At 39.4% G+C, this 72089-nt stretch overlaps 2 protein-coding genes across 2 annotated transcripts in view; both read right to left on the bottom strand.

The window, feature by feature from the left end:
* Window positions 1-4940, bottom strand: part of commd2 (COMM domain containing 2) — a 15852-nt gene extending 10912 nt beyond the window's left edge. The window contains exons 1-3 of the mRNA XM_028794555.2: window positions 4746-4940; window positions 3670-3747; window positions 3095-3177 (exon numbers count right to left, since the gene is read on the bottom strand). Coding sequence (XP_028650388.1) covers window positions 3095-3177; window positions 3670-3747; window positions 4746-4812 — 228 coding nt within the window. The 5' untranslated portion in view covers window positions 4813-4940. The remainder of the gene's footprint in view (window positions 1-3094; window positions 3178-3669; window positions 3748-4745) is intronic.
* Window positions 4941-26661: 21721 nt separating this feature from the next.
* On the bottom strand, window positions 26662-66282 carry LOC114646374 (protein ANKUB1-like). Its single transcript, XM_028794550.2, has 6 exons — window positions 65988-66282; window positions 59195-59338; window positions 37328-37544; window positions 31484-31598; window positions 29473-30357; window positions 26662-27089 (listed from the first exon to the last, which is right to left on the bottom strand). Exons 1-6 carry the CDS (start codon window positions 66075-66077, stop codon window positions 27008-27010), a joined length of 1533 nt encoding a protein of 510 aa, XP_028650383.1. The 5' UTR covers window positions 66078-66282; the 3' UTR covers window positions 26662-27007.
* Window positions 66283-72089: the final 5807 nt, after the last annotated feature.

Raw genomic sequence — 72089 nt, 5'->3', positions numbered from 1 at the left:
CATGGGGGTGGAAACATCATGCTTTGGGGCTGTTTTTCTGCAAAGGGACCAGGACGACTGATCCGTGTAAAGGAAAGAATGAATGGGGCCATGTATAGTCAGATTTTGAGTGAAAGTCTCCATCCATCAGCAAGGGCATTGAAGATGAAACATGGCTGGGTCTTTCAGCATGACAATGATCCCAAACACACCGCCCGGGTAACGAAGGAGTGGCTTCGTAAGAAGCATTTCAAGGTCCTGGAGTGGCCTAGCTAGTCTCCAGATCTCAACCCCATAGAAAATCTTTGGAGGGAGTTGAAAGTCTGTGTTGCCCAGCGACAGCCCCAAAACATCACTGCTCTAGAGGAGATCTGCATGGAGGAATGGGCCAAAATACCAGCAACAGTGTGTGAAAACCTTGTGAAGACTTACATAAAACGTTTGACCTCTGTCATTGTTATTGACCAAATACTTTTTTTCCCACCATAATTTGCAAATAAATTCTTCAAAAGACAGACAATGTGATTTTCTGGATTTTTTTTTCTCATTTTGTCTCTCATAGTTGAGCTATACCTATGATGAAAATTACAGGCCTCTCATCTTTTTAAGTGGGAGAACTTGCATAATTAGTGGCTGACTAAATACTTTTTTGCCCCACTGTATAATCTCAAAATGAGTCCTTTGCGTGGTAGATCTTAAAGCATGGTGAAAGACACAATCCAACGTCATAGTCAGAACAATAACAGCATGTTTCTTTTCAGATTTATCAGTTTTTGAACAGCACACTGCACAGGTATGAGTTGGATTCTGTTTTTATTCTGTTGGAGGTATATAATCAATAAAATGTGTACCAATAAGACCCTCTGGATTGATCAGCAATTTGCTGAGTCGACCGCGTCTCTTTAGTGGTAGTGTGGACAGTGGATGTGTGGCAAGGATTTGTCCTACAAGCTGGAATGTAAAGTTTGCATGAGATACAGTTTTGTCAGTGTTTTGTTTGTATAAGAAAAATGCATTTCAAATGCACTGTTCCATCAGATGATGAAATATCTTTTTGTAGTACATCTTGTGCTGCCTCCGCATAACGGGATAGAAAGTCAATTCTTGATCTGCACGATCTACACTGCCCATCGTGCTATTGTAGTCGACCATAGCACACGGCTTTCTAATCTGCTTGTTGCTTTTTGCCTGTATAGTGACCATAGATGCATTATACATCTATCTTGTCTTTCCATTTCAGTGCAAGCAGTTTACCCTTTTGCCAAGCTACTAGCGCACCGCGCTGTAATTTATCTCTGCCAAAGTCTTAAGGCATGCCTCGATGGTTGCGACTGAATTTTCTATATACGTCAAGTCTTTCTTTGCAGCAAGATGTCAAAAAACTCTGGCAAAGTATAAAAATTGTCCATGGTTACACAGTAACCTTGATCCAGCAAAGCCTCTATCAAAGTCAGCACCAATGACATAGAAACGGCATACTGATTGTATTTCGGATCAAACATTGTCCCATTCCCTGTGTACAGAACTGAATTCCAAATGTATCCCATTTTAGATTCACAAAGCTTGTAAAACTTTATGCCAAATCTTACTCTTTTTGATGCGATGTACAATATCCATGACAATCTGCCCGTATAAGCTATGAGACTTTAATCAATGCTGACATTGCGGTCCAGAATGTAAACGCTCTTAAATTTTGCTACAATGGCCTAGTACATCTCTCAAATTTTCGTCAGTTTGGGTATTCTCAAACTCTTCATTGTTGGTAAAGTGAAGATATTTCATAATTTGTGAAAACCTGCACTCAGACATAACTTTTCCAAAGAACGGCAGCACTGATAGCACTTTTACAGCGCAAGTGATTCTCGGTTCTAATAATTACGCAAGATGCACCTGAACAGTTGCCCGAGTGACACTTGGAACCAACGCTTTTAGCACAGTTTTTGCAGGCCGAGTAACGCTCAGGTCTAATGCTAAGGAGGCTATGATCATTCTGGACAAAAATCTTTGAATGCCTATAAGACAGTCTTGGTGTTACAATCACTCCTTACCCATTAACAGCTGTGTTTGGTACAGTCCCGGATGGGCTTAAAGAAGAGAAGGACAAACTGATTATAATCGCCTACACCACATTATCAACACACAGACTTATCTTGCTCGGCTGGAAGAATCCCAGCCCATTTGTTATAAGTCAGTTGGTAACTGATGTTCTGTACTTTTGAAATTGGAAAAATTTAATTCTCACTTAGAGGAGGTGTACAAAACTTTTTTTAAATATGCAAAGACTGAATTAATACAATTTTAGAGAAAGCTTTTATATTGGGGGAAAACAATATTCTCCTTTCTTTGTTTTTATTTTTTTAAAGAATTGCTCTTTTTGTTGGCTCTCCTCTCTTTCTCTCGGAGGGGATTTGATTTTAGGTTTGTTAAGCCTGGCTCGATTGTATATAATGTTACTTTCTTTGTTGTTAAATAGTACTAGGGTGTTGTACCGTGTTAGCCATTATGAATGTAGAGAAAAGCCAAGCAAAATGACACCTTTTATTGGCTAACTAGAAAGATTACAATATGCAAGCTTTCGAGGCAACTCAGGCCCCTTCTTCAGGCAAGTTATCTTGCCTGAAGAAGGGGCCTGAGTTGCCTCGAAAGCTTGCATATTGTAATCTTTCTAGTTAGCCAATAAAAGGTGTCATTTTGCTTGGCTTTGTTGTTAAAGTAAGTCTTGCTTGTATGGCATGTTAACTTCTTTAAATAAAACCTACAAACGAAATAAAAAAAGTCCCAATATGTACACTCAGCAATACCTCAACTTCCTTCAGGCTACTTCAATTAATGGATGCCTCTGCTGTGTTTACTTCTGTGAGAATAAGCACTGATGTTGGTTTTATTCTGTAAGGATAAAGTTAAATGACCCCTGTGCTAGATTTTCTATGACTGCAAATCAATGAACTATTAAGTTTTAATATGTTATCATTCCATCCATTATTTTCTTCTAATCCTGTTTATGCAGAGCTGGGTTGCAAGAAAGCTGGAGCCTCTCTAAGCAAGCTTCATGTGCAAGGCAGTGTTACCATGTTCCAAAAATTGTTTATGGATATTATAATAGAGATACACTCACCATTAGCTTAGAGCTCTCTGTAAGAAGATACATTAATCCCTCAACACCATGCTGTACAGACTCAACTGCCACATTTAACTTTCCTGTATGGAATTGAAACAAAATAGTAATAAAATCTGATAATATCAAAAGCAGCACTATCATCACACAAATTAGTTGATTGTGGTTTAGTTAGTGAAGATATTTTTCTTAAACCTGGTCTGTTCTTCATCCATCCACTCACCCAAATCAGAACCACAAGCCAGAGCTTTTCCCAGTTTTATCCGTTACAATGCCAGAACCATATCTGCATGACTCACATTTTGTCACTTAAGACTAGTTAAGAGTCACCAAAAAAAATTTGACTCTTAACTACTCTTAGAGAAATCTGACTCCCTGTAATATGTCCATTCAGTAACAACCCCGTCCCCTAGATCTTCTGTACTGCAGAACTACCGTGTCACTCACTACTTTTTACAGAGTGACACATCTAATTTATTCAAAATTGACCAATGTACTTGTGTTTTGTACCTATGAAAATGGATTGAATTTGGCAGGTATGATAAAAGATACATGGAACTGCATATTGTTCTTACTTGCTGCTCCTTCATAAATTTTTGGGTTAGATCCCCTTCTCAGAAACTCCACAGCTATTCTTCCAAACTCTGCTACAACTGTCAAAAGAAGACACAACATATTTTAACGCATCAGTACAAGAATGGAAAACAGATCTGAAAAGAAATCTATACAAAATGTATACAACATACCACTATAAAGACCAATACTGGACAACTTACAGAGAAAGCTGTTCTATAAAATGCATGTACAACATTTTACAATATAATAAAACTAAATAAAAAATTAATTTTTGAACATATGAAAATATAAAATAAATTATTAAAGCACTTTATATCATACATTTTTACATGAACTGCATCTTAATTTTTTTTTTACCTAGCGAAAAGCAATATAAACAATATTCTTACAAGTTTGTATTTCAGAACAACACATTGCAATTGCATTACAAATTGCAATATATCTGCCAATTAGCGCATTCATTTCTTTCCTGTTACAAAATGAGATGAAAAAAGCTACACGTTTGCTGACATGCACTGTTTCTGAAGAATCACTCGATCAACTAGCAAAAAACATTTAATGTACGTAACACACACACCCTTAATTTATTAAAATCCTGTCTGGATATTGTATAGCGCTAGCCATCTAGCGCTCCTTTATCATAGTATGTAAACTTGCGTACCTGTTGTTCTGATGGAACTTTCCAAAAAGGTACAAATAATAAAGTATGGAGTGCGCTATGTATATTCAAACCCGTTATAAAATTAGGTTATTAACTAAATGCATACCGGTATGATATACACAAATTCACTGTGAATTGTCATCACAGGGCAAACATATAAAATATGTTGTAGAGAATAGAAAAACGAGAGGCATACATAGAAAGTAATCTTTCCAGATTTGCTGTTTCTTTAAAGAAAACGCAAAAACAGCTGCAGTATTCGTTGAAGTTAGCATTATAGCATATAGTATTGGCATTTAAGATAATAACGTAACAGATTAGTAAATTACTAATATTTACAGTAGAGGAAATACTGGTCGCTTGCTTTAACACTGTATTAAAAATATATATCAACTATTGAACAAGCTGGGATACCTGCAACGTCTACTTCCGTTAGAATAGAAAGGTGTTCCTTTTGTTCATCAGACAGAACCAGCAGCATTTTTCTATCCTTAGTACGTTAAAAGCTACCGAAGCCTAAAGTGCAATAACTGCACTTTGCTTGTCATCTGAGCAGTTTTGCAACAGATGCTACCTTCCGACGTTAGTTTGTACTCTGCGAATAATCGTTCCGCCGGCTCCGTATAGAGTTTCACTTAAAGAGTTCCGGTGCGTACAAATGGGCTAGAAAATTATTTTCCGATTCAAGTGGGTGACTGGGCACCGCATCCTCAATTGTTTGGGTTCTTAAACCCGGTGCTATCAAAATAGGCTGTATTCCTTGTGACTGTGAACTGAGATGAATTGTTTTTCTTGTTTTATCATTTTATATATATATATATATATATATATATATATATATATATATATATATATATATATATATATATATACAGTATATATATATATATATATATATATATATATATATATATATATATATATATATATATATATATATAGGGTGACCAAGCGTCCTCTTTTGCCCGGACATGTCCACTTTTTACGTCCTGTCCGGGGCGTCCTGGCGGGTTTCACGAAAATGTCCGGTTTTTCATAGGACCATTACGCATGTACGTAAATTGACTGGCATTTTGCACACAATGCTAGGGTACTACTTTTTTGCGTGACGTAATTACCGGGAGGCTGCCTTGTGGGCAGTTCTGCGCCGCGCGCGCAAACACACAGACACAGACAGGGAGCAGTGCAGACAGGGATCAGAGCAGAGAGCGGAGCAGTATAGCAGGGAAAATGCCGAAGCGTAAGTGCAGCTTCACCGATGAACTGCAAAGAAAATTTCCCACATACCGTCCCGGTCGGGACAAGTGGGAGGCGGAGTGCACCGTGTGCAAAGCCGGTACATATGTCACGGTATCCAATAAAGGTGCTGGGGATCTGAAAGCCCACATGGACACCCATCCATCCATTGTCTCCCGCTCCACATGGACACCAAGAAACATAAAAAAGCTGTGCGAGGTGAGACTAGTTCATCTGCAAAGTTGACAGAGTTGTTCGTCAGACCAGGAAAAACAGAGGATGATGTAAATGCAGCAGAAGGTGCAATGGCTTTTCATACAGTGAAACATCACAACAGTTACAGGTCCATGGATTGCACCAGTACTTTGCTTAAAAAGGCATTTCCTGACTCTGACATTGCAAAAAAGTTTTGTAGTGCTCGCACCAAGACCGAAGCCATCGTCAATGGTGCTATAGCCCCCCACTCTGTTGAAATCACTCATGAAGCACTCAAAGAAATCCAGTACTGTGGTGTTTCCACAGACGGGAGTAACCACGGAGCAGTGAAAATATTCCCAGTCATAATCCAGTATTTTGACTGGAAGAAGTGTGGCGTGCAAACAAAATTGAAGTTAAAGACATACCCAATGAGACAGCAGAAACCATTGCAAAATATCTCACAGAAACCCTGGCAAAAAACAATCTGTCGGAAAAATGCATTGCATTTACTGGAGACAATTGCAACACAAATTTTGGAGGAATCCGACGTGATGAAGCTGGAAAGAATGTGTTTGCAAATTGGAAGAGTTTGCTGCAAAACAAGACTCTGATCGGTGTGGGTTGCCCAGCACACATATTGAATAATTGTGCACACCATGGGGCAGGCACAATAGAAATTGACATTGAGAATATCATATTCAAAATCTACCAGTACTTTCATATTTACACTGTGCGCACTGAGAGCCTGAAGGAGTATTGTGATTTTGTTGAGATTGATTACAGAAGGATGCTCTCTCACAGCAAGACAAGGTGGCTGTCATTGTTCCCAAGCATTGAGAGGATGTTACAGATGTTTCCAGCTTTAAAGGCATATTTTCTGTCTCAGCAAAAGCCACCCATAGCACTCAAGAGTTTTTTTGAAAATGATTTTGCTGAAATCTACCTTTGGCACATGCACACACTCATGTCTGTGTTCCACACCCACATTCAAGAAATGGAACAGGAGAACATGTCCATTATGGAAGTGAAGAAGATATTAAACAATATACATACCATTCTTCTTCAACGCAAGAGCAACAACTTCATGTCCCTTAAAGTTAAGGGACTACTGGCACAGAAGCGCAAAGATGGACTTGACAAAGGCTGTGACCAGTTCTGTGCAGATGTGCATGGCATGTACAGTGCATGTCTGGAGTATCTGGAGAAGTGGATGACTCCCATGGAAGAGTTCTCAACATTCATGTGGATGGATCTAAGTGAGCCACCAAACTGGAATGATGTGGAGGCATGCATCAATTACCTTGGAGAGAAGGGGGTGGCAGTTGATGATGTTAAGTGTTTTGACCAGGTCACCAATCTGAGGAAATTCACAGAAACGTGCAACCATGATGAGGAGTTCAGTGGCCTGCAGGTACACCAGAAGTGGACCAAATATTTTGAAAAGGCAAAAAGCATTGCATGTTACTCAGAGCTACTGACAATTGCACAGTTTGTCTTTGCACTTCCCTCTCACAATGCAAATGTTGAGAGGGTTTTTTCACTAATGCAAAGCCAGTGGACCAAGGAGAGGAACCAGCTCTCCGTAGAGTCACTAAAGGGGATTCTACTAGTTCAGTACAACTTCAAAGACATGTCTTGCAAAGACTTTCATGCTTATTTGTTAAGCTATCAAAAACTGCTAGGAAAGATCAGCTCTACAGCAAAATATGGATGGGCTGACAAGGAGGATGAAGAAGAGAAGCAGGATGAAGAAGAAAACTAAAGATGAAAAGTCTAGATTCTTTTTGTTTAGTTTTTTTGTCTTTGTGAGACTCTTCTGTTATTTATTTTATTACATTTAAGAGAGATATTGTTGAAGCTGGAACAGAATAGTTCATATTTAGAACAATATTTAATTATTTATTTGAAGAGTCTAAGAGAGCTATTATTTTGTTATAAGTTTTTACAGATTTCATTTTATTTTATTACAGAGGTTAATTCTGCACCATTGAAGTATAATAAATAATGTTCATCAACCACCAAGAAGCTTGTCTGAATTCGTCTGGAGGCCGTGCCGATCGTCCTCTTTTTTGGAAATCAAAATATGGTCACCCTAATATATATATATATTTTTTAAAAGAAATTCAGTATTTTCTATTTAGCTTTCTTGGAATGAAAAAAAACCTCTACAGCCATCCTGTCCTGTGTACATATGATAATGATGGAGTTTTTGGAATTTGCAAAGTCCAGAGCAGGGCTATGTAGAACCAGTCCCCATTTGCATTTATTCCTTGGTGAAATCTTGTGAACATCATTTATCATTATTCACTCATTTCTCGCAGCCCCTGACCTTTTGCAAACTCAAGGAACATGAAGCCACTTTCACCACGGTCACCAGACCCATGGGGACCAAGACAATCCTCATAGCCAGCCCTGTCAATGCCAGAGGCTGCATTGAAGTCACCCATGAACAGAGGAGTGTCACCTTGTGGGCACCCATCAACCACAGAGTGAAACTGCGAATAAAATGTCTCCCTCGCCGAGACATCACTCACCATGGTCGGAGCATACACTGAGGCAATAGACAAGGCACCCAGGGAGTGCCGTAATCTGAGTCTCATAATACGCTTGTTGAAAGGAGTGACATCGGACACCATCGGAAGAAGCCAATCCACTACAGCAACAGCTACTCCCTGAGTATGACAGCCATCAGACCGACCAGACCAATAAAAGGTGTATCCACCTACAGAGATCTGGCCAGTCCATGGCCTGCACACCTCAGAGAGTGCCGCCACTGAAATGAGAAGTTTACACAGCCCCTCCGACAACAGAGGAAGATTATCATCTTGCCGGAGAGACAAGACGTTCCATGCGTGCACCCGTATGGGCCGCCACAAATTGGGACCCGAGTGCTGCTGTGCAGTGGGTGACACCACAGCACCACACTAGTTACTGATCCCCAACAGACCTGACCCTATTGGCTCTCCAATGGTTTCGACTCATCCGGGGATGGGGCTCCAGAGGGCTTTCCCCCATCCCCTTCATGATGTAAGCAGCCTTCCCTGAACCGCATCGTTGGACTTGGTACACCAATACTGGTGGTGCGGTGAAGGAGATCAATGATCTCCTCGTGAGCAGACACTGGAGGCTCTTGGAAAACTGCAGGGTCTACAGAAGTGCCCAGTTTGTGAATTCTGCCCACAGACTTGTTGTTGCTACTCTTATGATCCAGCTTAAGTCCAGTAGGTTACCACGTACTAGGAAAATGAGCCTGGACTTGGCCAGACTCCAAGACCATGCTGTTTCTAATGAATTTGCACACAGTTTGTGTGAGGAACTTTCAGAAGTGGGTACGACTGTCGATCCTAATGTGATGTGGGAGACCTTCCGTGACAAGACCCTGAAGGTTGCTGAGGGTTGTATTGGTGTTACCGGTGTGTTCTGGTGTACCCAGAAGGAGGTGTTTCATCTCATAGGGCACCCTGGATATCATTGAGAGGAGTCACAGCACATGGCTCAATGGCAACTCTGGTCTGTACCGGGAACTGAGGACGGCAGTGAGGGCAGATAAAGAAGCGTTTGTTAGAGTAATCTGTGAGCAAGTGACACACCATCTGTGGTCTAGCAACCCACGTCCTGCTTACAGAGGAATCGAAGCATTACGCACATCTGAATCTGTTCCTCGGAGAGTCACAGTCAGGGCAGCTGATGGAACAGTACTTACGGGTGACACTGCAGTTGTGTCCCGCTGGGCTGGCTACTTTGAGCAGTTGTTCAAAGCTGATCCTCCAGCTAGGACGCTGGATATCTCTGGGTCCACGGTTCTTGAGGCTGATCCTCCAATTAGCTGTGAACCACCCAATTTCACTGAGATTGCACAAGTGGTAAACCAGCTGAGGGTGGGAAAGACTGAATGGATCTGTGGTATCCGGGGTAAACTTCTCCAGGCTGGTGGTAAGGCTGTCCTCCTGGCATTGCAAGCAATATTTGCTTCCACTTGGGAGACTGGCATCATCCCAACAGACTGGAAAACGGGACTTGTCATCCCTATCTGCAAAGGGAAGGGTGATTGCCTGGATTGCAGCAACTACAGGGGGATAACACTGCTCTCAGTGCCGGGTAAGGTCCTTGCTAGGGTCATCCTCAATAGGATCCGTGATCACTTGCTAACCTACCAGCGACCGGAACAGTCCGGTTTTACACCTAAGAAGTCTACCATCGACCGCGTCCTGGCACTGAGGGTTCTCATGGAGCGCAAACGCAAATATTGGCAGTGTTTCTTTACAGCCTTTGTTGATTTTCGCAAAGTGTTCGACTCAGTTGATTAAGCTGCCCTGTGGGACAACCTCGAGGTTGCTGGATATCATGGCCGGCCTGTATACTGGTACTGTGAGTGCTGTGCAGAGTGGAGGCAGGACCTCTGCGTTTTTCCCAGTTGATTCTGGGGTTCTTCAGGGGTGTGTTCTTGCTCCTACTCTGTTCAGTGCTTGTATGGACTGGTTGTTGGGCAAGGTCGTGGGGTCCAGCGGCTGTGGGGCATCTGTTGGTGAAGAAAGATTCATGGATCTTGACTTTGTTCACGATGCTGTGATCTTCGCAGAGTCAATGGAGGTTTTGATCGGGGGGCTCGAGAGACTGAGCGAGGAGTCTGAGTTTGCATAGAGAGTGTCAACCTTTTTGAGAGGTTTACTTACAGTACCTTGGCAGTGACATTCATGTCTCTGGTGACTCTTCCTATGAAGTCAGTAGACAGATTGGGAGAGCATGGGGGGTCATGAGGTCGCAGGAAAGGGGTGTGTGGCACTCCCGATATCTATGCAAAAGGACGAAAGTCCAAGTCCTGGTGCTTCCTGTCTTACTATATGGTTGCGAGACATGGACACTATCCAGTGACTTGAGATGAAGACTGGACTCCTTTGGTACTGTGTCTCTCCGGAAAATCCTCGGGTACTGTTGGCTGCGGCAGATAGAGGGTCATTTCTAGAGGGTGGGACTGGACTGTGTGTCTGCCTGGGGGGTTGCAAACTGGGATCCCGAGGTGTTTCGTCGTGTAGTAGGTGCGGCAACACACTGTACCAGTGCATGCTCCCCATCTTGACTTGACTTGGCTCATTTCTCCACTGTACCCTAAAAGCCTTCGTCTGTGATCTTAGCGTATTTTCCCAGTTTAATGGTGTAAGCAGCAGCATCAAGCAATAATGCAACCACAACTGGATCCTTGTAAATCTTAAGATAAATCATTACAGAATAGTTATACAGAAAGGCTAGTACAAGACTGAGAGTGTAAGCATTCATTCATAATGAGAAACATATTCTGTAAATAAATATTTGGCAGTACCGGGTGAGAAAGTAAAAAGGATGAAAAGGGGCATTATGTTAGAAAAATAGTCACCTAGGTAAGTAATCAGGAGAAAGGGAAAGTACTTATACATGACGACACAGGCACTCAAGGGATGAGCATACTACAGGTGTTAAATAAAAGGCCTTTTAGTCAAGGTAAAGTATGTCCATATACGACTTATAGTAACCAGTTAAGTTAAGGTATATTGATATAGCTGATTACATTTTCTTGTTCATGTGAGAACACGAGTCAAGTGAAATGAGTGAGTAGTAGCTGATCACCATGAGCTTCATCACTATAAAGCAGAAGGAGAACTGATAGAACTGATTGGAAGTGAAAGGAAGTGCATGCCACTAAACAGCCTATTCCATGTTTTTCCTCTCACAAGGAGCTTTGGCTCTGTTTGTGCCTAGAATATTGGTGATTACAGAAGCTCAGCTAACAAACACATTTAGACTTTTTAACTTTTAAATAGCTATGGTTAAAAATAGAATAAAGTTCTGCGTATTTTAATTTGTAATTAAGTTGCAGTTATTTGTCTTGTAGTTGACCAGGGATAAAAAGTCCCAGCTACGTTTTATAGGCATGGTATTATTACTTCTGTCTGTATTTAGTAAGCTTGACTTTTTCTGACCGTGTAATTTTTGGAAACTGTCAATTAGTGACATAACTGCTGCTTACTGGCAGATGATTAAGATACTGAGCGTAATCTTATGGCACTGAACTTGAAGACTGTCAGCAGAACAGTGTGCTCACTAGGCAATGCATACAGCCTGAAATATTTACTTGGACTTTACAAACTGTGTTAAATACAAGTGTTATATCTTAAGTATTTTTTCCAAAGAACAACTGGTACAAGTTGTATACTGTATTTGTAAGTCACACAATGGCAGATTTGTTTGCCTGTCTACCATAGAAAGTCAGGTGCAATGTGTTGACTTGTGCATTTTTGATTGTTTTGAATAATGTGCAAGTGTGATACTAAGTAGAACAATGTCAGTAGGAACACTGTTTTGCTGACCTTTTCAATGGTCTGATTCCTTGTTTGTTGTAGTTTGAGGTTTGATGGGGGTTTTGATTTGGTACATATCATGAGTAGCTTTTTCCAGACCAGAAATTTGTGGTAAAAATATTACATTCGATAATTTCTGAGCATTTGTGGGCTAGATGTTGGTCATTATGCATATCATTAGATAAAATATTATCAATAATATGTACTAAGAAGACAACCCAAATGAGGTTAAACACAGAATGTTATTTAGAGACAACATATGAAGCTTTTTCTTGCCTCTCAAAAAAAAAAAAAACAAACACAAAATTTTTTTTTATAATAGTATTGTGCTATTAGAATTCACTTTCAGGGTCTGGAAAATAAATGGACTGATGATATTGTCAGCACTAGTAAATAACAAGAATTATTATAACATATGAGATTATATTTTACATGGGCATTAAAATGTGCATTTACTACATCGTCTGTTTTCAAGTTCAAATTTATTGTCACGTATGTATAATCAAGGAATAAAAAGATCATTAACTGACTGACAATGACAATGTGACTGATTGTGGCTAGTGTTGTTGTCTCTCATGTCCAGACTCTTAGGTTCAAATTCTAGCTACATCATTTTGTTATTACATTTGCATTTTCTCCCCATATTTACTTGGGTTTTAACAGATTACCGACCCCCAACCCCATGCCCTCCAGAAACATACATTTAGGGAATTATAAGCAAAGTCTATTAAAGTAAGTTGCATAATGCATTATTAAAATATGAGATTTCTTTATTTCATTATAAATGCATAAACAGGATTACCTGTACCACTGTCGCTATAATAAACTGAGTATTGAATTATGAAGAGACTGGCAAGGACTTATATAAATTACCATAAAAAAATCACACAGTTGACTTGCAAAACTGTTTTTGTCATTCTCTAAGGTACATTATTACTCTGAGGGGCAGATTATCGTTCTTTAGAGGCTGGCCAGTGAAGGCAGGCCAGTGGTCTGTAGAGAAAGGTGAGCTATTGGTGAATGGGGGGTGGGTCACTGGGCCGTGACAGAGCCGAATGTGTGGGAAGGGAGCACTGGCCTGTAAGACTCCAGTATAGTACTGTATAATAAATTCTTGAACCCAGGGCTGTCTTAACATATGGGCGCAATGGACACTGGCTGGGGGCCCCAGGAGCATAGGGGCCCATGATGTGTCTGATGCCTATGTATGTTTCTGTTTTGCTATCAAAACAGAGGCCCCAGCACACTACTTTGCCTGGGGACCTATGGTGCTGTTAAGTCAGCCCAGACCCCATGTCTCTGCAAAATGTGAAGGCAGTTACTTTTTGTTCAGTCTTTAACCACACACCTTTGCTCAAGCGCAAAGTGAAAAAAGAGCAAAAACACTTCTAAAGGGGAAGAAATTGTTGCAAAAATATCCAATACAGCCCCTTAGGGGAAAAAAGAAAGAAAGAATTAGAGCACAAGTTACAATTTAATTAACTGTCATACAGACCTAACACTCAACCCTCAGCACTGCTTAAAATTCACCAGGCAAAGAAAACTTCGGTGTGTCAGCTCGTCAGCAAACAATCCAGCAATTTTGTGCATTTTCTACAATTATCTATCTACAATAGGCTGTTGTGACCTTGTTTATTTTCTTTGATTTTTGTCTTGTGTCAGAGTTAATTGCAGACATTATGTATTGTGGTGTAATTCTGTTTGACTTCAGGAGAAAAAAGGCTGTGTATTAAAACAACAACTGCACTTGTGTACATGGCGAGAAGGGTGTAACTGCAGCCTGCAATGCATACGTCGTCAGTGCACTCTGTTGTATATAGCCCCGGCTATTGTAATGAGCATCCTGTGGCATTAGGCGGCCCATGGTGCCCCTTAGCTTGGTGTCCAGTGGAGTGTGTGAAGGCACCTCAGTAACCAGAAATGCAAGGCAAGCCATTGGTACGTGGAGCGAGACACTGGTCCGTGAGACCCTCTCACTATGTCGTGATCCTGTCCCAGTATGTGATACTGGCCAGTACATGCGTACCACTGCACTGTGCATGCATGACACTCACCCTAAAACATAATTGTACAGTGCACTTAATGCTCATTTTTCACAAACACAACAAAGAAGAGGAATTATAATAAAAATGAAAAGGCACAAAACAAAACATGGAAAAAGAAACAGAAATACCATTACACGAATGCAGTGAAAATGCAAACCCATCTTAACAATACGCTCTGTGCTATCAGGGGTGATACAGCTGTTTTGAAGGGGCAATGAGACGTGTTCTTGAGCCCCTTTTTCCTATTCATAGGAGTCAAACCCTGGACAGCTTGTCGTCAGCACGGCGATGGGCCAAAAAATGAAGGCTACAACATAGTCAACAGTTCAAAAAAATAGTAAGAATGAAACAACAGTAATAGTGACTTAGAAAGGGAGACACAAATGCTCAAAAGAAAGTTAAAACAATCAAAAGGGCAACTGGCGTGCAGCTCTTTTTGACTTAAGTCTGGTGGAATTGCTTTTATACTCTATAAAATATCATCCTCCAATGTTCATCATCCTATATGACTTGAGTGATGTATTCATCGCTCTAGACATGCTAAAGAAAGTTCTTAATAGCCCATCTCTTGCTAAGGAAAAAAACAGGAGTGGTCTCCTCTAGACTTTCTCATATACTCAGATATGGGGATGGATATTTGAGGAGTAAACTGCAAGACAATGATTATATTTTTATATTATATATATTGAAGAACCATCAACATCAAATCAAATCAAATTTATAATATATTGAACAATTATTATAAAAGTAAAGTTGAATAAATCAGTCTCAGCAGTTACATGAATAAAAGGTAAAGTTACACTTTCGGTTAGCAGAAATAGCCCAAAAGTTGATAGAAATCTATGTTTTGTACCTAATACTTGCATGCAAAATTTGGTTGACCTAAGTGAAAGCATTCTCAAGTTATCGTGTTTACATACACACAGACAGACACACAGACATAATTCCAAAAATGGTATTTTCGGACTCAGGGAGGTCTAAAACATCAAGATTCATCAAAATCTCGAAATGGAATTTTTGGAGGATTCCAATGCTTTCCCTATACTTCGTACAGTATATGAGAAAGTCAGGGAGGTCTATAACGTTGAGATTCTTCAAAATCTCGACATCGAATTTTTTGACAATTACAATACTTTCCCTATACTTTGTAAACGAGAAATTAAAAAAGAAAAAGAACCTCCCTGGTGTCGTGCACTCATTGGATGGTGATTTTTCAAAATGTGCATGCATTGAGAAGGGTCACAGGACTGTTTAAGTATACTTATGTTTCATTGAATTTTGTGATTGCATTATAGGATTGCATGTTTATGTCAGATACCATAATGCATTTTAAGTATTTATGCCTTACGGAGTTAAAAAAACTCAACCTAACCGAAAAATACGATTGGAACTGCTGGTTAAACTGCTGCACTACCATATGAAAGTCTATTAATTTGGATATATAGTTATGAAGCTTTTTTTTTGCTTTACAAATCTAGAGCTCCTACAAAAATGGTGCCAAAAAATTTAAAAGGTAAGCTGCAAATACTGTATGATAAAACACAAAACTGGAGCTTTGTTGAGAAAATGTCCCCAATAAGAAAATTCATTCTCTCTGAGTACCAAAACATCAAAAAAGAAAGGAAAGATGGATGGAATTACGCCATCTTAGACCAGAAGAAAGACAAACTTGGCACAAGTGGAAAGTCCGAAGAAGTCAAACCACAAGCAACATGAATGCAAGATATATTCAAAAGCAAATTGAAAAGTATTTGTATAACACTAAATCACTACCCTCCAGATTAATTGAACTGGCATGGGAAACAGCACCCAACATCCTGAACACTAAGAAACTCTGAGTTAGAAGGAAAGTCAGCTGGAGTGACAAAAGGCCAAATTTCCAACTAAAAAGATGTGGAAGACACAAGTTAAAAAAGATGTGGGGATGTAAATATGACCAAATGCTGTGTATTAAGGTCCAATAAACCTTGTTAAGTTGGATACAAATCAACAAAGAAAAGGTTCTGTATGGAAAGTTACAAACAATTCATTAAGAATTTGCCACTTCTAACTGTTTTACAAATCTCTGAGAAATGCATTAAAGAACACAAGTGTGGGGACCATGGACATAAAAGTAGTAATATGTCCTTTTTTGGTTTTTATGTTTTTTTAACTAAAATACATTTGCTTAATCCCAAATCATCCTTATGCTAATATACACAAAGGAATGAAGAAAACCGAAACAACAGTTCAACAGATTTTCAATTTATATGTTTTAAGTCAAACATCAAATTAACAAACAGAAAAAAATTGAGACTCAGATTTAATGTTTTCACAGAAGTGTGTAAAAGATGAAAAAGACTAAGCCTGCCAGTATAGCCCAATTGCTACATGTTTCTTCAATGTTGCAACTCAAGCATGTATTATTTACGAGCGGGTCTTGCAGTTAGATGCTGCCATAATCAAATATCTTGCTCCACATTCTGAAACTGTCAAATCGATATTTTGTCTTAAACCACTCCACAACCTGTTCTCATTAGTTCTGACTCAGTTTTCAGGTTTCTGTCTACAGATACAGCAACAATGATCCACTCAAAGCATCTTAAAACACTTGCGAGCTAGTATAAATAGTCTGAAATAATTTTAAAATAATTTTGAGGATTCAGGATAGATATCGAAAGACATCCCAGTCAGATTTGAATTATCCATCCATCCATCCATTTTCCAACCCGCTGAATCCGAACACAGGGTCACGGGGGTCTGCTGGAGCCAATCCCAGCCAACACAGGGCACAAGGCAGGAAACAATCCTGGGCAGGGTGCCAACCCACCGCAGGATTTGAATTATTTAAAACATTTATTTGAATAGTCAAACTAAACAAAAAATAACTTTAGGTATGAGCCAAAACTCAAAATCTGGTCACCTTTCTCTGCAAACATAAGGTGGTCTTAGTAGCTTGTGGCAACACATAGACTTCAGTGCAGTAAGTGTGGACCTTTCAACCCTATTTTATCATTGCAACTTTTTTGTTACATTGTTCATAGATTCAGAATTGTGGGGGAAGGTGTAGGGTTGCAGATTGCATACTGCATACAGATGTCCTTAAACCCCCATGCAACACATTCTTTATATTTGTGCTCCGCTGTGCATTGTCTAACACAGTGTTCATGTCAATCCCTTGCAAAAAATACACAGTAAAGCAGGACACACATAAGAGTATTGACTGGGGCGGGCAACGATGAAGACAAACATGTCCTGATTTAGATGCAGTGGGTGCTTCATCACAATGCACAAAGTTTAAAGTTAATATTGTTTTTATGTGCAGGTGAAGCTGTTCACATCTTTTGAGTGTGCATTACATATACAGTTCCACACAGTGGCTGTCCCAGGTAAAAAAAAACAAACCTCGAGGTGCATCCCTTGGAAGGTGCTTTTGCCACATTTTTGCAGGCATTCTGGCAAGCATGCATTTTAATATCCGACAGAAAATACAGGTGAACAAGATTAAGCTCATAAAATTGTTTTAACTGTAAATAGTTATGGTTACTTGCGCTCATGAACACAGCAAAAATATATAATTAGAATGTTTCCATTACGTCACATTTAAGTACTAAATTAACAAATTACTTACTTTATTCATATATATTTTATTCTTGTAAAACAATTTAACATGAAATTATATTTGGTCAACCTAATATTAGATGTTTTTGTAAAAAAAAATACAATCTCATTGGCTTACATTTAACTTCTGTAGGTTTTGTCACTTGTCAGTTTTATTGATCCTAAACTTAGTTTGGCAGCCTGTCTTTTCCCCCTTTTCCTGGCATGTCACTATGAATCATTTCACAACAGTTCTTCATCTAACTGATTGTTTGTCTTGGTACAATTCTGCATTATTCTACTTTCCCCTTTTGTATTCTTTATTATGTAGACTTTATCAGGATGTCTAAAATCTCACATATTTACCATTGTTTATAAGGTATTGTACAGTCGTGGCCAAAAGTTTTGACTTCAGTGTTTTTAGATCTTTTTGTCAAATGTTTCTATGGTATACTGAAGTATAATTACAAGCATTTCATAAGTTTCAAAAGCTTTTATTGACAATTACATTAAGTTTATGCAAAGAGTCAATATTTACAGTGTTGGCCCTTCTTTTTCAAGACCTCTGCAATTCGCCCTGGCATGCTGTCAATTAACTTCTGGGCCAAATCCTGACTGATGGCAGCCCATTCTTGCATAATCAATGCTTGGAGTTCGTCAGAATTTGTGGGGTTTTGTTTGTCCACCTGCCTCTTGAGGATTGACCACAAGTTCTCAATGGGATTCAGGTCTGGGGAGTTTCCTGGCCATGGACCCAAAATTTTCAAGTTTTGTTCCCTGAGCCACTTAGTTAGTTTTTCTTAATGGTAAGGTGCTCCATCATGCTGGAAAAGGCATTGTTCGTCACCAAACTGTTCTTGGATGGTTGGGAAAAGTTGCTCTCAATTGATGTTTTGGTACCATTCTTACAAATTAAGTATTTATCAACTTACATACAAAATTTCACACCACAACACTAACATTGCAATGTCCCTGGTACCTTCTTCCCATGTCATGATATCCTGATGGAATCTTTCTTCCTGCCCTTCATTCACTCAAGACTTTCAGGAAAAAATCCCAAATACGAATCCAAGAAGGAAACTTTGACACTCATGTAGCAACCCAATTCCTTAAACGTAACAATACATTTTTCAGCATTTTGCTCCCCATTTCGATCTTCATTTCTTTGAATGATGCCCAAGACTCTCATTCCAGGCTTGGTCATCGTGCCATCAGATTCTGCTTCAGAAATCAGTTTTCTAATATCAGGTTCTGCAAAAATGCCCTCTTTGAATTTAGCTTCAGACAAACCCAAAAATATCAGGCTCAAACACATACAAACACATCAGACAGGCTCTATCTTTTGATAGTATTTTGACAAACTACTTCATGAAACCAAGCTTAAAATGAAGGCATTGCAGGAGTGCTTTATCTGGGGCCAACAAGCTGGTTCTGATAAGGCTTTTGGCTCCATGCTGTAGCTTTTTCCTTCTAAACTCAATATCAGTTCTTGGCCCTGCTGTCCTACTAACAGAGGAAATGCATGAATTTTGTATGCCCTGACTGCTGACACAGGAAGACACAGAGAACATTCAGGTTTGTATGAACTAATGGCAGTTAACAACTGTTGAAAAAAAGAAGATAAAGCTGCATTGCTTTAAACTCAAGTTTTAATATTAGGAAATATTAAATTCAAGCAAATTATTAAAGTTAAATATTGATATTTAATTAAGTATACTGTGAAAACTATATATATATATATTGTGGCACCTGGCTGGAGTTCATGCCTGGCCGGGATGCCCAGGAGGACCGGAGGAGGGCTTGTGCGTAATCCAGAACATGAGGGGGCAACCGCCCTGGTTGCCTTGGGAGCCCTGGACCTCAGCACTTCTGCCACACCCGGAAGTGCTGGGGGGGGAAGAGGAGCAGGGACACCCAGAGTCCTTCTGGTTGCGCAGCCGGCACTTCTGCCACACAGGGGAGTGTCGGGAAGCACCTGGAGCCCATCCAGGGTGTATAAAAGGGGCTGCCTCCCTCCAGTCAATGGCAAGAGTTGGGTGGAAGTGGACGAAGCTCGGTGGAGAGGAGTGTAGGTGGACCAGAGACAGTGAAGACATTGTGTTGTGTGGCCAAGGACTTAAGGGGTGATTGGTGCTGCGGCACTGGGTTTGTGCACTTGGACAACTGTAAATATTATAAATAAACGTGTGTGTGGTGAAACCAACATGTCTACCTGTCTGTTTCCAGGCTGTTCCCCACAATATATATATTTCTAATCTGTGACGAGACATTCTCTGAGATAATTTCAAGTCTCGTGAGACAAGACTTTATGCAAAGAGATTTTGAAAAGTCCTGCCCTCCTCTCAAACATTTAAAACCATGCACACGGTACAATCATTTCTCATTTGTGTGAGTGATATTGTCAGACACAGTTCATGCGCTCTCAGCGCCTATAAATTTTTACGTCACGATGAAAGTCCAAACATGGAATCAAAATTCAATATGATATTGATGAAAAGGTAATTCCAAATATTGGAAACATTGTTTTTACAGTAAAAGTGTAACTTTAAAATGTATTTGCGTGTTAATTTCAAAGCCAAAAAAAAAATGAAAACATATAATGCAACAAATACCTGTAACGCAAAATGAATCGAGCAGGTTAGAGATTATGAAAGTACTAAAATTCAAAAGTCTCAAAAAGCTGATGGTAAAGATTGCATTAGCAGTAACAAACGGAAATTATTACTCGGTGAAATAACGGAAAAGTGAAAAGAGAATGAATATATGGACATAGGTGATATGACAGAAGTATGTAGATATTGTTTGGCTTTAAACTTTAAGTCGGAGACTTGTAGATCATCTAATTCATGTTGCCATCAGGGAAAAATAGTGCTTCTTCCCAATGAAGAGGCCTATCCGCAAGAATTAAAAGATTTGTTGTTTGGTGAAAGTGAAATCCACATATACGGGGATAAAATTGATGAGCCATAGCATGAAGTTATGGGAAAGAGTAGTGGAAGCTAGGTTAAGAAGTGAGGTGATGATTAGTGAGCAGCAGTATGGTTTCATGCCAAGAAAGAGCACCACAGATGCGATGTTTGCTCTGAGGATGTTGATGGAGAAGTTTAGAGAAGGTCAGAAGGAGTTGCATTGCGTCTTTGTGGACCTGGAGAAAGCATATGACAGGGTGCCTCGAGAGGAGCTGTGGTATTGTATGAAGAAGTCGGGAGTGGCAGAGAAATACGTAAGAGTTGTAGGAGTGACAGATGCATTCAAGTTGGAGGTGGGATTACATCAGGGATCGGCTCTGAGCCCTTTCTTATTTGCAATGGTGATTGACAGGTTGACAGACGAGATTAGACAGGAGTCCCCTTGGACTATGATGTTTGCTGATGACATTGTGATCTGTAGTGATAGTAGGGAGCAGGTTGAGGAGACGCTGGAGAGGTGGAGATATGCTCTAGAGAGGAGAGGAATGAAGGTCAGTAGGAACAAGACAGAATGCATGTGTGTAAATAATAGGGAGGTCAGTGGAATGGTGAGGATGCAGGGAGTAGAGTTGGTGAAGGTGGATGAGTTTAAATACTTGGGATCAACAGTACAGAGTAATGGGGATTGTGGAAGAGAGGTGAAAAAGAGAGTGCAGGCAGGGTGGAATGGGTGGAGAAGAGTGTCAGGAGTAATTTGTGACAAATGGGTATCAGCAAGAGTGAAAGGGAAGGTCTACAGGACGGTAGTGAGACCAGCTATGGTATATGGGTTGGAGACGGTGGCACTGACCAGAAAGCAGGAGACACAGCTGGAGGTAGCAGAGTTAAAGATGCTAATATTTGCACTGGGTGTGACGAGGATGGATAGGATTAGAATTGAGTACATTAGAAGGTCAGTTCAGATTGGACAGTGGGGAGACAAAGTCAGAAAGGCGAGATTGCGCTGGTTTGGACATGTGCAGAGGAGAGATGCTGGGTATATTGGGAGAAGGATGCTAAGGACAGAGCTGCCAGGCAAGAGGAAAAGAGGAAGGCCTAAGCGAAGGTTTATGGAAGTGGTGAGAGAGGACATGCAAGTGATGGTTGTTAACAGAACAAGATGCAGAGGACAGAAAGATATGGAAGAAGATGATCCGCTGTGGCAACCCCTAACGGGAGTAGCCGAAAGAAGACGTAGTATACCTTCCAAACATGGATTTATTTATGTATTGGCTAAAGGTCCTCAGAATTATTTTTTAGAGTGCAGACATATTTTATGGTGCCTATGGTCATTTCTAACATAATTTACACCATAAAGAATTAGTAGCATAGTTTATTAGTTTAAAATAACTCATCCAACAATGTTGCTGTCCATGAGTTAAAAACTTAAGGTGAAAGTTACATGATTTTATATGCATGACACTACACAATGAGAAAACACAACATAATTACGATGTGTACATACACAGTAACACTTGGAACACTCAATAGGTAAGATGAACCGTCAAAACAAGGCAGACTTACAAGCAATTGTACTCAACATAAAAATGCTTGTGATGAAATATGTACACCTTCTAACACTTTCATTGTCAACAACTTTTACTGAAATACATTTTCAAAACTAGAATTTCTGAGCCATCTCCCGAAAAAAAAAGTAATCATAGTTAGTAAACCTGAAGTTCTCATGAAATGATTTGTTCAAAAAGAAAAGGTTTGTGGTATTTAAATGTAGCAATCAGTTAATCCTTTCACAAGTAAAGCGAATTGAGTCACTCAAGGAAGGACATATACCGACAAGTGAACTTCATGCCAGGAATTTTGAATTGAATTTTGAGATGCATAGAAAGAGAGCAGAAAATGAACAACCACAATATATCTATAAAAAAATTGAAAACCAAATATAAAAGATTTCCAGTAGCACCTTAGGTGCTGTAAAGGCTGCTATTGTGTATCTCTGGTTTAGGTGCTCTGTGGGCCACTTCCTACTTACTACTATATAACACAGCCATTGCTAAGTTTTTGTTACATAGCAGTAAATTCACTGTATATACCACCTATAGTAAGGCATTTTTAAAGTCATAACATTTAGAGAATAATAGATACTAGAATAGCCACTATTTTAAAGTGACATTGCTGATTGTTTTATTAAGACCAAGCAAAGTGTTGTTAGACTCTTATTACACTGCAGTAACTGACAAGGAGATGCACCTATGGAGACAGTATTGTATTAACATATTTTCCTTATGAAAAGCACCACTTAAAATGGACAAATAAAATATCAAATCTTTCACAGCATGAATTTTTGTGGACAATCAATAAGATTAAATTCCTTCAAAACAATATTCTGCATTCTTTGATCTCTGTATTACTGTATGCTTTAATATTTCAAAGTGCTGACTTCAGTTTGCACCTGAATGTTGTGAGCTGTAAACCAATACGTATATATTTGCAATTTTTTTCTTCTGGATTATATAATGTGAGACAATTTTAATTAAAAAAATCCATCCATTATCCAACCCGCTATATCCTAACTACAAGGTCATGGGGGTCTGCTGAAGCCAATCCCAGCTAACACAGGGCGCAAGGCAGGAAACAAACCCATACCCACACACCAAGCACACACTAGGGACAATTTAGAATCACCAATGCACCTAACCTGCATGTCTTTGGACTGTGGAAGAGACCGGAGGAAACCCACGCAGACACAGGGAGAACATGCAAACTCCACACAGGGAGGACCTGGGAAGCGAACCCGGGTCTCCTAACTGCGAGGCAGCAGGGCTACCCACTGCGCCACCGTGCCACCCATTAAAAAAATCATAACGTATATTTTAATTGCAATGATGTCTACTGCTCTGTTGTTTGTGATTAATAATTAATTAGTAATAGAAGGTTATAATAGAACACATAATATGTTACTCAGACTTTTTAAGAAGATCTTTGATAATTGATAAAGTTAATAGCCAAAAAATTCAGAATGAATGTGAAATTATTGGATGTATTTCCTGTAACATGACCAAGATTAATGTGTACTCGATGATCTTTGCAAATGCCTTTCTGTCAGATCACCTAAACAGACTGACCTAGCAGGGTACTTAGTTAAAATGTGTCAGTTTTAATCTTCTAACATTTCTATTCATCATTGCTCTATTTAGTTATATATCTTTAAAGTGGCTTTTTGGCCTTTACTGGTGACATAAATGGAGGTTTACAACATGGCAAGATGGTGTGTGTTTGTTGAAAGTAAAGGACACCGAAATTCTGCATTTCATTTTGTGCTACAATTTGGAGTTGATAATAGCAATTTTGTCTTTTCCAGCCCTTCCTGCATCCAAAGACCCACCACTTCCACAGAATTGCTGTATCTGTGATTGTTAGTCATCAATTTACAAGAGGGAGTGGATGCTCAAAAACATGCCGTGCAACTGTCTTGGCTCAGAAGGCTACCACATCTTTTTGACATTGCAGCCAATTCTTAGGTTACTAACTGAAATGTCATCCCTCCAATAACACCACACATGCAAACTATTTAAGCAATTCCTGTATTCCTCTTCCTATATTTCTAATTCACAGTATAAGCTGGCTTCATTTCATGGGACTACATTCTGCTCTTTACATTTTCTGGTCCTTCTTGTAAGCCAACAGGCTCAAAAATGAGGCTCTATCAGAATTTACTGTATTCAAGTTTTTGAGGAGGCAATGCAGGTTAACATCTCTGTCTGTCTTTGTCCACTTTATAGTATCCACTATAGTTACACTGATGTCTCATCTTGGCCGAGGAAGCCTTTTTACTTCAAATGCAGGGTGGTGTAGAGCATCCAATGGCATTCACATCCCAGACATCATCACCAGAAGAACTAAAGTACTCTGCTCTGGCTTGAATGTGGGCATGTGAAAACATGCTTATATTGGTAAGATCAAAAGTTTACACTTTGCATTAATTACCAAAGTGTCCACAGCTCTACTACCAACACACAGATCAGGACACAAGCAATCGATGCTGTACAGAATGGTAGACTCACTCTAGCAATCCAACTTTGAGCCAGAATACACTCCAGGTTATGGCATTACCATGGCTGACCTACTGTCTAGGTCAGCATCAAGCTTAACCTCGATGTACCTGGCTGAAGACAATGGAGATGACTTATTACAAATGCTTCACAGTCCATTGCAGGACGTTCACTATTAAAGAACTTCTTCTGAAATCAGAGGAGAATCAGTTACTTTCAGCACACAGCATTGTCAGCAGGGGGTTGCTTCCATTTACAGAATCAGATACGAATTACACTTCTGGGAGGAGGTGTTTATTGCAAGAACATTGCATTTGAACCCTTTGTATTATGTATGCCAGCCATCCAACAACCTAGTTTCAAAACCACTTATCCAGTTGAGGGTTAAGAGAGCCAGTGCCTAGTCCAGTAGCACTGAATGTAAGGCAGGAAGCAGCCCTGAACAGAGCGCCAATCCATCATAAGGCCCACTTCATATATAGGGGTGAGCAAAAACTGATTTACAGTTGTTCATATAGAAAAAGACATGTAGGTTATAATTGCTACACTCAAGAACACTTCAATAATAAAAATAAAAAGAAGACAAATAATACAAATAAATAATACAATAATTAATCAATAATAATAGAAGAATAAAGTCTGTTTCGCATACTCACAACTGTAAACCTACTTTTGTCCACCCCTGTATACCTAAACTCACTCGATACGAGCAAATTTAGAGTTGCTTATTAACATAACATGCACATCTTTGGGATGTGGGTAGACCAAGAAAAATCCACTCACACAGGGAGGCAACATGCAAACTCTAGCACTGACTGGGCCCAAGATTCAAAATGAAGACTCTGAAGCAGTGCTAGCAAACGTGGCTCCATGGTGCCTTAATGTTTAATGTATAAACAAGGAGAAATGTAAGATGTACTTACAAAATACATTACTTTCCTCCCAGGTTGTTACTTGGCATGCTTTCTGATATAATCTGCTGACCTGAATAATAACACATGAGAAGCCAGTCTCCCACTATTTAAACATGTAATAGTAGGCAAGCCGTGTTGTCTCTAAATTTTTCTTTATTCTTAACGTCTGGATATTGCTTCCAATCATCAACAGAGGCATAATGTCCTTTAGATTTACGTATGTATTATTTTCATAAGCTCTGTAAAGGGCTAATGTGCTGTACCACATTTAATTCCGACAAGATTGACACCTGTTCAGTAGCTATCCCTGGCAGCTAATTTACTGTTTTGGAGACAGAGTTGGAGGTTTGCTCTAGAGAGGACAGGAATGAAGGTCAGTAGGAACAAGACAGAATACATGTGTGTAAATGAGAGGGAGGTCAGAGGAATGGTGAGGATGCAGGGATTAGAGTTGGCGAAGGTGGATGAGTTTAAATACTTGGGATCAACAGTACAGAGTAATGGGGATTGTGGAAGAGAAGTGAAAAAGAGAGTGCAGGCAGGGTGGAATGGGTGGAGAAGAGCATCAGGAGTAATTTGTGACAGACGGGTATCAGCAAGAGTGAAAGGTAAGGTCTACAGGATGGTAGTGAGACCAGCTATGTTATATGGGTTGGAGACGGTGGCACTGACTAGAAATCAGAAGACAGAACTGGAGGTGGCAGAATTAAAGATGCTAAGATTTGCACTGGGTGTGACGAGGATGGATAGGATTAGAAATGAGGACATTAGAGGGTCAGCTCAAGTTGGACGGTTGGGAGACAAAGTCAGAGAGGCGAGATTGCATTGGTTTGGACATGTGCAGAGGATGCTGGGTATATTGGGAAAAAGGATGTTAAACATAGAGCTGCCAGGTAAGAGGAAGGCCTAGGAGAAGGTTTATAGATGCGGTGAGAGAGGACATGCAGATGATGGGTGTAACAGAACAAGATGGACAGAAAGATATGGAAGAAGATGATCCGCTGTGGCAACCCCTAATGGGAGCAGCCAAAAAAAGAAGAAGAAGAAGAGATATCAATTTAAATAACGGGATAAAAAACAGACATATTTTAAATCAGAGATATCATATTGTTAATCTGATCTACAGATGTTTTTTATTGAATGGTTATGTCATCCATTGTAATTATCTAGCCTAACAAGAAAGAAACCCTAGTGCAAGACAGTGAAATTCTCATAATGCTGATTTCTTCACTATGTCTTCTTTCTGCCTGGAGAACAAGGATTGTAAAAATGCAAAATTCTAACACTTTCTCTGATAGCAAGACAAATTAATCTGCTACACAGACAGGCAACAAATGATTAATTCCTAATAAACAACTGAAAAGAAAATAGTCATAAGTAAAAATAGTGTGTCCAAGGATGCGATACACAGATTTTATGTTATGTTGTGCACAGTTCTTCTGGCCAAATTCCTTGCCATGCCAAGTTGTCGAAGCCAAGGTTTCTCTGTAAAGGAACTGGAAAAAAATGCATTAATACAATTTTTTAAACTTTACTTTGTGTACATATCAAATAATAAAATATTGTGCAAATTGCAAGTAGGCTTTTAACAAAGTAAAATTTCCCATTGCACAGCATGCTACTTTAGTGCTGAGTTTCATTACTAATCAGTTGTGTACACTATCCATTTTTCTCTTGGCTAAGTGCACGTTAAACCACTTAATTCAAGATTAATTCTGGTTCTGTAAGGAATATTGTCTGGCTAGCATTAGGTGCAAGACCAGAACAAATCTAAGACAGACCACCAATTTATCATGGCAATTGATTCATTTATATTTCTTTTAACTAACAAAGCAGGATACATTTATGAGGGGAGGATACAAGTAGCTAGCTCCTGTCAATGCCTAGTGAAATGAGTGGGTGTAAGCTCACTGGTTTGGATGTAGGCAGCTAAAGCCACTTCACAGAGAATAAGAAGGATTTTCGGTATGGGCTGTTAGGTGAGCCATTCTACCAACTACTACTGTGAAACTCGTGGTTAGCTGTATGTCTACTAGGGCTGTAAGGCCTTTCATATATCCTTTTAGTAATGTATGGATTTAACTTTGATCATTTGTACCTTATCTATGTGATTGGATTGTTTGGCCATTTTCACTTTCTCCATATTTCATAAATTGTATATACTGTATGTGGGAAGCATTGTAACTGACATAGTATGCAAAGAAAAAACAAATTTTGATATCCCTACTTCTTTTTTTATGTATGTAAGTGCCAGAGAGGAAGGACAGTCATCCTAGCCAGGATAAAGGAATGACTCATGCCTGGCCAGAAGGCCATAATGGAAAGAGCAGGTGAATGGGCTCACCAGGAGCAGATCATTTTCCACATGACAGGTGGCAGTGTCCCTCAGTGCTAAAGCCAATCAGGAGATCCGCAAGGTGGAATGGGAGTTGGAGTCTGAAAATGCAGCCTTCTCAGGGTCTTTGGGGATCTCCAGAAGGAGCTGCTGGGGCAGGACTGCCTTGGTTTGCACATGACCTGGAAAAGCTCTAGACGACCTAGGCAGGAGACTAGAAACAGTTCCCTGGTCTATTTTAAAAGGAAGCCAGCTGCCTCACTTCAATTGAGTTACAGTTGGGAGACATTGGGCAGTGCTCTTTTGGAGGAGGAAGGAGGAATCATGATTGGCTTATTGTGCTGGAGTTTGTGTGAAGAGGTATCTTATCAAATAAAAAAACGTTTAATTGAACTTGGAATTGTGTTGGGTATTACTGTGTATGTGGTTTGGGGCACAGTGATGCCCTTTTATGGTTATTGGTACAATACATTGTCACACATGTGTGTTTAGGAGACAACTAAAGGGCTTAAATACATGTGATTCCATGCCAGACCAGGGGGTGGCGAAGTGCACTAATTTTCCCTCTCGATCTTTTGCAGACCATTCTAGGGAAATCCCGCCCGGCTCTGGGGCAGCCAATGATGTCACTTCCGGTTCTGGTATTGATGACATCACTTCCGCTACTGGCCTTTAAAGCTGCCATCTTGTCTCCTGAGAATCAGTTCGGTTTTGGACTCAGTTGAATGAACATGTCTCTGTTATTTAATCAGTGTTGCAGCCGGGAACAATTATACGGGTGGCTGCCCCAAACCTTCTCATTGTCTTATGGACATTTTTCTGACAACATGTATCAATAAGTTACTTTTTACCATGATATTATTAATCTTATTATAATGCAAAATGGTTTCCCCCCTCATAAAAACATGAAAAAGTTTTTACACTGTCATTTTGTAATAAATGTATTCAGTTATCTGTATGACAATTTCTGTCTTCCTTTCTCAGTCTTCATCAGGTATGTTCTTCAAACTAACCCATTAATGGTAAATGCAGGTTATAGAAATGCATAACTGACTACAGTATGTTATTAGAATTCTATTCTGCTTCAGAGTTTCGATGATTATCGTTACTATATTTAAAATATCTTCATGTTCTGTTAAAGAAGCTAGGTTTTAAAAATAAATATATATGAGAGACAAATAAAGCTCTACAGATAAAGAATGAGTCTTATTTTCAGCTTTAATTTTTTATCATTATTAAATGCTTAGCTTTCTCTATGTCTCCAAATGTTTAATTATCCATTTATCTTTTCTTACATTAATCTATTGTTTCTTTTTGTTGGTCATGGAATGCCAGAAGCTTTCCTGGCAGCATTCTGTGTGATATGGGAACCTGCTTTGGGTGGGACAATCTATCACAGTACATTGACAGATAAAAATGCACAATTTATATCATTTTTAATTAATTCATTACCAACTTGTTAACTCAATGGTGAATTAATTATATGAAATAATCAATCGATGCACTTGAAAGAAATTGTTCATTTAAAAGGTCTAACACATTACCTTGCCCGGGCCAAACAATAAATTGCATTTTCTCTAGGTGTCCATCCACTGTGTCGTGTAAAAGACTGCAAGGATGATGTCAGGAGAAAGGAAGCATCTGGAGAGGTGTAAATGAACTGTGGCCGAGGGTTGGTGTCCTGGGAAATTGGGGGAAGAGGGACTTGACTTTTCCATGTGTTTTTAGCTGTACTAACTGCTTCTGGAGCTTTCTTGGTGTTCACTCTTCTCTTTTTGCGTGTCTCTGCATGTGCTCCTTGTTGAATGTGAGGGAATGAGGCTTCATTAGGAAATTCATTATTTTCTTTTTGGATAGTTTCTGAACAAAGTGCTGGCAAAGTATATCTCGGTTGAAAGTAACATAATTCATGTACTTTGTTTTTTGGCTTTGTTTGGATAAAGCCATCAATCAGAACAGTGTCTCCTACCCTGGTATTAAAGGTGGCAGTCCTACAAAGGATCCGTTGAACTACAATGTGCTTCTGAGCTCTACAGATCCAGCGCTTTATTTTTATGTATATGCCTACTGGAAGAGAAAGTCCAGGGTAAGACACAACAGACCACATCTTGGTAACAAGGTAAAGCACACACTCCTTGTGCTTGTGTTTGATGCAGATCCTCAGGGGAGTTAAACCTAGTGGATTAAGGCTCTCCAAGCAGAGAATGTTGTTGTTGATAAATACTTTGAGCAAAAGGAGTTGCCCAGACTCAGCAGCAGTGTGAACTGGACACTTTAAGTTATCAGCATGATCCATGTCTTGGCACCATGCCCTATAGGGATGGACACCAACAGGCTTATTGGCCCGAACTCCTTTCTTCAAAAGCCAGCCAGCCAGCTCCAGGTGGCCTAAGAAAGCAGAAATGTACAGGGCAACTCTCTGCTGAAATCTGAAATATAAAAATTCAACGTTTTGGTAATCACTAAATATTAAAAACAACAAAGAACCTTGCCATGTCAGTTTCAATTTTATCTCATATTTTATTATTTAAAATGATTACAGGTTTATTTAACTCCTATTTAGTTAAAGCACAAATAGAAAGTTAACTTACAAATGCCAGATAAAACCTGAAACTGACTGAAGAGTTTTATAATAAATACAAGGGGTACAGTGACATTGATCTAGGGGTGAGACTCTAGTTGGCTATACTGGAAATAATAATAAGGTGGAATTGGAAAAGGAAAGGCAATGTTACCCTGGAATGATGCAAGATTGGATCGAATGGGCTCTTTGAGTTTAACATTTTTACACTCTTTAACTTTTCCAAAGTTCAAGTTTAAGTTTAATTTCATTCTAACGCTAGAGATAGTACGACGTATATAGATTATATATGTATATTTGTATATTAGTCCTTTTTTTTCTCACGAACACAAACAATTATAGAATAATAATGATGTACCTGTGAATAAAGTGATCATGTTAAACCCCCAGCAAAGAAATTTCATAGTAGCAAGTTAAACATACTAGTGAAGAATTAAACAAAATAGATACAGGGACAATGGTAATAAATTCTAGAATGCAGAAGACAAGAATGTTAAATGTAAAGGAAATCAACAGATATTATTGTGCTTCCAGACAGTAAAATAACACAAAATAAATGCATCTTTTAATACATAAAAAACAGCAACAGTGAAGACTGAATGGTGCAGATATCTTAGACAATTTTTAAGAATAATATAGGACTATCATTTTTTTAATTAAAAGAGATAATGTTATATTAAGAATTTTATATTAAGAAACAAAACATTTTTAATATCACTTAGTATTAATAATTATTATTCTGCAAATTTTTTGTATATAAAATATAAATAAGATTAAGATGAAAAAAAGGATACAGTTGGGACTCTGTACCATAATGCAACTGACATGCAGGTCGGCCATGCTAAAAACTGTGCTATTCTGCAGTGGCTGTAGACTGGAACGTTTGCCCTTAGCAGCTAGTAATCGTGAAGCATCATCACTGTTAGTGAGTTGATCTGGGACATATAATTTTAGTAGTGGTAGTGAATACCCACCTTAAAACAGGCTCTTCCTTGGAGAGACAACGATAGATTTTGTGCTTATGCCCCATAAAGCAGCCTCTTAAAAATTCATCCCAACCATCCCATACAGTGAGAAAGATGGTAGCCCCTGTAAATGACAAAGAGTTGCAAAGATAACAGAAATCAAGCCATTAGTATCTTTGTCAGTCAGTCACTAATATTACAATTATTCCATTTTAGGAGTCAAAGTATGTCCAAGCCAAAGCAGGAATCAGTCCTGGATGGGATGTTAATTTTCTAGAAGCGTGCACACCAACTCAGTCCTACCAAGCAAATTAAAAAGCATTAATTATAAATACAATGCATGCTTTTGGAATGTGTGAGAAAGACAAAGCACCCAAACTCTGCACAAGCTGCGACTAAATGGAAATGTACCGTAACTCAAGTCCCAGAAGCTTTTAGAGAGCATCACAAACCTCTGTGCCATAATGTCACTGTCAATCTTTCATTTTCCAAGCCTACTCATACCAATACAGGCCTATTTGGGACACCAGTATATCACAGGGTGACTTTATAGTCATCAGCCAACCAAACCTTCAATTTTTTTGACATATGAGAGGAAACCAGAAAATGCACATAAATACATACATATTTTATAGAGATATTACCCATGGTGGGCTGTAGCACTCTGGAGCACATAGCACAACATAACATCCTTAAACCTGCTTAATTCAAAGTAGATGTATGAAGCTTATCCCAGCAGCACTTGGTGCAAGGCAGAAACAGCTCTGAGTAGTGCACCAGTCCATCACTGAGCTAAGAATGGCCTTTAAGAAAGTGAACATAAAGTGACATTTCAGGATGGTGGTCTTATGCACATTAATTGTGGGAAATCAGGCCAAAAACCTATTATGGTTAACACCAAACACAAATTCAATCAGTGCTACAGTACTTCCATGCATTTATGTTCAGTATTAAATAAAATAAATATCAGCACCACACCCTTACCCAGTTTGTCAAGCTATGCGCCCAATATACCTTAGTCCTTTCTAAAATGTGAGACATCAAAGGCTTAGCATAGGCATGTCTTTTTATCTTAATACAACATTAATTAATTCTTGCCACATTCTAAAAGAGGTATGGACTATTCCTTACAAAAATAATATCTCTCTTTAAAATTTCAGAGACGTAATGCAATTATTGTAATGAGTTATGGATGGTGGAATTGGATTTTTCCACATGAGTAAGATAAGAAGTTGAGTAAGTGCTGTGGTGTTAAGATATCTTAATAGATTTTTTTTTCTTGAGAGAATGTCATTCCATCTGGTTTTACTCCAAACAAGTGCTATTAGAGTATTTGGACCAATTGTATATGCAAATCAATCTGAGGAATAAGCAAAGATTTTTTTCCAACATGATTTAAGTGAATAGATTTCTATAATGTCTTTGTAAAGCAGGCGGATGATAACAGTTTTCACAATTGGGTCTTGACATGGATTTATTCTGGTTTATTGTAATTGTGCTTTGCACAAATTGATGAACAGTACACCTAGTCAATGGTTGATTTCCATTCCTTATCTTGGATTATGTAGGGGTATGTACTTTGAGATAAGATGGTAAAGTCTAGAAATGCTGCCTACATCTTCATCATCAATAGATGGTTTGGTTTCAACCAGAACTATTGATGAAAGGTTAGAAAGTTTGGCAGATTTCTCATAACAAAGTTTGTAATTTGCAAAGAGTAAATTAATGTGCTGCCTGAACATTGCATCAGAGGTGGAAAGATGCTAACCCTAATCTCAATATACCGTACATGTCTCTTAAGGTCCGAATACCAAGTAATTTCTATGAGTTAAGCACTGCATGGTTTAAGGATGGCTCAAATAAATTATTTTTGTATCTGAGAGTTTCTGACAATAGCATCTTGGATTTACATTGTTTCTTACATTCTTACTCTATTTTGAGCCAACTGTATCACTAATAAATCTTTGACAATTAGTTGATACAGGAGAACAGAACATGTATGATCAGGTACTGAGACTGGTACTGTTTCATCACTTTCATTCATTCACAATTTGGTAATTCATTTGGAAAATAGAGTCATACTGCTCTCTAAGTCTTTGAAAAATTCTCATTTTGTACATGGTCAATTTGCATTTCAAGGTAACAATTTCATGTCATTTTTCTTAGGAAAGATCTTGTTAGTATATAAAGGAATATTGCAAAAGAGAAATAGGAATTTAAGAACGATAAACTTTTTTAACAACATTGTTTCTCCGAGCTAATGTAAGACAGAAACTTATTATCTACCAGTAACGACACACTGCACGATAACGTGCCGTGAATACACTTGACTTGAGCATTCATAGTTTTCATCCTCTTTCTCTGTACGTTTAGCACTTGTTTGCTCAGAGGCTGATGCACTTGCTGCTTCCTGAGCAGCTCCCTAGCGGCCCACTTCTTCTCTTCTTTTGTCGGCATCTTTTTGCTTTAAAACTGATTAAGTCAGTGTTTGTGTTACAATTACTTAGTATGTTTCCTTAACTTTTCATTTAAGAATGATTTAAGATATGAAGAGGTAGGGAAAGTGACAGCAAAGGTGGTAGGGATGAGAACGGCACCTGTACGCATGCGCCGCATGGCCGCCCTGCTGGCTGCTGCCGAGAGTTGACTCTACAATAAAATAAAATAAAAATAAAAAGAGGAAAAACCTTGGAGGTCAATCATCTGGGGGATTAATGAAGTATCTATCTATCTATCACCCCGAAAGCTGATAGTAGACATCACATAGCATATGTGTACCAAATTTCAGGTCAATAGGTCAAACGGTTTGCGAGCTACAGGTGATTTAAAATCCTGGACAGACAGACAGTCATGACAGAGTATGATATAAGAAGATTATAATCTGTTCTCAGTATTTTGTAACTATAACTCCTAGATATTTGAAGAGTTCTGCAACCATAAGAGAAAACTGATCCACTTTAGTTTGTTATGCTGGACTGTTGCCAGGTAACATCTCCCTCCTACTCAAGATAATTCTAAACTCAAAGATCCTATAGAATTTTTGCAACAGATTAAATATGTGTGTCAGTAGGAATTATGGATCAGTAATACAGAGCACCAAATTATTGTCATAAGGAGATGTTTTTGTTCTTATAACCCAACTAATCTTTAGTTGCTTGCAAAAGCAAACAGCCAGGTGTTAAATAACAATTTTGAAAAGCATTGATGGTAACATTCTATGCACATACTGTATGTTGGGTCTGAACCCGAATTTGCCTAACACAGTTGACAAATACAACTCTGTCAAAACCCTATAAAGCTTTATGCCTCCTGAGCAGTGTTTTTTGGCATAAAACATATTGTGGGTCTATTCTAGAAGTTTCCTTTCTGTTCATATTCATCACTAATATTAAAATGAATGTAGTTTAATAATATCTGTCCTTCATTTGCTAATAACTAGCAAAATATGGAAGTTCATGCACCACTCACGTCACAAGAATAAATCAAGCAATGGAAATTGAGAAACTGGCATCAGATCATTTTGATACCCTCAGACATCTGCTAAAATACACCAATATAGATCCTGTTGCTGCCTAGTAGTAGTGCTAACCACCTTTAAGCCAGATGTTTGTTAGGCCGTATAAAGCCAGCAAGCATTAAAAAAAGATTTTCTAATTACTTATTATTTCAGAAGCAAGACTCAAAGCTTTTTTTCTGAAAAGAGGGTACCAAATTGCTGGTGTCTTTTCCACATAGTGGAAGTTGTATGCATAAGACTCCCTTGGTGGCTTTATCGAATCTGAAATTGTCAGGAGGTCATCCTCAGCATCAAAATGCCAGCCAACCCATTCAGCATAATGTCTTATGATCAGTACATTCCTGATTTTGAATTGGTTTCATTTTTTTTTCAGATTATTGCGGCTACATTTTAGAAAGCAAATAGTACTGGACTTTTTATGCCTCATTTTTTGACTTGCACTACTTAGGCTTGACTGGGAAAACCTTGAACTAAAACTGTAAGCAGACAATAAAAAAAAAAAAAATTTTTGTAAGCGTGAATGATAAACTAGAAAGTTCAGGTTGCACATTCACATGCACACACCCAAGGGTTAACTTAAAACACTGCAGGGTCAGTTGCACCAGACCCATCAGCCAGAAACAGGTTTATAGTACTTCCACCTACATACTGTATTCAATTAAACAGTCATCAAATCTTCACCTTGTTGTATTAAAAATGGGAGTACTTGCTTTATTCTGTTTGTTAAAACGTTTCCCAGCATCTTGGCATTAGTATTGAGTCTGTATGATAAACACTCTTCACAGATTTTATTCTTATTTGGAAACATAATAACTGATATCTGTTGTAGTATTTTTGGTAATATGTTATCTTCTATAGCTTCCGTAAACACAGTTAACATTAATTAAGCTAATTTAACAGACAAGATTTGACAAACTTGCTGGATAGCCAAGATGATTGCCTTCTCAGGAATTCTTGTAACATATTGGGATTTCAGAGAGCCTAGTTTTTCTGCCTCACTGCTACACAAACTTGTGTTTGGGCTGGGGAGTGTGGCTATCTATTCTAGTCCTGGATAGTTTAGTTTACTCGCTTGTTCTAAAAATGTGGACATAATGTTACCTGGGGAGTTCAAGTGGCATGGGAACGAATGAAGATCTGGATAGATCTCTATTTTGTGTTTGATGGGAGAAGTTTGTTCAGAAAATGAATAAACAAAGACTGCCAATGTTAAACTACCTATCATAATGCTTTCAGGTTTTCCAATTTATCCATCCATCCATTATCCAACCCGCTATAGCCTAACTACAGGGTCACGGGGGTCTGCTGGAGCCAATCCCAGCCAACACAGGGTGCAAGGCAGGAAATAAACCCTGGGCAGGGCGCCAGCCCACCACAGGGTGCGCACACTCACACCAAGCACACACTTGGGACAATTTAGGATCGCCAATGCACCTAACCTGCATGTCTTTGGACTGTGGGAGGAAACCGGAGTACCCGGAGGAAACCCACGCAGACACGGAGAGAACATGCAAACTCCACGCAGGGTGGACCCGGGAAGTGAACCCGGGTATCCTAACTGCGAGACAGCAGCGCTACCCACTGCGCCACCATGCTGCCCGTTCTCCAATTTATTTCTAGTTTAAACTAAATATATAAAATGCTAAAGGTTGTGTCCGTCTATCATGTGATTACTTGTGAACCACTGGGTGTACAACTTTGATCTTGATTTTCATTCAAAGCTTATGATGTGATACACACTTGGGAAGCAAAAAATATGGCTACTAGCAACCTCTGTGAAGTCATCGAAGGCTTTTGTTTTTCTTACGGCCAACTGCATTGGCAAACTGATCGAGGTGACATGGCAGAAACAAAAAGAGGAGCAACGACATCTGCTAAGCATAAGGCCAATTAAAGATGCTGATTATGTGATAGGAAGAAGAAGATTAAAATTCCCTCATCTGTTATGCTCCGAGCATATGCAGCACAGCATTCAGCTGGTATTGGTGAACTGCTGGGGTGAGAACTTGATCTTGAGAGGACCAGAGGTCTGTGTATTTCCTAGCAGTCAATATACTGTATTCCTCACCCAGCTAAAGTAGATAAAATATTTTTAATTCAATTGATTGCATCATGAAGGAGTTCCTTTTTATAACCAACTTTTGGTTTTTGTAAAACACAGATCAAAATGCATTAAATTCAAGGAATTCAGTACATACCTACTTAAGATCAACATTGATGAATTAGAATACATCAATATATGTAACAATAATTCAGTCGTATTTGGTAAATCTTAACCTGCCGCACTACTCTGTTATGGATGAACCATGGCAAAATAAAATAACAGTTGACCTTACCTACTTCAATTCCATAGTCATCCAGCTTGTTGCAGTCATAGAGCTGGACACCATTCTCCAAACTTAGCCAGAACACACTCACTGGTAGTCCACATTTCATAGATATCATTGTCTTTAGGGTGGACACTCTTGATGACAGCAAGTAAAGATTTCCCATGATCTGCATGGACTCCTTCATAAGAGTATTGTACACCAGCAGAACTGGTTTATCTTCCTCCTTAAACAAGAAAAAAATAAGCACATAATTTTGTTATTTCTAGAGTAACCTCAAGTGAAGCCAAATCCTCAATGATCCCCATTACGTAATGAATGACTATACAGTTTTGAGCAACAGCTTCACATAACCATTCACATCCATCCCCGTTATCTGTCTGACACACTTCCCGTCCTTAATAAAATCTCCTATTGCGTGCATACATTTTTGTATCTTTTAAGACAAAGAAAGGACCAATGGGGGATTGCAATGCCTGGCTTTATTCCTGACTTTCGTCTTTTTAACCCTTGTTAATTTATTTTGCTCTTTTTTGTGTATTATTTTGATGTATTTATTAATAAAGGTTCCATCCATCCATCCATTTTCTAACCCGCTGAATCCGAACACAGGGTCATGGGGGTCTGCTGGAGCCAATCCCAGCCAACACAGGGCACAAGGCAGGAACCAATCCTGGGCAGGGTGCCAACCCACCGCAGGTTAATAAAGGTTGTTTTTGTTAATATTTTTTTGTGTTTAATTGTTTTCATTAAGTATTTTTCTATTTCTCAATTCTTGTGTACATTTCTTGTTGGTTATATGTCATGTTTACTTTATATTGAGCCTCAGAGATCCCTGACACTGTAGCTGTGGGATCACCCTTAGTCTAAATAAGGTGTGAGATTCGTCCACACTATGGAAGTATTAGCTCCCGCTTCTGTGGTTTAGCTGACATCATTGGATTGTCTTTATTCATTATAGGTATTAATTTTTGATTACCTGGCTTTTCAAATTCTGTCTTGTTTCTGATGTTCATTTATTGGATTTTGGGCTTGGTTTTGTTATTTTAGGTTTGCCTTTTACTGACAAACCATTTTTGATTGTCACTTTTGTCTTGTTTTCTTTTTTGTTAATAAATTCATATTATTAATAATCATTGTTTTGTTATTGTGGTCCAGGGGTTTTAACTCATCTCCTCCACCTTTTGAATAATTTAATTTTCGACTGCTTTGGGCCCATGCACCCTGCATATTAGCCAGCTTATTATCTGCTTTCTAGGCCTCATTTGAACGCTCACTGGTTCATGAATACTTTAGTGAACATGTGTGGTAGTCTTGTTTTCCCAAAGGTGTACATTTAAGGTTGAATGACAATTGTCATTAGGTCCAATGTGAGTATGGGCATCGGTACATGCATGAGTGTATTACAGTGATAAACTGGCACCCTGTCTAAAGATGGCTCTGCCTTGTCTCTGGTGATGAATAAGCTTAACAGGGACCCTAACTTAGATTAAGCATGTTTGAAAAGGTTTTCTGTTATGCTTTTTTCTTATATTTATAGGAGAGACCGAACTGTGAGAATAAAAGTGATTTTAGGGTGGATTATAAATGACCAAAGGCAAACTTAAAAAGTGGAGGACAACCATTTGCAGTTATTTTTAAACAATCTGACCTCATGCAACAAAGCATTCTGACACAATATAACTATTATTAGTGTAGCACACCAGGGCGCAATATTCCTTGTGCAGCAAATTTTAATACATTAACTTTCCTACAGACATGTATTGAGGAGAATCTTAATTAGCTATTCTTGGACTCCTTCCTGTTTTTTCCCTATGCACAGAACAAACAACAGCTTATTTTCTTGCATAATTGTATAACCTAAACTGGAAAGTAAACTAAATAAAAAAAAATAAAAAAAACACACCACTTGCTTCTTTAATTGAAAAATGTGGTGTACTTTACAATGCTTTAAACTAAAAAAATAGTACATGCTTATTTTCAGTTATACATAGCTATTATTAACTCCCCCTAGGAGAGCACACCTGGAAATTTTTATTTAAAAAACAAGCAAAGCTACTGAGGGACACACAGGACAGGAAGCGGGCTGAAATCACTGGGGGAAACTGTCCTTGAAAGGCTAGAAACCTGTTCCCAGCAAGAGTCAGCAAATGTAAGGCAAACAATTGTTTTATGAAGAAATGTGTAGGAAATGGGCAAAAAAGCAGGATGCTTATTATTTATGACAAGGCATGAAAATTAAATGAAAGTTTTTCTTATAGTCACTGAGGGTAAATTCATTATTAGCCAAATTATTTTGTATAAAGGATGGAATGCTGTAGAAGCTGTTTAGGATTAAATTAGGTTATTTTGACTCAAGTGGCTTCTCTACTACATCTAAAACATTCATCATATTCTACAACAGTACATCACAATGCACATACTATATCAATCACTTTGCCAAAATCATATCCATCCATTTTTGTTCTTTTACAATATGCATCTTTAAATGAAACCAGATGTAATTAGAACTCAAACTCATGAGTTCACACTTGCGAGCTCTCTGCACTGTAAAAGCCAGCAACAAATTTATTGAGGTTTACAGTTAACCTTGTGAAACAGGCTCTGTTGAACTCTTCATGTTAACATCAAACTGTGCCACAAAGTGTCTGCCTCTCCCACTCCCGCCATCTCAAAAGACTTGTTTCTCCAGCTCAGTAAGCTCAAGCATGGATCTAATCAAAAATGAGTCATTGGCTTGCTTATTATTTGCCCTACACAAAAACTGAACATGACCTTTTTTGTTCATCATAAAAATTGGCATTTCAAAAACAAAAAAACAGAGAACTGATTTTTGAAATAATCTACCATTAAAGAGTTACTGAGCTGAAAACTTAAAGCTCTCATTCTTTTAAATGCACTAAAATATTTAAAAATTCTTAGTAACTATTTTGTTTAAAAAACACCTGAAATTTGTGTTTTTTTTTGTTATGCAATCAAAATTTTTAAAGTAAAAATCACATTAATATGGTTGTGTTCTGGAGATATTGAGGTTAAAATGTACAAAGGTCAGCTGAAAATGGTAACTTTTACTGAGGTGTTGTCAGTTTTTACTTTTTTCTAACTACTTTTACATACAGTATGTTCAAAGTTACACTGCACTGGAAATAACTGAAAGGTTTTGTAGATATAGGTGCCACAGTTTCTGTGTGATGCTTGAACAGGCAGACAGAAATAAATTCAATTATATATATAATTGATATTTATATAAATAATATATATAATGTAGAAGATACACGTTGCGAATGTCAAATGTCAAAACTTTAAATCCATACTGCAACATTTCAAGCCATAATCAAAATTACACAAGGAGACTTTTAAATAGGCGGCACGGTGGCGCAGTGGTAGCGCTGATGCCTCGCAGTTAGGAGACCCGGGTTCGCTTCCCGGGTCCTCCCTGTGTGGAGTTTGCATGTTCTCCCCGCGTCTGCGTGGGTTTCCTCCAGGCGCTCCGGTTTCCTCCCACAGTCCAAAGACATGCAGGTTAGGTGGATTGGTGATTCTAAATTGGCCCTAGTGGTGTGCTTGGTGTGTGGGGTGTGTTTGTGTGTGTCCTGCGGTGGGTTGGCACCCTGCCCAGGATTAGTTCCCTGCCTTGTGCCCTGTGTTGGCTGGGATTGGCTCCAGCAGACCCCCGTGACCCTGTGTTCGGATTCAGCGGGTTGGAAACTAAATGGATGGATGGACTTTTAAATATATTGGCACTAGTTTTGGTATCAGGATATTATCCTTGGTATTACCTTTTTGGAATTGGATTAAAAACAAATTCTTTAGTACCACCCATCCCTACTTTCTATCATCATTTTGATTGCAACAACAAGCAGCCCGCCACTGCTTGCAGCACTGAGTGATCCATCCTTCTTTGTTTCCGTACACGACATCAGGAGGATTTTTAAACTAGTTGATATTCACAACCAATTGGATGATTTCTTCAGTGACATCTTTAATATTTTCCTGAGAGAATCTGTTATCGTTGCCTGTTTCAAAAGGACAACAATTATGCCTGTGCCTAAGAAAACTAATGTATACTGTCTGAATGAATAAGCATTGGTGGCACTTCCTATAATCATGATGAAGTGCTTTGAAAGACTAGTGCTGGAAAACATTGAAAGATTATTCTAGATAGCCTTGATCACCTTCACTTTGCATATCATCACAAGCAATCCATAGAGGATGTCATATGCTGTGCACATCAGGATAATAAAAACTATTTACAGGCGACAGCGCAGCATTTAACAATGTTTTATCATCAAAGCTGACAACCAAACACCTCAATTTAGGACTTAGCACTCCCCTCTATGACTGGATTTTGGACTTCCTAATCAACACACTTCTGCTTGTGTGGATTGGGAATAAGTCTAACTAAAATGATAACGTGGTCCTCCAGATGCAACTTGATTCGGCATGCTAAGGTGAACTGTAAACCTTACCTTGATCACACTGTTTCAGAACATAAAATGGGATATTGAGAAATACAGTTTCTCAACAGCCAAGGAGTGCTAAAAATGTATGCAACTTGGTCTGATGGTCATATCTGCCAGTTCTAAATCGATCTTGTACTGTTTATGGACATGCTGTTTCATTTCTTTTACTAGAATCTCTCAGTCAACTAAGTATTTTTAACTTGGGTCCTGTATGCCTTTTCGTATTATTGACATGTTCAGAAATTTTTTTATAATGATGATAATAATAATATTAATAATAATAATAATAATAATAAATAAATAAATAAATTAAACAAATCCTCCATGATGACTCTCAGCATAGTCACTTTACAGAGTAGTGTGTTGAGCCCAAGGTTATTAGAGTTAACGAAAACTAAAATCAAAACTGAAACTATTATTAAAAAAACATTTTTGTAAACTGAAATAAAAAAACTAAAACTAAACGAAACTATGAAAGTAGCTGGAAAGACTAATGGAAATAAAATAATAATATACTAAAAATATTTTTAGTTTTCATTTTTGAATGAATATTCTTGCCGTTACTGTTTAACCCTTATAACTTTTAACTCTAACACTGAAAGCCATCCACCATGAGCTGCCCGCATCTATTCATCCAGCAGTGACGGAGGGCGGCTGTTCACACAGCATTTGCGGCAACAGAGTAAGGGTTTACTGTTCTTATGCATTATGTTCTTATACTGTTCTCACTGTCCCTCACCTTGACACTAAATGCTTGTTTTTCTTGGTTTCCCTCAGTAGAACCAGGCGAAGTCTGCAAACTGATTCAAGCCTAAGAGTCCTGTTTTTGCTAAGCCCATATGATTTTCATGATCACACATGTCAGAACACAGTAGAATCTCTTTTCTGATTTTTTATATCTTTTCAGGCCTGTAGGTTAGGGCCGTTTTAACGCATGGGCATGCTGGGCAGTTGCCCGGGGGCCCCATTCTAATCTATGTATGTTGTGACTTGCTGTCAATAAATAAATACTATACTATACTAAACAATAAATATTTGTTATTGTGTTACAAGTGGACATTGGTATTAGCCTCTGATTTAGTGTCATGGTCACCTCTGCAACCTCACATGTCTGTATGTGTACGGATCTCACGCACTACATAACATAAAAGCGTATATGTTAACGTCACTTCAACTCAATTCTCTGCAAAGAAATTTCACAAGTGTTTGTGTTAAACACTTGATTAATAATAAATAATTCATAGTAATTTCATACTGTGCCATCTGTACGGTTTACTAATTGAGTATATTTTATATGTTGAATTTTTTGTGTTTTTCAAGGCACGTGTTACATTGTTCAAACGTTTGTGTTGATTAATCTTTTCTGTACAGCATTTTTAATGTTTAAACACTGATTTTGTTGGAAGCTCCAATACAATAAATATATGTTTAATTTTATTGACCATTTACATGTTGGGCCCTGCTTTGCCCCAGGGCCAATAATGCTGTTAAGACAGCCCTGCTGCAGGTGGCAACATTCTGTCTGTAAATTGTATGTGCCTGAGATGGAAGCAGAGATCAATACGGCTGGTAGAAAATAAAAAGTCCAGTATGGGAGATTTTTGAATGCAATATGGAAGGCATTCATTATAAGCACATTGTCTTGAAGCAGGAAAAGTTGTGTGCTGTAGACATTTAGAGTAAAAAAAACCTTCAAATCTTAAAATTCACCCATATTTCATTACAAATTGGCCCATTCTGTGCAATAAAAGGAAAAAGATAAAAAGTGCCAACAATCAGTGCACATTTGTTCAGCATAAATGACATAGAAAATATTGTAAAAATTTTAAAATTGTATAAAATTGTTCATATTCAGTACCTGATGTTGATTCTGTTTGTTTTTATCAGACAAAAACAAAACCAGATAGTAAACAAAGTAATAGAGTAAGTGTCCACTAACATATCCAACTCCATTAAGTCTACAGTTCTGTCTGATTGTGACACAAAACTAAACTGCATTGTAGCTCTTTAACCATACCATAATTACTAAAACTAAAACTGAAACTAATAGACATAAAAATAAAATAGAAATGACTTTGTGAAATAAAAACTAAATTAAAACTAAAAATACACAATGAAGTAAAACTAAAACTAAACTGAATTTCCAAGTAAGGTCAGAAAAAATATAGAAATAAAAACTAATATAAAAAGGCAAAACTATAATAACCTTGGTTGAGCCCCATTCTGTACTCCTTGCTCATCTATGACTGTATGGCCAAACACTGTGCTGATTGCACTGGGCTTAAGCAGTTTAGAAAGAGGAATGGAATCAGAAGACAGATCTTTGTAAATAAACAAGACAAGTTCAAACAAAACCGGGAGAATGAGAATCAAGTTGACAAAGGCTAGATTGTGAAATGAATATTATAGCCAAAATTCAAAATGAGAAAGTGATACCAGGTATTAACATGTAAACTGAGGCAGAATATAAATCAAGGATTGTGATCAAAGAAAATAGTTTGCAACTAGAAATCAAATTTAGAGTGAAAGAAAATAATGCTGAAATTTAAAGTTGCATCTAGAAACATGGACAAATGCATATGCAACAACTAGAAAATTCAAACTTGAAAGAGGAGTTGTTTTACTTTTATTTAGCAAACAATTTGCAAATGGGCTAACTGAAATTAACTTGATGACATATGTTAAAATAAGCTAAATATTTTTAAATGCAAATTTCTTGATAAGTCAATAAATCTTACAGTAAGGAAAACAAGATTGAATGGCTTGATTTACTTACTTAGATTTCATTTTTTGCAGTGCAGAAAGTTCACAACGCTAAAATTTATACTGTCACAGTAATGACATTAAATATCATCCTACATAGCAACCACTAGCAACAACAGAGACCGAGCACCTCAAAATGGCATTGCAGCACATCAAGACGGTATTGCAGATGAAGGCAAACATATTTCAACATACATAGAAACACACAGAGACATAAAATAAATGTGACTATTGGACTTCCCAGGCTCCAAAAACCTCAAAACGATGTATAACTTTTTAGAGCTCCAGGACCTGTTTGTAAAAATTTTAAAAAATTAGTTAAATCATGATAAACACGGTCTCAACTCAATCATTAAATCTGCTGATGACTTAGTGCTGACCTGTGAAATTTGCAAAGGCGTTTGCAGAATGTTTCCTTGAAGATTAATTCCTTTTTCCCAGTGCCTCATGATGTTTTGCAAGGCTAATGTGACATCACTGTAGCAACCATGTTGGTTGGGAGTGTCACTACCTAATCTGTGCTACCTTTCCAATTTGCGTTACATGTGTGCAGAACTTTCACCCATGTGTACATTAAGCACATTCTGCCTCACACTTTGCAGTACTGCTTGATCTGTTTTGCACATATGTGAATAATTTACGCCATACGTACGCATGCATAATGCCACTCCCCAAATAGTACACAAGTAGAATTTGCACTGGCATTCATTTAAAAAAAAAAAGTTCAGTATTTTCATATGAGATGTACATTAACTCACAATAATGAGAATATTGTGAAAATTCTTTGTTGTTCTACATGGGTTCATTGTACTTTGTGTCTTCCCTGCTAGATTAAGCATGTAGTGCAGATCAAATAGTGACAACAACAGTCCCCTGAGTATGTAACACTAATCCCTTGCATCACATGCTCTGTTTGTCTCAGTTAGTTGTAAATTAGGAGCTTGGGAGATGCATTGAGAGATAAAGAACTTGGAGTATTGTGGTCTTAGAGCAGAATTTTACCTCAGGGAGGCATGATGGTGGTTAGTTCTTCCTCTCAACTCAGGTCCCATTTTTCCCATGGTTGGTCCAGAGTAATTGGTAGACACTTCCCTAGCCATCTGGGGCACATAAAGACCATTGCATCATTATAATCCATGCAAAACTAGTTCAGTTTCTCCTTCCACTTTGACTTCAATGTACGTTGCAGAGTTTGATGAAAGTCCAAAATATTTGAGCATTTTTGCTAAACTTTATGAGAACCAGATTCAGCACAGTTCACCTATTACCACTGATAACACCAACATCACAGAATTTACCACCAATAATGGGGTAAGAATAAGAATAAAGAAAATGCTTACTTGCTGTCTCAGTTGTGCCAGGACAACAATGTTACTCTTAACATCAGCAAAATCAAGGAGTTGTTCATTAACTTTAGGAAAAACAAGGCTCCCCACACTGACATCTAGATCAAAGGGGATGATGTTGAAGGACTGCTTTAAATTTTTTTGGAGTGACTCTCAATGATCACCAGGAATAAGCAAAACACATTTCAGCTTTTGACAAAAAGGCTCAATAGTGTATCTTTTTCTCAGATGTCTGAGGACAGGTCAGATTTCTTCATCTGTTCTCATCAGGCATAGAATAGGAGCTGCATAACATCCTGGTACAGCCCATGTTCAGCTCAAGAACGTAAAGTGGCATAGCAAGGGGCGTGGTTGTGTGGCTGAAGCGGTTTCCGGGAGGATTCGTGCTGCGAGCGTTTCTCACCTAAGTGCACAGGTGAGGGACGGTCTGCAGCGTAATTGATCCCGGGAACTGTTGGTTGCCACAGCTGCCACATCCATTATATATAGAGAGGCCTGAGATGGTTAAGGAAGAAGAAAAGAAAAGTAAACGGAGGTTGCAGGAGGAAGCAGGAAGTGAGCGAGCAAGCGAGAGACAGCGGGTGCAGGAAAGCGAGCGAGAACAGGCTCGCAGCAGCTGAGCAGACAGCCTGGGTGTTAGGCCGACACCCAGGGCATAGTAGTTGTCGCTCCTGCAGAGTTTGTTTTTATGAAGGACGGGAGTGACCGGAGGCGGATGACTCTCCACTTAAGGCCGCGGGAGGCAGCGGGAGTCGGGACTTGGGACGTGGTGTCCCCAACGTGAGAGCCTTGGTCGTTGGGGAATCCCAAGTCACTGTCAGGGGGAACCGACCGGAACCAAGGATCGGTAAGGCGACTGACAGTAGTAGAGTCAGGCACAGAGAAGGTCAGCTTCAGAGAGAGCGTCTCGCCTGTTGCAGGGCCCTCATGGAAGAAGAAGGTGAGACGCTAATGGAAAAGAAGCACCGGGCTTGTCATTGGTTTTTTTTTAAAGACTGCTTCCTGTTTTAACCTCGGTTTTAAAGGATTGTGTTTTTCTATTTTAACCTCCGCGATTCTCATTGTTTTAATGGATTATTTATTTAATGAAGAAGATTTTTGAATGCACTGCTGCACTTTGTTGGAACACTTGTTTTGATTGTTTGTTTTAAATAAAAGCACTTTGCACATTTGTACCATCCCCTTGCTATCTATCTATCTATCTATCTATCTATTGTTGCCTCACTGTCTAGCTCATCAGTAACATTACCGACGGTGTTGGGTTCAAGGGCTCCCGAATGGCAGATGGGAGTATGGAGCCGAACCTGCATAGTCACAGGGAGGTGAAGTAGGCACAAAATATTACTGATACAGAGATAAATTCACATGTACAACACTTGTCCCTATTTCCTAGCACTCCTTGTCTGTTTATTCTTATCTGAGTCATGCTAGTTGCATTATCTTGAGAATGGCTGATGGTAGCAGTTCCATATATTTTAAGCTAAAAGTTAAAATTCTGAATACTTGCTCTGGTTTTTAAAAGAGGCCTGTTATAAATCTTGCATGCAATGTATACTTTGTATTAATTGTTTGTAATACATTTTTGTCAGCTGTTCTAAGGAGACAAGCAGTCATTGAACAATGTACACATGACAATAGATTTGACCTTTATTATGTTATTTACTATATGAACGCAGGTTACTTCATCATTTTTACCAGCTGGAAGAGGGTTCAGGTCTATAGCCAGTTAGCAAATACTGATCATTCATTAACTAGATACACAAAACAAATGTATATACTACAAAATATACTAGTGTATAGTACTCATAATGAAAAGTATCAAATAAATAAACATATTTGGAGATTATTTGATGAATTCATATTTATACATTGCTATTTTATCACTTAAAAACATTTACTGTTTTGTAAATATGACATCATAATGTGCATTTGCACATTAATTTAAACTTATTAACACAAAATAACTTAATATAAATCAACTGAAATTCATTAATTTAAACATGCAAGATGTTTCACATAACCATGTATTGTAAATGATCAAGTGTTAACTGTGTATACAGTAATCCCTCTCTATATCGCGCTTCAACTTTCGCGGCTTCGCTCTATCGCGGATTTTTTATGTAAGCATATCTAAATATATAACGCGGATTTTTCGCTGCTTCGCGGGTTTCTGCGGACAATGGGTCTTTTTACTTCTGGTACATTCTTCCTCAGTTGGTTTGCCCAGTTGATTTCATACAACGGACGCTATTGGCGGATGGCTGAGAAGCTACCCAATCAGAGCACGCAGTTAAGTTCCTGTGTGCTGTTTGGCTCAGCGACGGAGCACAGAATTCGATTCCGCTGCGTTAACCAGGAAGTCTCGTCTCGCTCATTCAGCATCAATGTGCTCCTGCTACTGCTTCAGGGGCTGTGCCCAAGCACCAACGGAAGATACTAACGATTTCCAAAAAAGTAAAAGTTTTGGATATGTTGAAGGAAGGGAACAGCTACACCGCTGCAGGACGCCATTATGGCATCACTGAGTCCACGATTTTTTTTTATTTAAAAAGGAGGAAAAGAATATAAGATCTATGGCCGCAGTGTCCTTTAACCAGGGCACAAAACGAGTTGTAAGTGGATGTAATAAGGCGGTAGTCCGGATGGAATCTGCTTTAGGGATTTGGATTGAAGACTGCTGGAAGGAGAACAACGGCGGTGCTACACAATCGCCAGAAGAGGCTCCTTTAGAAGAGCTGTAACGCTCTCCTTTGTTGTGCAGTAAAATTAAACTCATCGTTATTGGACAAGTCGTAGTGTCATTGTTGGTGAGTAACATAATTAATTTTCTACGTACAGTACTTATTACATGTACATAGTTTAGTATCACTGTACACACATTTTACTGTATACAATTTTTTTTGCATTGTACGTATTCATTGCTGGTGGACTGTCTGTCGTAATGGCTGTAACATATGTGATATCGGAGACGCTCGATATCTTTAAAATAATATTTAGGTTTTACTGTATATAAACAGTGTGTTTACATACATAATTTCAATGAATCTTACCTAATATCTAAGAGAATACAAAGGGTTTATGCTGTATATTTGTGCGGGAAATGTTTATAAGAGTGTGGGAGAGTTTATAAGGGCTTAAAATACATAAATATAACCATATGAACATATGGTTTTTACTTCGCGGATTTTCACCTTTCGCGGGGGGTTCTGAAACGCAACCCCCGCGATCAAGGAGGGATTACTGTATTAGTGAGTACCATTTTCATTACACTAGCAAGTGTTTTCAAACCAGTTAAAACTGCCAGCTAAAGACCTCATTCTCACATTAGTGTCTTTTATAGCTGATTGCAAGACAAATATTGAGATAACAAACGGTTGCTAAGACACACAACAGAAAGTATTTTATGAAGCTGTGTCACTTCATCATAGTCAGAAATTCAGAAAAAGTTAAAAGAAATGAAACAAATGTAAGAGCATTTAGCTTCTCCAGAAAAGACCCAAACCCTGTCAGATGCACACAACTTCTTAACATGCGGAATACAAAGATGTTTACAGGTATATCTAGCAAGTAAACACAAGCTCAGCTGGATGCAAGTTCACGCCCACCTGGTAAAGAAAGCACAACAAAGGTGTACTTACAGTGAAGACTGAGGAAATTCAGAATGCCGCCTGGAATTCTCAGCAACTTCTACAGGTATGCCATTGAGACTATTCTCTCTAGCTGCATCACAGTCTGGTATGGGACTACACTGTCAGAGATCACATGTGCCTACAGAGAGTAGTGAAGACTGCCCAAGCCTCTTCAAGGACTACCATCACACCACTCTAAGGCCCCCGTCTAGAGTACTACATTTTTGTTAAAAAACACTGACATTTCTTCCATTCTCATCTTTCATCCATATTACACTGCCGTTTTCAACTCATGAAAATGAATACTTCTGAAAACGCTCTCTAGAGCTGTGGTGTTTCAGTGTGGATGGGCAAAAACGAAGATTTCTTGAAATGCAGACTCTATCGCCCTCTTGTTGGTTTATGCTTATTATGCAGCTCTTCCCTTATTGGATCCTGCTCATTACAACGTCTCATTCCCTGATGGCCACCCCTCATGGAAGAAAAACTTATTATGAAACGGTGGTCATAGAAGAGTTGCTGTCCATGGCGCTTGTTGCTTTGCTTACCTGTATGCATCTAAATTGTGTTTTGTGCTATTTTTATAACTGTGGTCAAGCTGCTAGTCACACTGCATGATAGAGTCGTCAGTTTATATGTGCTCAAACTGCACAAGCATGTTTGGTCTGATTGACATGCCAAGACTGGGTGCTCAGATTATACTTGTACAATGTACAGTAATCCCTCGCTATATCGCGCTTCGCCTTTCGCGGCTTCACTCCATCGCGGGTTTTATATGTAAGCATATTTAAATATATATCGCGGATTTTTCGCTGCTTCGCGGGTTTCTGCGGACAATGGGTCTTTTAATTTCTGGTACATGCTTCCTCAGTTGGTTTGCCCAGTTGATTTCATACAAGGGACGCTATTGGCAGATGGCTGAGAAGCTACCCAGCTTACTTTTTTCTTTCTCTTGCGCTGACTTTCTCTGATCCTGACCTAGGGGGATTGAGCAGGGGGGCTGTTCGCACACCTAGACGATACGGACGCTCGTCTAAAAATGCTGAAAGATTATCTTCACGTTGCTATCTTTTGTGCAGCTGCTTCCTGAAACGACATGCTGCACGGTGCTTCGCATACTTAAAAGCTCGAAGGGCACGTATTGATTTTTGCTTGCTTGTTTTTCTCTGTCTCTCTCTCTCTTTCTGTGCTCTTGACGGAGGGGGTGTGAGCTGCCGCCTTCAACAGTTTTGTGCCGCGGTGCTTCGCATACTTAAAAGCCAAACAGCCCTATTGATTTTCCTCTGCCTTTATGACAGTCTCTGCTCCTGACTCCTTTGAAGAGGAAGATATGTTTGCATTCTTTTAATTGTGAGACGGAACTGTCATCTCTGTCTTGTCATGGAGCACAGTTTAAACTTTTGAAAAAGAGACAAATGTTTGTTTGCAGTGTTTGAATAACGTTCCTGTCTCTCTACAACCTCCTGTGTTTCTGCGCAAATCTGTGACCCAAGCATGACAATATAAAAATAACCATATAAACATATGGTTTCTACTTCGCGGATTTTCTTATTTCGTGGGTGGCTCTGGAACGCAACCCCCGCGATGGAGGAGGGATTACTGTACACTCACTGTGATCACTGCTCAATGAATTTCAGAAAATTTGATGGCAACATCAGAAAAACTGCTCAAGAGACTGCTCACACTACAGAACAGCCCACTGAAACTTCTGACATAACAGAAATTCTTCCGATCGTGTGACAACATGATTGTAGGATACAATCAGGCATTGCTACCACTTTCAGACAGCATGTGAAATCACTGCAAATGACGATGAAATTCAGGCCGGCTCAAAAAATCAGTGAACAACTGAAAATGTGGCTTAAAACTGTGGCAAAGTTACATAGTGTATACCTGGTTAAAGATGTCTGTGCTGCGTGCACACCCAGCGTAGGCTATTGATTATATCGTATGTGTTTTTGGACATTTTAATGTGGATGAAAATACGTTCATAAATTATGTGAAAATGCTTGTGTGGGGAGAGATCTTTTTTGTTTAAAAATGACATTTTTAAATGAAGATGTAGTAGATTAGATGTAGCCTAAGACAGCTCTGCGACCAGGTCAAGGACTGCTGCAGATGGGTTGTGAGTTGCTTGTCTTTACAATGGCAGTAGGTCATAGTGGATCCACCCCGATTTACCAAGGGGGACTCAGACCCCAAGGTCCATTTTGACATTTGCCTCCCCTCCTCCCATGAATCGTGAAGACACCTGCATGGGAAAAAATGGGTCATGACACCAGAAAGCTTAAGAAACACTGGCCTAAGACACAATACCTTAAAAGAGTCCAAAAAGAAGGCATATAACTCTACCCACCCCCAAAACACTCTCTTCACACTCCTGTCATTCAGCAGCAGATGATAACAGCGTGTGAGATCTAGGATCTTCAGACACAGAGATATGTTTACCCCAGGCAAACATATAAATGAATAACTCTTTCCCCTCTCCCTCCATCAACACAACTGATTAACCAACTGCTAAAATTCTGTCTTTGCTTTGTAGTGTTTTTAATTTGTCGAAAATTTAACTGGGCAAGATTTGAAATCAGGACTCTGTAGCTATGAGGCAGAATCTGTACCCACTGCAGCACTTTAAAATAGTTTTTAATTCAAATAATGCTCGCTTCTCAGATTTGTTTTTCTCTTGAGATTTAATAGATTGATTGACTGATCACTGATAAATATTTGACTAATTAATTAATATACTTTCAATGTAAAATTAAAATATAATTAGTAATGCACTTCACAGGAACTTGGAACCTGATTATATTAGTTCTCTTTATAACCCTCAAAAATATTTGCACCTGGTGCATGGAAAAGTAAATGCGAGTATTTCAAAGGTTGAAGCTATTTACCATTTGATGGAAGTGTAAACCAGCATAACTGCCTGAAAAGGCCACGTTGTTTCCTCTTTGTTTTCCAGATTATCCTCCATTCAGGCAATTAGAGTGAAAGTTCAGTTAATTCATCTCTGCTCAATATGGTACACAGATAAAAGATGCAGTCATATTTTGTTAAAAACAATGCACAATTACATATAGAATGCAAACTGTAACCAACATGGCATATCCACATTTGTTAATGTTGGTCCTTCAGTCTGTTGCTGATATCAACAGTACCTTGATGGAAATGACTGGCAATGAGAACATTTTTTTTTTTAAATGATCGGCTACAATTGATTGTTTTCTAAATTTTGTAATGGGTTCTCCCTAAAGTTTGTAACATCTTTTGTGAACTACCTGCTTTTTACTGCAATCGTATATAAATGTATGTTTTTTTACAACAGTTAATTCAATTGGGACCTTGATTCAGTACAGTACACTACAGAAGTAGAAGTAAGAAATCTCAGCAGTTTACTACGAAATCCCACAGATTGTTCAAGTGAAGTATTTTTAAATGCTTGTGAGGCCCAACAGCCAAATAAAAGTTCAAATATGTCATTAATGTAATTTTTCTAGCACTCACTCACTGAAACACACTCTGTATGCCTTACTGTGATGTACTTTTAGATATTACATTCAAGTAATAGTTCAAGACCCTATTCAGTTCAAGTTATCTATTTATATATGAATAACACAGTATGCAGCCACGTCTGGTCCAGGCTTTGGTCTCCTTGCCTCTGGACTACTGCAAGTAACCTCTGGCGGGAGTACCTGTATGTGCTATCAAGGTGCTGCAGATGGTCCAGAATTCACTGGCTTGTCTTGTACAGTATTTAACCATCTGAGATGGGCACATGTCACACCTCTCTTCAGGTTGCTACATTGGCTCCCTGTAGCAATACACAATAAGTTCAAATCCCCGATGCTTGCCTACAGATTAGTCAGTGGGTCAGCACCAGAGTATAAGGACACACTGGTGAGGTGCCATGCTCCTTCTCGCCCACTTAGGTCCACCAGTGAACAGCATCTGGTCATGCCACCCATGTGTGCTATCAAGTCTCAATCCAGATTCTTTTCCTGTGTAGTTCCTAGTTGGTGGAATGAGCTGCCCACCTCCATCTGAACTTCTGACTCTGAATGTATTTAAGAAGCAATTAAAGACCCATCTGTTCTGCAAATATCTGTCTAATTGATAAGGGAAAAAAAACTTTGCTCTGTGATGTTTTATATTGTTCGTTAATTTGTTGTTTGACTAAGTTTAATTGCTTTATTGATGGTAATTCATGATTGTATATTTTTTAGTTATTATTGTGGCAATTGACTCTTTGTTACTTGTTCTACTACACTTGCTAAACAAACAGGCCCTAGCCTAACGTTACTTGATTATGTTTATCTCTTATGTAAGTATTAGATAATGTAAATATAGTGCAAATTTGACTGATTGACTCACTCACTCATCAACAAAAACGCTGTTTTCCATTTAGTTCAAAAGCTGAAATTTGGCAGGAGATAGCATATCCCCGTAAGTATGGTATATCCTAGTATATCCCTGGTATAGGCCAGTAAGTATCCACTAAGAAAGGACATTTCATTATATCGATAATTAGGGGTAAACCCCCCCACAATAGGAAAACTAAATACCCCAAAATCTCAAAAATGCCTTGACAGATTTGGTTGAACTTAGATGGTGCTATAGAAAAGAGAAAATTAGTTGGCACGTTTTTTTTATTTCTCTTTTTATTTGTCGATACCCACCTTAATAAAAGGTTAAGTGCCTGTGTGTCTGTCTCTGTTTCCATCCAGTTGTTATGTTTCTGTTATTTCAAAAGGTGCGCATCACATAACATTAAACTGTTTTTACAAATCTCATGCTAAATAGCATATACTGTACATGGTGCATTTCAAATGTTAACACTGAGGCCTATGCTGAATACTTAGATTTCAACTTGTTTAAGATGAGTTGCACAGCTTGTTTACTAATATTATGCTAACTTACATGTTGACACTGCACTGAAAGCATGCTTTATGCAAATGAAGGACTAGTAGAACTGATTGACAGGCCACGCAGATACAACCAGAAAACAATAGGGTGGACAACCTTAGGTGGGGCATTGCCCTGGACAGGAAAAAAGAAACATCATCATGTTATGAAATGGAAAAAGAAGGTTTAGCAAACTCAATGAAGATATAAAGCTCAGTAGTTAGCAAGCACTGTTTTTGATGTTGACAACCTGCACTCTTAGATGCATAACAGCTCTCATATTTCAGTCTGTCAACCTCCTGAAATGAAGTATTGAGCATCACAAAGACCTGCTTCAAACAGATGACAACCGAGCAGATCCCCTTGGAATGTCAAGTGCCATGAAGCACTCATGTATGAACGGTGAAGGGGTGGGTGGTGGTGGTTAATCGAGCGCCACAAATCACCAACACATAAATGACATGTGAGGGAGGGTGGGATTTTGTATGGGATATCGAGCGCTGTGAAGCACCGACGCATAAACAACAACATAGGGGGTCTGACCTTGTTATACTATGTACAGTATTATTAATTTTAATTTTACTGTTCTCTGTGCCCACTGTTATAGACTCATTCATACAGGCAGACCAAATATGGTACAGAGGGGCACAGCTTCAGTAATTAGAATTGCCGAGCCAAGCACAGGACTAGAGAGCCACAGACAACTGGAGAATTGAATAGTCAGCCTAAAGACAGACTAGTATATTTCTGTCTTCTGTCAGTACACTATTTTCTTTCCTTGTTGGGAGAATGAGAACTGTATATAGGCATTGTGCTACTCCTGTATTTTTTGAAGGTGGGGCTGGAATCCTTCCTGTCCTTGTTTGGATCGGAGCCAAGAGCCTGCACAAGGAGCAACGAGTATATAAGAATGGACACCTACGGCCAACACTTTGACACTTCCGGGCGGGAGAGTATGTCTTCCGTCCGAGGCCGGGCAGAAGATTATTTCTGCTGTCTGGCTAAAATCCTTTCAGTGTGGCAACGAAAGATGGCAGGCTGCGTAGGTCGAGCCTCCCACATGCTTGATATGTCTGTCATAAGCTTCCCGTTTGTAATGCCGCGTAAAACCGTCAATAAAGAGCTAGAATTATCCTAACTTGTCGTGTAAGCTTGTAACCGTCATTTTGCATGCTGGGTGGGATAATATTTTTTTTTTTTATTTAAATTCAGGTTATTAAAACTGGTTTTGGGCGAGATGTCCGCAAAACGAAACCGCCAACTCTGCATTTCAATTTTTCTGTCTGACGATTTCAATAGTTTCTCAGAGCCCGGGCTTTTTACAGTTGTGACGGGCGGCCGGGTCCCATGCCCAGCCGGGACACCCCTGCTGCATATGGGAGCAGCCATGGACTTCTCAGTACCTCCCCCAGGACGCTTGGTGGCAGCCTCCCTGGGCGACGATGGTGCCTCAGTTTCCCGCAGGGCTCCATGGGAGATGGAGTTCTCCACAACCATGTGGGGATCTGGGGTGGCCACCAGGGGGTGCTGCACAGAGCCAACCTGGACACCTCTACAGCCCCGCCCGGAAGTGCAATTAGCAACAGGTGATCAAGCACCTGGAGCACTTCCGGGTGGGCTATAAAAAGGGCCAGCATCCACCACTCAAGAGCCAGGATCTGGAGGAAGAGGATGAGGTTGCCTGGGAGGAGTGGTGGTGCCAAGGTGGAGGATTGTGTGTTGTGGGTTCAGTTCTTTAGGGACTGTCTTGTGGCTGGGGGGTTCATGGGGAAGACGTGCCCTCCAGCTGAAGAAAAATAAGAGTGCTTGTGTATTTTTACACGTGCCTCTGTGTCAGACTGTACCGGGTCGGGAGCTATATAGCGCCTTTTACACAGTATTTACATAAAACTCTTAACTGAGTATGGGCTCAAAGCACTTATACTTATTTATAAAAATAATAATATGGTAACTTATGTACATAAACACTCATAATACTGAATAATGATACTTTTGTTAAATTTGACATCAATTGACAGTTACGTAGCATACTGTATTCAGCAAACAAAAATACAGCCAAGTGGATTAATTTATCATCCTTCTGAAAAAATTAACCCCTGAAGGCACATTACAGGTAAAATACAGTTCTGCTGACCCATGCCAACTGGACATCCTCCATTTTGAACATTGTACAATATTATACCCCACAATTACGTGTCAGGGGCACAAATCTCTGTACCCACCGGATTGCTAATCATGTTTAACTGACTAAAATTTATACATTAAAATATCTTTACAATGTCCTAAAACCAGCCAGATTGTTGATGTTATCTTTACAGGGTATGTTCCAGCAAAGATGCTTGGTTTTATCAGACTTTTTTGTTCCTGTGCGCAAAGACTGGCGTCGCATGTACCTTCCAGGTTAAAAGCAAATGTTTGCAAAATGGATTGTTAGGACAGTCAGTCTCTATGTCCTTATATGCTTCTTTCTGCAAGACAGCTAACCTATTCTGGAGAGATGGTGCTGAAGACAGGAAGTCATAATCAACAATATTTTTTTTTTTTTGATTTTGAGGAGAATGGATACTGTTTTAATCTAATAGACTCGTGGTATGCAATGAAATAAAAAGTTTTTATCCATAATATTCTCAATCACAATTAATGCAATTTATGGTTGTGCGGTGCTGGGGCCTATCCCAGCAGCATACATACACACACCCACACTCAAGCACAGTCAATCTGGAATCACCAAATTTACCTAACCTGCATATTTTTGGGGTTGTTTAAGAAAAACTCAGGTAGATGCAGGGAGCACATGCAAACTTCACAAATTAAAATATTAGCATGAGATTCAAACCCATGAACCATGAGGCTACAGCATTATCTACTGCAACACCCTCTACCGTTCATGCATTTTTAAATTTATTTTTGATGAGTAATGCAAATACGTTTTTAAAACTTTGTATTCCTTTTGTCTTTTTGTTTTGGTAAAGATCAAGTGCTGCTTGGGACTGTACATACTGTAAGTAATGACTGTTCAGTACTCTGGAGAAAGGCCAGAGAGTGAGAGAGGTGGTGGCCCTTTATGAAGTTCTGGCCAGGTTCAGCTTTACAAACTTTAGAATAGTCCAGTCTTTCTTTTGTCAAATAGTATTCATTGTTCATTCTTTTCCAATTTAATTGCAGTTAAGTTTTTTTTATTGCATTCTCTACATCTAAACTAACATACATTCAATATATTTTTTTTCTTTAATGTAAAATTAGAGTTTGCATTTTCTCCCCATGTCTGTGTGGGTTTCCACCGGGTGCTCCGGTTTCCTCCCACAATCCAAAGACATGCAGGTTAGGTGGATTGGCAATTCTAAGTTGGCCCTAGTATGTGCTTGGTGTGTGGGTGCTTGTGTGTGTCCTGCGGTGGGTTGGCGCCCTGCCCGGGATTGGTTCCTGCCTTGCGCCCTGTGTTGGCTGGGATTGGCTCCAGCAGACCGCCGTGACCCTGTGTTCAGATTCAATGGGATGGAAAATGGATGGATGGATGGATGGATGGATGGATGGATGGATGGATGGATGGATGGATGTAAAATTCTTTATTTGCTTTCCAAACTGCTTTGTAATATTCTCAAAGAAAAGATGAAAAGCACTGAATAAAAAATGATTATTTAAATGTTTGCAACATAGCATAGAAAATGAGAGAAATAGACCAAGGTAAAAATCCTAAAACAGCCACCATTTCCTTCAAGCTACTATGGACAGACACATTTTCCACTGTCTAATTTTCATCACTTCAAGGCCCCTACTTGGGCCCTTATGTCAACTTGATGGCATTTTCTGATTTTATTCTCTGAGTCTTTTTCTGTACACACAACAAGATTCTACTACCTTACTTCCTGGATTCATTCTCTCCTCTCCACCCATTCATCCATATAGCCCTCCATCCATTTTCTGAGATAGATAGATAGATAGATAGATAGATAGATAGATAGATAGATAGATAGATAGATAGATAGATAGATAGATAGATAGATAGATAGATAGATAGATAGGACCCGAGGCTAACACAGTAGCTAAAGACGTCGGTTGTGGATAAAAAAGAGGGCGGGAATGTTCAGACTAGATAATCAGCTGCAAGAAACATTTATATTTGCAGTAAAAAAAACCATTACAAATCAAGAAGTAGGAAAACTTATTAGGATGGTGCTGTAAAACCTCAATAAAACTTCAGTTTTTAAAGTCTGCCTGAATCCCACGTTGTTCTGAACCATAATATATCATAATGAACGTGGTATGTCAACCATCACAGCATAAAAAATAAAAAACTGTCTGTAGCGTACTGTAATTTCATACCTGTTTTAATTTGACTCTTCTCCATGAACCTGTTTATTACAATTTACATTTGTTGTGAGCTGCTTTTGTCAGCATCAGGCATACGGCAGGAACAAACCTCAGATGAGGTGCCAGTCCATCGCTGCACACACTTATACACACAAACTTCTTTAGTCATAATGAATTAAATTTCACTCATCAATATATTTGAAATTCATGTCTTTGAAGTGTTCAAGGAAAACTTGGTTTTGGTTAGACATGTCTTTATGATGTATACTTCCATCCATGTAATATACCATCACAAAGTGCTGTACTCAAAATAAACACCAACATGCTAGTATTAAAAACAGAGAATGTAGACCTCTGAAGCTGTGAGACAGAAATGCTATTCACTGCAGAAAAGCCTATTTTTTTACTTATCGTGTTGGTAACTGCAGTTTGAATATCACAGACTCCAACAGAGTTTCTTACCTTCAAGACACATTTGATAGTGGAAAATGGAGTTATTCCAATATCGGCCAGCACCCAGCTATCTTCCAAAGTAGCTCCAGCATAAGAAAGCTCCAAGAACTGATGACTTTGCTTATTATCAATGAGTTGCAAATGAAAAAAATCCTGGAGTATAGAAAAATGAAAAAAAAACACAGAAGATATTCTCTTAAAATCTTTATTGCATATTATTTCTATGCATCAGTTCTTTAACAAACTTAATAGAGAGTCTCAGAGAGCTGATGCCTATCCTCCTTTTAGAAAAACTGACAATTATTCTGTATCCAGCAGGGGGCACACCCTCCCTGGAAATGTATTAATCATAATGATGCCATTTAATTCATCCTTCAGCGGTGATGCCTTTTAAGTTTTTAAAGAATTTTGTAGAATTAATAACCTAACCCTGAGCCTGAAGAGGAAATTATAAAAACATTTTGTCCAGACCAAAGAAGAAACTGGAAGGACAGCTGATGTTTCACACACTTGGTTAGTTGTATCATGTCCTTGACTTTACTTACTTTAATGAAACCAGCTGTCTTCATTTCTTTAATCAAAGTTAACTTTGTTATCATCGGGCACTTACATTTCATTAATTTCTCCATATGAGAAATTAAGTTACAACTTTCTGTTGATCTGTTCTTATTTTAATGATCAGAACATTGATGGTGAGAGGTTGGGAGTGTGCACTGAGTGTGCACATGCCAAACCACCTGGATTGGGACCCAGGTTTATCGGGTGACACCTCACCTCAAGATGGAGGACCTGCTTGCAGGGCTAATTGATAGTGAGAAAATAACACAAACTTTGAGAGAAAAAATATATTTGTTTTGGAATTGTTGCTATGTACTGGTTCTTGGACACAAGGTTAATAACTTACTGAGACATTTGTCTTAAGGAGTTTACTGTGACTCCATTTCCAAGGCAAATTATTTTTGTTTTCTTTACACACACACACACACACAGAGAACAGGGAAAATTAGTCAAAAACAGTGCAAACTATAAATACTAAACTGCTCTGTGCTGGCCTGAGAAATACATCATTAGCATATACTTGTTACCATACCATACCATACCATATTTATTTGTTGAGCGCTTAAAAACACAGCATTACAACCGACCAAAGCGCTGTACAGTTAAAACAAACAGGACTAAAAACAAAATATTAAAGCAAACATTAAGAGAGAATTTGAACTAAGAACTAGAAACAGGTCAGAGGACCCAATAAAATAGAGAAAATAGCGAAAAACAAGTAGAAAATGAAACAAGTTAAGAATTAAAAGCCAATGTGAAGAAGTGTGTTTTTAAGCGTAATTTGAATGTGGCAACTGAAGTGGCTTGTCTAACCACTAAGGGTAGGGAGTTCCAGAGCCTGGGTGCACCGATGGAGAAAGCCCTTTCACCACGAGCTTTGAAACATGCCTTGGGAACGTTAGAAGGAGCTGATCTGCGGATCTAAGACCGCGAGGGGGGTTGTATCGATGGAGCAAAACACTCAAATAGGCGGGGGCTAGACCATTTAATGCCTTATAAGTTAGGAGGAGTATCTTAAAATCGATTCTGAATCTAACCGGCAGCCAATGTAAGGTTTTTAAAATTGGAGTAATATGTTGGCCTCTGCCACTCCCTGTTAGAAGCCTTGCAGCCGCATTTTGAACCAGTTGTAGTCTAGAAAGAGTGGCTTTGCTGATACCATAAAGGCAGGAATTAGAGTAATCAAGCCGGGACGTAATAAATGCATGGATTACTGATTCCAGGAGATGGTTAGACAGAATAGGCTTGAGTCTGGCGATATGCCTGAGCTGGAAAAAACAGGATTTTACTGTGCTGTTGACTTGAGCATCCATTTTCAGGAACGATTCCATTTTGATTCCGAGATTAAAGACAGATGAAGTTACTGGAGTGGGAAGAGAGTCGAGGCCAAAAGATGGAATCTGTTTGTAGTCGGGACTAAAAACAATGACCTCGGTTTTTGAATCATTCAGGAGAAGGAAATTTACAGCCAGCCAATCCTTAATGTCAGATAGGCAGTCAAGGAGAGGTTTGTTTCAACATGGATACCCACTTAATTTTGTGCACAAAGCTGTTTTCTTGGAAACCACCCCCTATTTCACCATTTTCACCTATGAATGATTCTTGGCTCATGACAGGCTTAATTTTGCCTGCCTTTCACAAAGGAGTCTGAGATCATGCCAGAATGTCGGAAGCTGTCATATGGCAATAGCCATTACCACAATACTTTCTCAATGTATTGTATCCACTATAAGGCGACTATATTCCTAGGAAAATCTTTGGACAGGCTCCAATATATGATAATTAGCTTGATTCTTATATGAGAAAAAGAGAAAACCGTAAAAAAAAGGTTAGAGTCCCTCCAACCACAGCAGCTCCTTGATGACACATTTGCATAGCTGCCCATGCGAGAGTCACATACTATAGAAATGCAACCATAAGAACATCGCCAGTCCTTAAGAAGCAGTCCCCTTAATAGGTTGCTTGTTGTAAGAATACTTGCTCACCTCAAGGCTCAATTCTCTTATGGCTTCCATAGGTTCACAAATGTTAAAACCCTGTCTTGCTAAGAAGATCCCTACTTGGGCCCTTATGCCTTTTCAGCTCCTGCCAGGCTACTTATAACCTTTTATATGACTCCCCTCACACATTTGTTGTCACCTTTTGCTTCCTTGAGATAGAAGTCTCAGCTGAGAATATTTCAACCTAGCTCAAGAAGCAGAAGAAGACCTCTTCCCCACTGAATATCTGATCCACAAAGCTTATGCCATCATTCATTCTCATTGCACATGAAGCCAGGATCCTAAACTTATTGCAGCTCTACAACAATCATACTTTCTTTCTGTCTTTTTACAAAACAGATACTCTGGAGTTGGAGAGACTCTGCTGTGCCTTCATTACCTTACAGTCAGAAGACTGCAATCTTCTTAATTGTCTTCCTGCATTAGTTATTTCATGTTAGAATTAGTTCAAAATGCAGCTGTCAGATCCTCTCCTTTGACATTTATAATGATAATATAATTTTGAGTTCATATCTAATAGGCAAAGATTTTGAAATCCTCATAACAATTACTGAACTAAGGGGTTGCTTTACTTTTTCATTTGGAAAATCAGTGCAAACCTGTGGTGACATCTCTTATACAAACTCTTAGTTAGGTTTTCATTTTGATGTGTTTGCAGATCTTAACAATAATTAATTAATTTTCTGTCAGATGAAACTCAGGCTTTGCACTTTATTGCACGGTTCATGAGAGAGAAGATTACAAGTCTTACTGTTTATTAAGAAAGTAGTGTGATGTTTTGACTTCTAAATATTTCCCCATCTTATCTACTTTCCTTGTGGAATAAAAGGAAGCGCATCAAAATTCAGAATGGCTTTGATGCAATTAGTGAGAAGTCAAGCAAAATGACACCTTCTATTGGCTAACTAAGAAGATTACAATATGCAAGCTTTCGAGGCAACTCAGGCCTCTTCTTCAGGTAAGATGTTGGAAGCATTCCTTTCCTATAGTCTGTGGTGAGATTTTTGGCCTTGTTTCATTACAGGTATTCACATGTGGTCTCTTCTGGCAAAACAACAAGCAGGAAGGAAGTGATACTTGGTATCTTTGAGGCTCAGATGATGTGCATGCAGACTGTTATTGTGAGGCATACTGCTTGCAAATGTGTGACTGTTGGATACCAAGTCTGAGAAACTGCAATGCTGCATCCATTTGCAATGAGACATGAAAGGGTACCGTGTGCTCTGTTCCACAGAAATGTGGTTGAATATAAGCATTTCTTGCACACTATTTACAATTGCACTGGCCGTACACTTCACCCCACAAGCACCAGATAAAACATAGACATTTGTACTTAATGAGCAGCAGTCTCTTGTGCACAGATGTAGAAGCTCTTTTCAAATCATGCTCGATGATTTGGAATATCTCATGAAGAAATGCTGACCTTTCAGTCTTTTAAGGGCATTTTCCTCTTATTATGAAGACATTGCACTCATTTATCTTTCCCAACATTACCAGTACACATGAAATCATGCACTCAGACACTTCCTTTGCTGTGACTTCAATTCCTGTAGTTTAAATAAAGAGACACCTTTCCTGTGCAGCAGAATCACTATTAGGGTACATCATTCTCTACCTTTGGTAAATCTCACCACACCTTTGTTCCTTTATCTGCTGTGTATAAACTAAACTAAATAGAGTTCCATCCACAATGAAAACTAAGCCAACGCTTGTTGAGCAGCATCTCATGGACTGCAATGGAATTTTTGACCGTTCCAGTGATCCTAATAAATACTCAAAATCACTCACGCTCTTTGTTAAACAGAGGCGTAGCTAGGGTTTTCAGCGCCCGGGGACGACTGAAGATTTCGTGCCACCTCCTGTTTGCCAGAATGCAATGGGGAACATCAATTTGGCACCCCGTGGATGCTGCGCCCGGGGACAGATGTCCCCCCTTGCCCCCCCTTAGCTACGCCACTGGTGTTAAAAGCAATCAGATGGGCATAAAGTCAATACAAGAATAAACTAGACAGAAATTATTCTTAGTGTGTGTCAGAGTCGGCCTAAATGCTGTTGAAAAATGTTACCAGGAATACCACAATTTTATTCTTTGTTAACAAAGAAGCAAAATACAGTTTACACTCACTTTGAAATTGAAAACAGGAAACCTTCCTGTACACCTGTAAGTAAGTCAAGTTTTATTCTACAAAATAATCATGATATATGTATTACCTTTAAAAAATAAACATTCACAAAGTAGCAGGCTCACACTGCATTTTATTTAACATCCTCAGAAATTTCACAGATCATTTTCACAGAACATTTACAAATTCTCACTGTCTCTGTCTGCTGTGCTTCTGTACTTTATTGAAAAACACCATACTGTCATTGCCCAAGAAAACTGAAGGAGCAGGACTGAGCGATTGCTACCCAGTGGCACTTAAGTCTGTGGCTATAAAGCGCTTAGTGCCATTAATAATGATTCACAATAACACTATCAATCTCTTTTCATCAAGCCAAATCAGGAGGTCAGTGGAATAAACCATTTACTTGGCCTTACATATTATTACCTTTGAACACCTTAACAGGAGAGTCACCTATTTCAGGATGTTCTTTATTCATTACAGCTTAGCCTATGATATAATTGTTCCCTTGAAATTTGTGCCTGTGTAACTCCATCTGCAAATGATTTTGGATTTCCCAAAAACATGAAGAGATGTTAAAGTTAGTCAACAAATACTGTGCTCAGATCCTAATTTGGGATCCTGAGGCAGTTCGTGGTGTTAGTTGTGGCAACACACTGTATCAGTGCATGCTCCAAACCTCAGCAAATACTGCTTGGCTTTAAGGTTGCTGTCTTAACTCTGGGCTTACATCAAAAATTGTTCTGACTTCTGGCATCATTATGTCATATGCACTTTCATCAACACACATGAGAGAAAGAACATCGAAATGTTAGGAGAGCTGCTCAAAGATAATCTAAATTATATGAAGAGATGTGAACCAATCCCTGTTGTTATAGTTACTGTACAATAATATAGGATTCCATTCACCCAAGACACAACTGTTGGCACCTCTATAGTTGGGAAAATTTCAACTGTATGAATAAATAATTACAAAGTATATTAGTGAAATTGAACTTATTTTTATGAATTTTTATTGAGATGATGAGGATAATGTATCTAAATATCCTTCAATTAGTCAGCCACCTATATATATCCACGTAATCGGTTCAGGGTATCCCAACAACAATCTGTGAAAGGTGAGTACCATTTTAGGGTACGCTCATATTTACTTTAACAAGGCTAATTAACAGTTGATAAGTAATCTTTGTAACGTGAGTGAAAATGCACAGTACCTTAGAGAATAAAAATTGCACAAACAGTGGGGGAATGTGCAAACTCTACCCTGACAATTAGAGGAAATTCAAAACCAGGTCTTTGGAGCTGCTGTATGAGGCACCATCGCTAACTACTTCACTATTGTTTTGCCTGAAATATGTCTACTTATATTAAACCATAAAAGCCTACATAGTATTATATTATAACAATGTTATCACCTACCCTGATAACAGCTTACAATCTTAAAAGATTTAGCAAAAACACAGCTCAAACAAACATAACATTAAATACCATTTTCTAATCCACCTAATCTGAGATCCTGAGGTGGTTTATTGTGTGGTGGGTGCGGCAATGAGCTGTATCAGTGCATGCTCCGAAACTCTCTCTCACTTTCTCTCTAATCCTGTTTAGGGTTGCCAGATCAGCACCAGGTGCAAAGTAGGGGATGGCCCTGGACAGGCTGCCAGTTCATCACAGGGCCCATGCACATGCACACACATATACCCACATTACCAGTCAATCGAAACCGGATGTCTTTAGAGATCTGGGTTGATAACCAGAGTATCTGGAGAAAATCAACACTGACATGTGAAGAAAGTGGCAAATAGACACAGACAACAACTAAACTGATGGCAACAATTAGATTTGAGTAGTAAGAAAAGTGCTATATAAATGTAAAGAATTATTATTATTTAAACTCAGGGGGCTTGAGATCCCAGCACTACCCACTGCACCAACAAGTACTGCTTACAATCACATACAAGTGATAGATAGATAGATAGATAGATAGATAGATAGATAGATAGATAGATAGATAGATAGATAGATAGATAGATAGATAGATAGATAGATAGATAGATAGATAGATAGATAGATAGATATCCAATACAACAACTCAGAATTTGTTTTTTAAAGTTTTATTACCTTGACCATCATCTTTATAGCCTGGATTGTTTGGTCCTGGGAAATGTCAAAAGGCTCACATAACCCTTCAAAAGCAATAAAAATCCTCATGGCTGTGGACAAAGAAAAAAAATAGGTTTCCTTATCTTCTTCAATGAGAGCAGTTAGTAACAGTAACAAATATTTTCACATAAAACATTGGCAGCAGTATTAGTATGCCAAAAGCAGAGGGCCCACGGATGGACAAAGACGATGTATGCTAGACAGAGTGAGAGTAAGTGAGAGCTGGGAGACTTTAAATGTGATTCTAATAATGATAAAGGTCCCACCGAGTACACACTGCCAAGAAAAGCTCCTCCCGTTGGAGCAGGCCTTTATATAAAGCTGGCCTCATTTGTTTGTGTCATCTGAGAGTCAGCAAACAATGCCACCCATTTTTAGTCTCTTTCCTTTCCAAACTTATCCAAGTTTGCACAGCAGGCATGTGTGAACTTGCTTCAAGAAAAAGTAAACATATGAACTTGTAGATTGTTGAAGGATGGGTGCTACTTATATTCCTAGATTTGTTTTGTTTTTTTTCGGTGTGTATGTTTTCAGTTTATTCAGTGCTTCGAATTTCAGAGTTCTAGTGCGTGGTAAATCTGTGCAATATATTTATTTCAGTGAAGATGATAATTTGAGAAACTTTGACAATATGCAGGTAACTGGATGGGTTACACTGTACTCTACTGTCTTTCAGAAAGGATCTCTTTGTGCTCTTTTAAATTACAGCAATCTGTGATAAAACAGAAGCACTGTAATACCAAGTTGTTATGCTGACTGCACTTACAAAGAGATTTGACAGGAGATGAATTGGTTTTATACAATATTACATAACAGTAGCTTTCACACATTTGTCATTGTCACAAAATACTTTATAAAAATACAGCAATCAATCAGTCTTGCATTTTATACTTCACTCTTGCAAAATAATTAAGAATGCATTAATTATCATTGTATATAACACCTTCAATGGTGATTGCAGTAGACATTTACAGAACCTAACATGTAAGCATTGGGTGCTTGCCCTCCACTGGGTACCATTCTATTGCACAACACATTTTGAACCCCTTAGTGTCAGCATTTAAGTTAACAAAGCATGTCTGAGACAAAAGCCAGACTATAAAGAGAAACACCCAGAAAGACCAGGGGGAGAATGTGCAGATCACACACTGAATGTGACCAGTTTCCTAGAGTTGTGTGGCATCAGTTTCATATTCTCCATCTCTGTGGGTTGTTATGGGTGCGGTGGCGTCCCAACTTGAATGAACTGTACCTTGTGATGGATGGCCGGCTAAATATTCCGGCCCACACCTCCAAGCCGCCAGGTGGAGCCTTCCCAACAGCACGGAGGTTCCCCAAATTCCAGCAGGGCCTTATGGACCTTGTAGTTTGTATACACAGCCCTGCTGGATACCTTGGGGACCACCGGGAGTCGCTGTAGGGAGGCTGTCAGATTCTTACGTGCCCTATAACCCGGAAGTGCGTCATGATCACATGACCAGAAGAAATGACGTGCTTCCTGGTTGAAGAAAAGGACTTTTACTCTGACCCGGAAATAATAAGGACTTGTGGATTGTTGGACAGGAAACACCTCCGGGTCAGGGGGTATAAAAGGACTCTGGGAAAGCCCAGACATGGAGCTGAGCTGGGAGGAAGGGTGGCGAAGTGTCTGGGAGAGGAGGAGTGATTATTGTACTTGATTATTGATTATTGGTATTTGTATGTGTAGTGTGGAGTGGAGGGTGCTTAGTGCACATTATTATCATAAAAATAAAAAGTCTGGGACTTTTACCTGGTGTTTGGCGTGGTACCTGAGGGTTCGAGAGGTCAATAACAGCCTCAACTGTTACACTGGTGTAGTCAGCAGGATTCTCTGGCCGTCCGTTGGCAGAGGACCTGATATTAAATCATTTGTGCAAACAGTGAACCCTAAGACGGTAACGTCGAAGCACCCAAAGGTCGAAACGGCACTCTTTTACAACAGCGCTGCGACAGTGAACCTTATTTTACTTCGGACCGTGATGGGGAAGAAATCCGGCAAAAAGAATGGGAGTCGCCCAAAGGTACAGGCCCTAACTGACACCGAGTGACTCTGGACATACCTGACGGGCAGTGAGGAAGACAGGGCGCTGATTGAAGCCGAGGAAGCCCAAGCGGCGCGACAGCAGAAGCGCTCTCGGAAATCAGGCACGCCAGACTGCCTAAAGGACCTTAAAAAACGCCATTCAAAGCCAGAGGTATGTGCCGAGAAAACACCCGTTATGCCGGTACCTTTCTTTACTTGTTTTTCAGAGGTCTGTCGGCACGAATCAGACTGTGAGTCGGACACCTACCTTATACCTGGGCAAGATGGCCACGATTCAGAGAAGAAGAACCAGTCTAGGAGTCTCCAGGGGTGCCTATTCGATGATATCGGTCACGTGGACTATCCTGGGGCAGGCTGGGTAGGCCGAAACCAAAACATGGGGTCACCTGACCAGGAAGCGACCAAACGATTCACCGAAACGGAGCACGTGATCCCACCCGAAGGATTTTGGGAAGGAGAAGGTCAGCGTTGGTACATAGGTGAGGTCAGCATTTCCCCGATGAAACCGAGCTCCCCGAAAGGGAAGGGGGAGGCGAGCGAAGCAGCGCCGCAAATAACTAAAGAGAAAGAGGAGCGGGATGTGACTGAATGGTCCACCGATAACTTAGAAAAGGTGGATCGCAGTCGGCCAGCAGCGGCCACACGATCCTCTAAAGACTCAAAATCCCAAGAACCTTTGTGCAATCCAACCGAGCACGTGCCAGGATTGGACATGCCCACTGGTTCCCGGCTGGAAGGTAAGGCAACTGAATATTCTAGCCTGCCTCCGGCCGACTTAAATAACTTTTCCTGGGCTGCAGGGGAGGTGGAAACCGTCATCCTGGCCCTGTAGTCCTTATTTAAAGTTTTCCAGGTCCTGCAGGAATCGAAGGAGGGGCTTAAGAAGCTCAGCGGGCCGTGTGGAGCCCTGGTCGAATGGCTGCGTACACGCGGAGCGTCATCCTCCTACCGGCAGGACAAAGTGGTACAAGTAAGTGAAATCTGTGCCGTACAACACACAGGGATGCAGTGTGATCCGGCGCCGCAGTTAATAAGTAGCGGGTGCCAAAGCACTGTGTGCCAAACAAAAGAGAGCAGAACGATAACCGAGTGGTCGGGGGAAGGACCGATCGAGCCACGGCAGCTGCATGAGACGGCTCCTCGGAGCGATGCGGACCTCAAGATCCCGACCCGCGCGATAAGGGAGTTGTCGGTGGTAACAGAAGGGGCGGGGGAAGCGCCAATCAAAACGGAGCAGTTGGAAGGTACTGTCTCTTGGGGCGATGTGGTGCTGAAGATGCCGCCTCCCACTAAAAGAAGGTCAACGGGCGTGCAAACAGCAAAGGGGCTCTCTGCTTTCAATAGAGAGACCCAAGCTGTGCACAAGCCCCAGAATAAGCAGGAGATCCCCAAAATAACAAGCAGGTCTCCTGACAAGATAGAGAAACGGGCAGAGAGCACCGAGGCGGCCATAAAACCTCCTTTGGTGGAGAAAAGGGCGGAGACGGGACTAACGGAGTTCCCGAGGTGTTTCTGGTCTCGCGGAGGAAGACAACCGGGAGAACGACGGCTCTGTTATAACTGTCACCGGCCGGGCCACAGTTGGCGAAGCTGTCCTCGGAGGACAGGAGATCGGAGGGACAGCCGATACACCGTTCCCCCTAGGTTCTCTGGGGGGTCTAGACAGCACAGCCAAGGCCAGACTAACGAGTTCTCCTGGAAGAAAACGTCCCTCGCGGGGCTGGACGCTCCGCCCCAGTGGACATCGCTAAAGGGAGGGAACTGTGATGGATGGCTGGCTAAATATTCCGGCCCACACCTCCAAGCTGCCAGGTGGAGCCTTCCCAACAGCACGGAGGTTCCCCGAATTCCAGCAGGGTCTTATGGACCTTGTAGTTTGCATACACAGCCCTGCTGGATACCTTGGGGACCACCGGGAGTCGCTGTAGGGAGGCTGTCAGACTCTTACGTGCCCTATAACCCGGAAGTGCATCATGATCACATGACCAGAAGAAACAATGTGCTTCCGGGTTGAAGAAAAGGACTTTTACTCTGACCCGGAAATAATAAGGACTTGTGGATTGTTGGACAGGAAACACCTCCGGGTCAGGGGGTATAAAAGAACTCTGGGAAAGCCCAGACATGGACCTGAGCTGGGAGGAAGGGTGGCGACGTGTCTGGGAGAGGAGGAGTGATTATTGTACTTGATTATTGATTATTGGTATTTGAATGAGTAGTGTGGAGTGGATGGTGCTTAGTGCACATTATTATCATAAAAATAAAAAGTCTGGGACTTTTACCTGGTGTTTGGCGTGGTACCTGAGGGGTCGAGAGGTCGATAACAACCTCAACTGTTACAACCTCTTTACCATTTTGGGAGGCCAGGATAATCCAAATGGATAAGGGAGCATCCCGAACAGGACAGGCACTGTCCCTTGCTTTAGTTTGGAAGCAGAGAAAATGGATAGACAAAGGAAGACTACCTTCCATGACCAAAATATTTTACCAGTGCACTAGATGGCACACATATTGTTCTATGGGAGTTGTAGTTCAGGAGGGCAGCCTTTGGTGCCACCAGAGTGCAATGCCAGGAGAGGACTTTCCTGTTTTATGAAGGTGTGGCCTGACCTAGAAGTGCTTCCTGGGTGAAACGCTTCTGGGTCAAGGTTAAAAGGACTCCTTCACCTTATCCAGGTAGGTTAGAGACAGGAGTGGAGAAGGACTGTGCTCACCTGGGGAGGAGTGGAGGGAAGAATAAAAGAAAGAGAGGAGGAAATTTGTTTATTGCTACTGCTGATTTAAATGAAGAAGACAATGTAGGATGAGCATAGGAAACTTGACCAAAAAAGTCAACTTTTTGAAAAAACCTTTATACACAAAGATAACAACAATGCTTAAGTGTGTGAGCTATTGAACAAAGAAGGAAGAGTGAAAATAGCAAATTATGTCACATTATTGGAGTTAAATGCCTTGACAAACAGACCAGCAGAGTTTTCCTTTGGCTCACTTAACTGTAATGTGTGATGTTTATTTGGCAGATGCATCAGGTGTCTTCACAGCAGAGACGTGCTGCTCCTTAATACAAAACACAAACAAGTCCTAATAACGGAATGGAGTTCAGTAAACGCGCACTGCTAAACACAGCTGTCATGTCTTTATTTGATGTCACTAATGCTTTATTTATGACATTTTATTTTAAACTTTATATGATATTTTCAAATCCAATTCAAGGTCATGGGGACCAAAACCCATTTTGGTAGCACTTGGCACAAGGAAGAAAGCACAAGTTTTCCTAGACAGGAAATCAGTCGATCATAGTGCCCACTCCTGCACATTACAGAACTTACAAGGAATCAAATTATAATGTAAAATTAACCAAACACTCACAGCATTGGAATGTTGAAGGAAAACCAGAATAACCAGAAAAGAAAATTACATAGATTGATGGAGAATGTACAAACACGGATAATGACCAGGCCAGGATTCAATGTCAGGATTCTGGATGTGTGTGGCAGCAGCACCAAATTTCAGCAGAATTCTCCCTTAAAATGCCATTGTAGTTGGTGTGGGTGTATTTTTAGTCACTTGAAGTGTTAGGTCTGTGATGTTCTTATTTCATGAACATTTCCTGCATTAGATGCCAAATGTGACCAAAACATTTATTTACATGGTTTATCTGTTTTTATATGAATTATTTTAACATATAAAATTAACTGTTATTTGATATATTTTCATGTTTTTAAAGCTCCCTCATCCAAATTGCTTGTAATTTTCTAGTTTATAACAGATGCAGATAATGAAGTGTGTAAAATATTTGCCTAGTAATTATTACCTTGGTGTTAATAAATGTAATATTTTTTCCTACCCTTTGAATTAACTGTCTTATCCTTCTACAGTTATCTGCTGGCATTAGAACAAAAAGAGCTGTTTTGCTAGCTCATTGGGCATTTTATCCTTATGAGACACTTCAAGCACATGGATCAAGGCCACATTATGATCTGGTAAGCACCAACTGG

This window comes from Erpetoichthys calabaricus, chromosome 2 (genome assembly GCF_900747795.2).
Source record: "Erpetoichthys calabaricus chromosome 2, fErpCal1.3, whole genome shotgun sequence".
NCBI classification, from domain to species: Eukaryota; Metazoa; Chordata; class Cladistia; order Polypteriformes; family Polypteridae; genus Erpetoichthys; species Erpetoichthys calabaricus.
This window is presented reverse-complemented; position numbering and strand designations above follow the sequence as displayed.

Bases quoted from the DNA above. Each gene is read 5' to 3' on its own strand.
- LOC114646374 (XM_028794550.2), bottom strand. From the start codon at position 66,077: ATGAGGATTTTTATTGCTTTTGAAGGGTTATGTGAGCCTTTTGACATT. The intron at 37,545-59,194 runs GTAAGAAACTCT...TTCTTGTTTAAG, and splicing joins CTATCAAATGTGTCTTGAAG to GAGGAAGATAAACCAGTTCT. The intron at 27,090-29,472 runs GTAATGTGTTAG...ATTTTTTTCCAG, and splicing joins TATTGTTTGGCCCGGGCAAG to TTCCTTTACAGAGAAACCTT.